Source organism: Leuresthes tenuis, unplaced genomic scaffold, assembly GCF_036924035.1.
Source record: "Leuresthes tenuis unplaced genomic scaffold, fLeuTen1.0.hap1 SCAF_20, whole genome shotgun sequence".
Lineage (NCBI taxonomy): Eukaryota > Metazoa > Chordata > Actinopteri > Atheriniformes > Atherinopsidae > Leuresthes > Leuresthes tenuis.
This window is the reverse complement of record NW_027325374.1, coordinates 23,777,272-23,849,360: the sequence shown is the minus strand read 5'-3', so window position 1 is coordinate 23,849,360 and position 72,089 is coordinate 23,777,272. Positions and strand designations below refer to the sequence as shown.

The window sequence follows — 72,089 nt, the reverse complement described above, 5'->3', positions numbered from 1 at the left end:
TACCTCGTGAAGGTCACTGGCTCTGACCCAGCTGTTGAATTTCTCAGGCCAGTTTTTCCAACGGACAAAAACCTGTTTTACACCCCTGATGTTGCGTCGTTTTAATATCTTCTCCACTTGATACATCTTGTCTTTATTCAGTTTAACGTTTTGAATCTCCTCCGCGTAAAATTAACCTTCAATAGCTTCACCATCAAAATCTTTGAGTTTGTACACAGGGGGAGATCGTGCAAGCTGCTCGGTCACTGTAAACACTTCATCTGTAAAACTTTGTTCATATTTCTTGTCAAACACGCCTCGCAGTTTAGATATTCTTACAAGATCTCCTTTTTTAAACTTTATCCTTGAGTCCTTGCAGCGTCGATCGCGTGCAGAGCCGTACAGGTTCTGAAAAACTTTAAAGGTGTTTTCTAGAGTCACCTCTACAGGCTTCATTTTGATGCTCGTGTGGTAACTGTGGTTGTAACTTTCCACGAGATCCTGCAGGACGTCGAGGAATCGACGTGTGTTATTAGCAGTAAAATATCTCCACATCCTGGTTTTTAACGTGCGGTTAAACCTCTTAATCACAGATGCCTTTACCTCGCTCGGAGTAGTAAAAATGCACAACTCTGTGGTTCTCTAATAATGCCTTAAATTTTTTGTTAAAAAATTCTTTCCCCGCATCAGTTTGAAGTTTTTTAGGGGTCTCGCTTTCTCTAAAAACGGATTCAAAAGCTTTTACCACCTCTGCGGCCGTTTTTCTCTTCATAGTGCGAACGTAAGCCTTTTTTGAAAACACGTCAATGACGGTTAATAGATAATTATACCCGTCATTGTACTCAGCCAAGGCCTGCATGTCGTAGAGATCTGCTTGGAATTGTTTTAAGGGACTGGTGACAAAAACTCTGTTTCTCGGGAAATGTATTCTTGCAGGTTTATGTAGAGTATATGCATCTTGCTCTGATAAGACGTCTTGCACTTTTTCGCACGCGACTTTCTTACCCGTTTCGTCCTGTACAGCTTTACGCAACCTCTCTACTCCCCCAAAACTACCTGGGTGGATAGGATCGTAGAAAACCTTTTTCATTAACCTCGTTTCAGCCATCTCACCTTATACAAACTCTGGCTTGTAATGACAGAAAACACAGAACGCAAGTATATTTCAACCTTTTATTTTTTCTCTAATGTGTGATAATACACACGCACACACACAAACAAATGATCACAAAAAGCAGGAATGCTAGTAATATAGGATTTAAGAAAAGTTAAATGTTTTAACAACATCACATGATTACAATATTAGTCTAAACACATCCGGCTGATGGAAAGAAGGAATGTAACACCCCTCTTTTAACGCTCCCAGAACTTTATCATGGTTTGAAGCTGCTGCAATTTCTTTACATCTTCTCCAATCAACTGCTCGTACATATTGTGTATAGAAGTGTTGATTTGTTTTACCAGAGTTAGTTCATACAAGTAAGCTTCTGCCACAGCCCTGACTCTGGCATCATCTTCACAAATGTTACGCGCAGTTAGAAGATGTTGAATGGAAGCAATGAATCGTTGATTATAAAGTCTCCGCATCAGAGTGTAGTAATGGTCATGAAAAAAGTCGTCCTCGAGGACATCCTTGCACTGATGTTGGCGTAAACTAGGGTGATCGACACTACACCCGTAGCATGATTCAATCATAAATTTTTTGATGGTCTCGTTCAAGAGGTGTATCACTGCAGTTTTCACAACTTTGATGAAACCTGAGGGGACCCATCCATCAAACTCGTCCTCACCCTCTCCTCCGGCATCCTGAGTGTGTGCAGGGGACCCCTGGCCTGGTGGAAGCTGAGAGTCCTCCATTTCGTTAGATTTAGCTTCCTCCGTTGTTACGGCCGCGGCGGATCCTATCGGGTAGAGCGTTAAGCAGCGGTCATCAGGCGCCGAATTTGAGAACTCGATCTCGAGAGAAGAGGAGGAGTTGGAGGAGAAGAAAGACTCAGACGAAGTCGCTGGTGAAGGAGGGTGATACGGCTCCAGGTAGTATCTGTCGCTGTCTGGTGATCCAAACTGCGGTGATGTGGATGTTGAAGAAGGGGTCCCTGTATGCATCAATAGCGACTGAGAAGCATTCTCCAGATCGAGGTCAGTGATCTCCTCGCACAATGTCTTCTGGACGCTAGTTCTCATCCTGTTCCTCGTGTTGATCGGTGTATGACCTGTGCTGGAGTGTGTCCTTATAAACCTGAAGGGGGTGTGGTTATTGAGGTTGAGGAGGAGGGTTCTCAGCGGAGGGAGGTCTACACAGCCAGGGTTTTCTTGACTGCTAGAATCTCACCCCAGTTCTGGCAACTGCGGAACAGCGTGGAAACTCGATCCGCTATATCATTCATCTTCTCCACCCAGGCTGCATGAGGTATTGCTAACAGCGTCCTAAACACACCACAGTCAGAGTTATAGCACTCAAGAACAAAAAGATCCCCGTCTTCATTCTCATTAGATTTCCGGTGGCTTGCACGGAAGAACCAACGGCCTGTAACGCCTGTTTTCGATTGCCACACAGCAGTGAAAACCATCCTTGTTTTGGCCAGCTCAGCATCATCCAGAGGATTCTTCAGTCTCGGACTCTCCAGTCTCGGCCGTTTGACTGCAGACGTTGCCGGGATTTCTTCGGGTTCTTCTTTCACTGTTAACACCTCCTCAGCCGAGCCCTTGCCTCCTTCTTTATGACGCGGTATCGCTAGTTTCAACACTCCCCAGTCGTTGGAAGTTAGCATACCCACAGTGGTCAGAGGTCCCGGCTTCTCACCACCCTCGTCAAGCTGATACAGACAGAGGTCACCTGTTTCATACATGAACACATAGCGCCATCTTCCCCGCAGTCCATAAGGCTCCAGTGACCATTCTTCCCGTAGAGACACGGGCGGCGGTTGCTGCGTTCTGCACAGAAACACCATCCCTTTCTTGGGAGCATTTGGTACCAAGGGATACCAAGGTAGTATTGCCAGACCATACATGATCAAAACAGGGAGTGGAGGTTGTTCAGCTGCAAGGTGTGAATGTCTGACTAAAGTTTGTAAAAAGCGGGTAAGACAAGGTGCGAATATCTGACTATACACCATCAAAATCGGGAGCGGAGGTGTTAAGCTGCAAGAAGGTCTGAATGTCCACCAATAATTGCTGAAAAATGGTTAAGAAAAGTTGCGAATGCCCAACCATACATCATCAAAAGCATGAATGGATGTGTTCGGGTACAAGAAGGTTTGAATGTCCGACCATAGTTTGTAAAAGGCGGGTAAGAAAAGGTTCGAATGCCCGAACATACACCATCAAAAGAGGGAGCGGAGGTGTTCCGCTGTAAGAAGGTGTGAATGTCTGACCATAGTTTGTAAAAAGCAGTTAAGAAAAGGTTTGAATATCCAACCAAACATAATCAAAAGCGGGAGCAGAGCTGTTCGACTGCAAGTAGGTGTGAATGTCAGATCAGAATTTGCAAAAAGCTGATGACAAAAGGGTGAGAATGCCCGACTATACACCATCAAATGCGGGAGCGGAGTTGTTCGGCTGAAAGAAGGTCTGAATGTCCAACCATAATTTGTAAAAACCGGTGGAAGAAAAGGCTCGAAAGCACGACTATACACGATCAAAAGCGGGAGCGGAGGTGGTTCAGCTACAAGAAGGTCTGAATGTCCATCATTAATTGCTAGAAAACATGAAAGAAAATTTTCGAATATCAAACCACACATGATCATAAGCGGGAGAGGAGGTGTTCAGCTTCAAGAAGGTGTGAATGTCCACTCATAATTCCTGAAAAATGGGTAAAAAAAGGTGCGAATGCCCAACCATACATCATCAAAAGCAGGAGTGGATGTGTTCGGCTACAAGAAGGTTTGAATGTCCCACCATGGTTTGTAAAAAGCGGGTAAGAAAAGGTTCGAATGCCCGAATACATACCATCAAAAGCAGAAGCGGAGGTGTTCGGCTGCAAGAAGGTGTGAACGTCCGACCAAAGTTTGTAAAAAGCAGTTAAGAAAATGTTCGAATATCCAACCAAACATAATCAAAAGCGGGAGCAGAGCTGTTTGACTGCAAGTAGGTGTGAATGTCAGATCATAATTTGCAAAAAGCTGATGAGAAAGGGTGAGAATACCCGACTATACACCATCAAATGCGGGAGCGGAAGTCTTCGGCTGTGAGTAGGTGTGAAAGTCAAACCATAATTCCTGAAAAATGTGTTAGAAAAGACTAAAATGCCGGACCATACATCATCAAAAGCGGGAGAAGTGGTGTTCGGCTGCAAGTAGGTGTGAATGTCCAGCCATAATTACTCACAAACGGGTAGAAAAGGTAGTATTGCCAGACCATACATGATCAAAATAGGGAGCGGAGGTGGTTCAGCTGCAAGAAGGTGTGAATGTCCGAGTAAAGTTTGTAAAAAGTTGGTAAGACAAGGTGCGAATGCCCGACAATGTATGATCAAAAGAGGGAGCGGAGGTTGTCGGCTAAAAGAAGGTCTGAATATCTAACCATAATTTGTAAAAACCGGTGAAGAAAAGGCTTGGAAGACAGACTATACACTATCAAAAAGCGGCAGCGGAGGTGTTCGGCTGTAAAAGACAGTCTGAATGTCCACCCATAATTACTGAAAAATGGGTAAGAAAAGGTGCGAATGCCCAACCATACATCATCAAAAGAGGGAGTGGATGTGTTCGGCTACAAGAAGGTTTGAATGTCCAACTATAGTTTGTAAAAAGCGGGTAAGGAAAGGTTCGAATGCCCGAACATACACCATCAAAAGAGGGAGCGGAGGAGCTCCGCTGTAAGACGGTCTCAATGTCCATCAATAATTGCTAGAAAACAAACGAAAATTTTCGAATATCAAACCGCACATGATCATAAGCGGCAGAGAAGGTGTTCGACTGCAAGTAGGTGTGAATGTCAGATAAAAAGCGGGTAAGAAAAGGTAAGAATGCCCAACCATAAATTATCAAAAGCGGCAGCAGAGATGTTCTGCTGGTATTTATCAATGTCTAGATAGATTTCAACAAAAAACAACGTTGTACTTTGCAGTAAATGAAAGAGCAAATCTAAAGTTTCAGGAATCCGAGTATAAGCTTGCTTTCATGAGTTCTGCACGATTTCGGATTTTGTTATAAAATGAATTCCTTCACTCAAACTATGTTAAAACTGCTTTGTCCTTCATATTTATCAATGTCTAGATCGACTTCAACAAAGAACAACATTGTATTTTGCAGTAGAAGAAAGAGCAACACTGAAGGATCAGGAATCCGAGAATAAGCTTATTTTCATACGTTCTGTGTTATTTGGGATTTTATGTATAAAAGGAATTCCTTCACTCAAACCAAGTGAAAACTGCTTTGTCCTTCATATTTATCAATGTCTAGATCGACTTCAACAAAGAACAACATTGTATTTTGCTGTAGAAGAAAGAGCAACACTGATGGATCAGGAATCCGAGAATAAGCTTATTTTCATACGTTCTGCGTGATTTGGGATTTTATGTATAAAATGAATTCCTTCACTCAAACTGTGTTAACACTGCTTTGTCCTTCATATTTATCAATGTCTAGATCGACTTCAACAAAGAACAAAATTGTATTTTGCTGTAGAAGAAAGAGCAACACTGATGGATCAGGAATCCGAGAATAAGCTTATTTTCATACGTTCTTCATGATTTGGGATTTTGTTTTAAAATGAATTCCTTCACTCAAACTATGTTAAAACTGCTTTGTCCTTCATATTTATCAATGTCTAGATCGACTTCAACAGAGAAAAACTTTGTATTTTGCAGTAGAAGAAAGAGCAACACTGATGGATCAGGAATCCGAAAATAAGCTTATTTTCATACGTTCTGCATGATTTGGGATTTTATGTATAAAAGGAATTCCTTCACTCAAACCAAGTGAAAACTGCTTTGTCCTTCATATTTATCAATGTCTATATCGACTTCAACAAAGAATATTGTATTTTGCAGTATAGGAAAGAGCAACACTGTTCTGCACGATTTCGGATTTTCCTATAAAATGAATTACTTTGCTCAAACTTTGGTCGGACATTCACACCTTCTTGCAGCCGAAAACCTCCCGCCTCCGCTTTTGATGGTATGTATTCGGGCATTCGAACCTTTTCTTAACCGCTTTTTACAAACCATGGTTGGACTTTCATACCTTCTTGTAGCTGAACAACTCTGCTCCCGCTATTGATTGTGTACAGTCGGGTATTTCAACGTTTTCTTACCCGCTTTTTACCAACTATGGTTTGACATTCACACAATCTTACAGCGGAACACCTCCGCTCCCTCTTTTGATGGTGTATGTTCAGGCATTCGAACCTTTTCTTACCGGCTTTTTACAAACTATGGTCGGGCATTCATACCTTCTTGTAGCCGAACACATCCACTCCTGCTTTTGATGGTGTATGGTTGGGCATTCGCACCTTTTCTTACCCATTTTTCAGTAATTTTTAGTGGACATTCACACCTTCTTGCAGCTGAACACCTCCGCTCCCGCTTTGGATGGTGTATAGTCGGGCTTGTGAGCCTTTTCTTCCCCGGTTTTTACAAATTATGGTTGGACATTCAGACCTTGCAGCCCAAAACCTCCGCTCCCTCTTTTGATCATACATTGTCGGGCATTTGCACCTTGTCTTACCCGCTTTTTACAAACTTTAGTCAGACATTCACACCTTGCAGCTGAACCACCTCCGCTCCCTGTTTTGATCATGTATGGTCTGGCAAAACTACCTTTTCTTTAGCCGTTTGTGAGTAATTATAGCTGGACATTCACACCTACTTGCAGCCAAACACCACCTCTCCCGCTTTTGGTGATGTATGGTCCGGCATTCTAGTCTTTTCTAACACATTTTTCAATAATTATGGTCGGATATTCACACCTATTCACAGCCGAACACTTTTGCTCCCGCATTTGATGGTGTATAGTGGGGCATTCTGACCCTTTCTCATCAGCTTTTTGCAAATTATGATCTGACATTCACACCTACTTGCAGTCGAACAGCTCTGCTCCCGCTTTTGATTATGTTTGGTTGGATATTCAAACCTTTTCTTAACTGCTTTTTACAAACTTTGGTGGGACGTTCACACCTTCTTGCAAGCGAACACCTCTGCTTCCACTATTGATTGTGTACAGTCGGGTATTTTAACCTTTTCTTACCCGCTTTTTACCAACTATGGTCGGACATTCACACCTTCTTACAGCGGAACACCTCCGCTCCCTCTTTTGATGGTGTATGTTCGGGCATTCGAACCTTTTCATTCCCGCTTTTTACAAACTATGGTCGGATATTCAAACCTTGTAGCCGAAAGCATCCACTTCTGCTTTTGATGATGTATGGTTGGGCATTCGCACCTTTTCTTACCCATTTTTCAGTAATTATGGGAGGACATTCACACCTTCTTGCAGCTGAACACCTCCGCTCCAGCTGTTGATGGTGTATAGTCGGGCTTTCGAGCCTTATCTTCCCCGGTTTTTACAAATTATGGTTGGACATTCAGACCTTCTTTCAGCCGAAAACCTCCGCTCCCTCTTTTGATCATACATTGTCGGGCATTTGCACCTTTTCTTACCCGCTTTTTACAAACTATGGTCAGACATTCAAACCTTCTTGTAGCCGAACACCTCCGCTCCCTGTTTTGATCATGTATGTTTTGACATTCGCACCTTTTCTCACCCGCTTTTTACTATGGTCGGCCATTCACAGCTTCCTCTCCACCATACAAGTATGGTGGGATATTCACACCCACTTGCATCCGAAGACCTCCGCCCCCACTTTTGTTGATATTTAGTCGGTCATTCGCACCTTACCCGCTTTTGGCAAACTATGGCCTTCTTACAGCCAAACACCTCTGATCTCGCTTTTTATGATGTAAGGTTGGGCATTCAGACCTTGCTTCACCTGCTTTTCACCAAATATAGTCGGACATTCACACCTTCTTGCAGCCGAACACTTCCGCTCCACCTTTTAGTGTTCTATGGGGCATTCACACCTTTTTTTTCACCGCATTTTATAGATTATGAGAGAAATAAAAGGATACCTTCGATCAAACTCATTTTGACAGGTGACCTCTGACCTCTTATCGATCAATCAAATTAATATGACAGGTGACCTTTGTTTGACATCCGTTTGCTGACATCTGGGGATATGACTTTTGACCTCTTATCGATCGATCAAGCTATTTTGACGTGTGACCTTTGTTTGACATAGATTAGCCATCTGTTGAAGAGATCTTTGACATCTAAAGAAGGGGGTGTTTATGGCTAGGGTTAAGAATAATTACAGCTAAGGTCAGGAGGTTGTGAGAAATATATTAGTTGAATGTTTAAATAAGAGAAAGGGTTAATAGAAAAGGCTAAGTTGTAGAAGCGGTCAGCATTTTAAAAGCTTCAAAGACCGGTCCCTGTAAGGTAAAGATGGGAAAATAATTAGATGTGTGGGGTGGGTATTGTTCGACCCCAGGTTTGAGGGCCAATGGGTGGACAGGGGAGGGGTTTCGAGTAAAGGATAAAAATCCTGAGACAGTCAGTGTGTAGAGAACGACTTTGGGGTGAAAGATAGCTGATTCAAGATGCCAAGGACAAGAAGCAGAGTGAGTGTAGAGGATAAATCTACGCAGGCCCCGGAGAGGACGTGTGCTCTGCGGTCTCTCATTTGTGAGACTCCGGTAACGATATTTGAAGATCAGCCCTTGGTACCAAATGCTCCCAAGAAAGGGATGGTGTCTCTACGGGAAGAATGGTCACTGGAGCCTTATGGACTGCGGGGAAGATGGGGCTATGTGTTCATGTATGAAACAGGTGACCTCTGTCTGCATCAGTTTTTCTTTCTTTTGAGCGGCCTCACTATTTGTGACCTCCTCACACGTTCACCCGGCGGCCGCTTTCTTGGTCTTCGTGACAGAACCATGATACCCGATCCTTCTTGTCCTCCCGTCTCTGCAGGACCAGAGATCCTTCTCATGGTTTTGCCTATGACATCTGAGGCAATGTTTGTAGCTGCTGTTTTCAGATGAGGCTTAGCTATAGCAAAACCTTTTTTAACAAGGGGGGCTACAAAGCAAAATAATTTTGAAAATATAGAACCTATTCCACGACCGTACATTACAGGTGCTCCATAAAAACCAGGCAGGGTACCTCCGACCTGGTTCTGGTAATAGTTTACGAAGTGGTGAGGATCATCCCTCATGTTTATCTGAACCATGTTGCTTTGTTTTGTTGTCCTCCTCCTGACACAGACACAGACACTGAGGTGACCTCTGACTGAACGTTTGCTTGACTAATGAGTCTGTGATCAACCCGTTTTTATATATATATATATATTACCTCTTACTCTCTCTGTGATATTAGAGTGAATGACCATCATTTCATTACGCGTTGTGATATCACGGGTCGGAAGTGTAGACTCACAACGGTTTTCCCATAAGTAAAATTTACTGGAGTGTTTTGATCCGTTTTAATCTATATGTGGATGTTTTCAATATGCCTCTTTGCTACAGGTAGATAGTTGACCGGGTTAAAAGTATGCGTAATTATATCGCCAAACTTACCCTCTACTCTAACTGTTCGCAAGAGCGGGGCATAAGCATCGCCGACTATCTGAGGAGCAACCACATCGCTGTAACAGTAAAGCTGGTAGAAACCTGCTTTTAAATCCATCGGGTAAGGGGCACTCCTTTTATCAAATACGATCCATTTGCCAGGCTCCACACCTAGCATGCAGCTCAGTGGTGGATAAAAACGCAGGTGGTACTGGGCACCTGCCTGATACACGAGTCTTTTTTCCACCGTGTTCACGACTAAATAAATATCAGAACCTATTTTTCTAAGGTGACCCTCAATCTCGGCTTTGAGCTGATTGAAATCCTTGAAATGTCTCCATCCTATATTCTGGCGGTAGAAATTTTCCAGCCCCGCTTTCCTCCATTCAAAAAAAGCCTGGTCCCTGGGGGCGTTATGCCATGTGTACGGATAAGAAATCTCCGTCAAGGCAACCTGCCACGAACCTTCCAAATCGATATGCTGGGCTAAATCCACGCGGAAACTGGAACTGGTATTATTCTTAAAGACGTTGAGACTAGCGTTGGAGGGCAGGGTGATATAAAACCCCTCATCCTCTACCGTTCGGTTCATGGTGTAATGTAGCGGGCTAGGAGTAGCGATGGCCCCCTTTATACCTCGTGAAGGTCACTGGCTCTGACCCAGCTGTTGAATTTCTCAGGCCAGTTTTTCCAACGGACAAAAACCTGTTTTACACCCCTGATGTTGCGTCGTTTTAATATCTTCTCCACTTGATACATCTTGTCTTTATTCAGTTTAACTTTTTGAATCTCCTCCGCGTAAAATTAACCTTCAATAGCTTCTCCATCAAAATCTTTGAGTTTGTACACAGGGGGAGATCGTGCAAGCTGCTCGGTCACTGCAAACACTTCATCTGTAAAACTTTGTTCATATTTCTTGTCAAACACGCCTCGCAGTTTAGATATTCTTCCAAGATCTCCTTTTTTAAACTTTATCCTTGAGTCCTTGCAGCGTCGATTGCGTGCAGAGCCGTACAGGTTCTGAAAAACTTTAAAGGTGTTTTCTAGAGTCACCTCTACAGGCTTCATTTTGATGCTCGTGTGGTAACTGTGGTTGTAACTTTCCACGAGATCCTGCAGGACGTCGAGGAATCGACGTGTGTTATTAGCAGTAAAATATATCCACATCCTGGTTTTTAACGTGCGGTTAAACCTCTCAATCACAGATGCCTTTACCTCGCTTGGAGTAGCAAAATGCACAACTCTGTGGTTCTCTAATAATGCCTTAAATTTTTTGTTAAAAAATTCTTTCCCCGCATCAGTTTGAAGTTTTTTAGGGGTCTCGCTTTCTCTAAAAACGGATTCAAAAGCCTTTACCACCTCTGCGGCTGTTTTTCTCTTCATAGTGCGAACGTAAGCCTTTTTTGAAAACACGTCAATGACGGTTAATAGATAATTATACCCGTCATTGTACTCAGCCAAGGCCTGCATGTCGCAGAGATCTGCTTGGAATTGTTTTAAGGGGCTGGTGACAAAAACTCTGTTTCTCGGAAAATGTATTCTTGCAGGTTTATGTAGAGTATATGCATCTTGCTCTGATAAGAAGTCTTGCACTTTTTCGCACGCGACTTTCTTACCCGTTTCGTCCTGTACAGCTTTACGCAACCTCTCTACTCCCCCAAAACTACCTGGGTGGATAGGATCGTAGAAAACCTTTTTCATTAACCTCGTTTCAGCCATCTCACCTTATACAAACTCTGGCTTGTAATGACAGAAAACACAGAACGCAAGTATATTTCAACCTTTTATTTTTTCTCTAATGTGTGATAATACACACGCACACACACAAACAAATGATCACAAAAAGCAGGAATGCTAGTAATATAGGATTTAAGAAAAGTTAAATGTTTTAACAACATCACATGATTACAATATTAGTCTAAACACATCCGGCTGATGGAAAGAAGGAATGTAACACCCCTCTTTTAACCCTCCCAGAACTTTGTCATGGTTTGAAGCTGCTGCAATTTCTTTACATCTTCTCCAATCAACTGCTCGTACATATTGTGTATAGAAGTGTTGATTTGTTTCACCAGAGTTAGTTCGTACAAGTAAGCTTCTGCCACAGCCCTGACTCTGGCATCATCTTCACAAATGTTACGCACAGTTAGAAGATGTTGAATGGAAGCAATGAATCGTTGATTATAAAGTCTCCGCATCAGAGTGTAGTAATGGTCATGAAAAAAGTCGTCCTCGAGGACATCCTTGCACTGATGTTGGCGTAAACTAGGGTGATCGACACTACACCCGTAGCATGATTCAATCATAAATTTTTTGATGGTCTCGTTCAAGAGGTGTATCACTGCAGTTTTCACAACTTTGATGAAACCTGAGGGGACCCATCCATCAAACTCGTCCTCACCCTCTCCTCCGGCATCCTGAGTGTGTACAGGGGACCCCTGGCCTGGTGGAAGCTGAGAGTCCTCCATTTCGTTAGATTTAGCTTCCTCCGTTTTTACGGCCGCAGCGGATCCTATCGGGTAGAGCGTTAAGCAGCGGTCATCAGGCGCCGAATTTGAGAACTCGATCTCGAGAGAAGAGGAGGAGTTGGAGGAGAAGAAAGACTCAGACGAAGTCGCTGGTGAAGGAGGGTGATACGGCTCCAGGTAGTATCTGTCGCTGTCTGGTGATCCAAACTGCGGTGATGTGGATGTTGCAGAAGGGATTCCTGTATGCATCAATAGCGACGGAGAAGCATTCTCCAGATCGCGGTCAGTGATCTCCTCGCACAATGTCTTCTGGACGCTAGTTCTCATCCTGTTCCTCGTGTTGATCGGTGTATGACCTGTGCTGGAGTGTGTCCTTATAAACCTGAAGGGGGTGTGGTTATTGAGGTTGAGGAGGAGGGTTCTCAGCGGAGGGAGGTCTACACAGCCAGGGTTTTCTTGACTGCTAGAATCTCACCCCAGTTCTGGCAACTGCGGAACAGCGTGGAAACTCGATCCGCTATATCATTCATCTTCTCCACCCAGGCTGCATGAGGTATTGCTAACAGCGTCCTAAACACACCACAGTCAGAGTTATAGCACTCAAGAACAAAAAGATCCCCGTCTTCATTCTCATTAGATTTCCGGTGGCTTGCACGGAAGAACCAACGGCCTGTAACGCCTGTTTTCGATTGCCACACAGCAGTGAAAACCATCCTTGTTTTGGCCAGCTCAGCATCATCCAGAGGATTCTTCAGTCTCGGAATCTCCAGTCTCGGCCGTTTGGCTGCAGATGTTGCCGGGATTTCTTCGGGTTCTTCTTTCACTGTTAACACCTCCTCAGCCGAGCCCTTGCCTCCATCTCTATGACGCGGTATCGCTAGTTTCAACACTCCCCAGTCGTTGGAAGTTAGCATACCCACAGTGGTCAGAGGTCCCGGCTTCTCACCACCCTCGTCAAGCTGATACAGACAGAGGTAACCTGTTTCATACATGAACACATAGCCCCATCTTCCCCGCAGTCCATAAGGCTCCAGTGACCATTCCTCCCGTAGAGACACGGGCGGCGGTTGCTGCGTTCTGCACAGAAACACCATCCTTTTCTTGGGAGCATTTGGTACCAAGGGCTGATCTTCAAATATCGTTACCGGAGTCTCACAAATGAGAGACCGCAGAGCACACGTCCTCTCCGGGGCCTGCGTAGATTTATCCTCTACACTCACTCTGCTTCTTGTCCTTGGCATCTTGAATCAGCTATCTTTCACCCCAAAGTCGTTCTCTACACACTGACTGTCTCAGGGTTTTTATCCTTTACTCGAAACCCCTCCCCTGTCCACCCATTGGCCCTCAAACCTGGGGTCGAACAATACCCACCCCACACATCTAATTATTTTCCCATCTTTACCTTACAGGGACCGGTCTTTGAAGCTTTTAAAATGCTGACCGCTTCTACAACTTAGCCTTTTCTATTAACCCTTTCTCTTATTTAAACATTCAACTAATATATTTCTCACAACCTCCTGACCTTAGCTGTAATTATTCTTAACCCTAGCCATAAACACCCCCTTCTTTAGATGTCAAAGATCTCTTCAACAGATGGCTAATCTATGTCAAACAAAGGTCACACGTCAAAATAGCTTGATCGATCGATAAGAGGTCAAAAGTCATATCCCCAGATGTCAGCAAACGGATGTCAAACAAAGGTCACCTGTCATATTAATTTGATTGATCGATAAGAGGTCAGAGGTCACCTGTCAAAATGAGTTTGATCGAAGGTATCCTTTTATTTCTCTCATAATCTATAAAATGCGGTGAAAAAAAAGGTGTGAATGCCCCATAGAACACTAAAAGGTGGAGCGGAAGTGTTTGGCTGCAAGAAGGTGTGAATGTCCGACTATATTTGGTGAAAAGCAGGTGAAGCAAGGTCTGAATGCCCAACCTTACATCATAAAAAGCGAGATCAGAGGTGTTTGGCTGTAAGAAGGCCATAGTTTGCCAAAAGCGGGTAAGGTGTGAATGACCGACTAAATATCAACAAAAGTGGGGGCGGAGGTCTTCGGATGCAAGTGGGTGTGAATATCCCACCATACTTGTATGGTGGAGAGGAAGCTGTGAATGGCCGACCATAGTAAAAAGCGGGTGAGAAAAGGTGCGAATGTCAAAACATACATGATCAAAACAGGGAGCGGAGGTGTTTGGCTGCGACAAGGTGTGAATGTCCACCCATAATTAATGAAAAGAGGGCAAAAAGTAGGTTCGAATGCCCAACCATACATCATCAAAAGCAGGAGTGGATGTGTTCGGTTACAAGAAGGATTGAATGTCTGACCATAGTTTGTAAAAAGCGGGTAAGAAAAGGTGCAAATGCCCGACAATGTATGATCAAAAGAGGGAGCGGAGGTTTTCGGCTGAAAGAAGGTCTGAATGTCCAACCATAATTTGTAAAAACCGGGTAAGATAAGGCTCGAAAGCCCGACTATACACCATCAACAGCTGGAGCGGAGGTGTTCAGCTGCAAGAAGGTGTGAATGTCCACCCATAATTACTGAAAAATGGGTAAGAAAAGATGCGAATGCCCAACCATACATCATCAAAAGCAGAAGTGGATGTTTTCGGCTACAAGGTTTGAATATCCGAGGGAGCGAAGGTGTTCCGCTGTACGAAGGTGTGAATGTCCGACCATAGTTGGTAAAAAGCGGGTAAGAAAAGGTTAAAATACCCGACTGTACACAATCAATAGCGGGAGCGGATGTTTTCGGCTACAAGAAGATGTGAAAGTCCGACCATGGTTTGTAAAAAGCGGGTAAGAAAAGGTGCGAATGTCCGACAATGTATGATCAAAAGAGAGAGCGGAGGTTTTCGGATACAAGAAGGTTTGAATGTCCCACCATAGTTTGTAAAAAGCGGGTAAGAAAAGCTTCGAATGCCCGACTATACACCATCAAAAGCGGGAGCAGAGGTGTTCCGCTGTAAGACGGTGTGAATGTCCGACCATAGTTGGTAAAAAGCGGGTAAGAAAAGGTTAAAATACCCGACTGTACACAATCAATAGCGGGAGCGGAGTTGTTCGGCTACAAGAAGGTGTGAAAGTCCGACCATGGTTTGTAAAAACCGGGAAGAAAAGGCTCGAAAGCCCGACTATACACCATCAAAAAGAAGGTTTGAATGTCCATCAATAATTGCTTTAAAACAAGAAAGTAAATTTTCGAATATCAAACCGCACATGATCATAAGCGGGAGAGAAGGTTTTCGGCTGCAAGAAGGTGTGAATGTCCACCCATAATTCATGAAAAATGGGTAAAAAAAAGGTGCGAATGCCTAACAATACATTATCAAAAGCAGGTGTGAATATCAGATCATAATTTGTAAAAAGCTGATGAGAAAGGGTGAGAATGCCCGACTATACACCATCGAATGCGGGAGCGGTGGTGTTCGGCTCTGAGTAGGTGTGAATCTCCGACCATAATTGCTGAAGAATGTGTTAGAAAAGGTAAGAATGCTGGACCATACATCATCAAAAGCGGGAGAGGTGGTGTTCGGCTGCAAAAAGGTGTGACTGTTCGACTAAAGTTTGTAAAAAGTGGGTAAGACAAGGTGCGAATGCCTGACAATGTATGATCAAAAGCGGGAGCGGAGGTGTTCAGCTGCAAGAAGGTCTACATGTCCATCAATAATTGCTAGAAAACATGAAAGAAACTTTTCGAAAATCAAACCGCACATGATCATAAGTGGGATAGGAGGTGTTCAGCTGCAAGGTGTGAATGTCCACTCATAATTCCTGAAAAATGGGCAAAAAAAATGTGTGAATGCCCAACCATACATCATCAAAAGCAGGAGTGGAAGTGTTCGGCTACAAGAAGGTGTGAACGTCCAACCAAAATATGTAAAAAGAAGTTAAGAAAAGGTTCGAATATCCAACCAAACATAATCAAAAGCGGGAGCAGAGCTGTTCGACTGCAAGTAGGTGTGAATGTCAGATCATAATTTGCAAAAAGCTGATGAGAAAGGGTGAGAATGCCCGACTATACATCATCAAATGCGGAAGCTGAGTTGTTCGGCTGTGAGTAGGTGTGAATCTCCGACCATAATTGCTGAAAAATGTGTTAGAAAAGGTAAAAATGCCGGTCCATACATCATCAAAAGCGAGAGAGGTTGTGTTCGACTGCAAGTAGGTGTGAATGTCCAGCCATAATTACTCACAAACGGGTAAGAAAAGGTAGTAGCCAGACCATATATGATCAAAACAGGGAGCGGAGGTGGTTCAGCTGCAAGAAGGTTTGAATGTAAAACTAAAGTTCAAATATATTAACAAAAGCGGGAGGAGAGGTCTTCGGATGAGAGTGGTTGAAAATTTCCAACCATAATGTATAAAATGCGGTGAAAAAAAAGGTGTGATAGAACACTAAAAGGTGGAGCGGAAGTGTTCGGCTGCAAGAAGGTGTGAATGTCCGACTATATTTGGTGAAAAGCAGGTGAAGCAAGGTCTGAATGCCCAACCTTACATCATCAAAAGCAAGATCAGAGTTGTTTGGCTGCAAGAAGGCCATAGTTTGCCAAAAGCGGGTAAGGTGCGAATGTCCGACTAAATATCAACAAAATTTGTGGCGGAGGTCTTCGGATGCAAGTGGGTGTGAATATCCCACCATACAAGTATGGTGGAGAGGAAGCTGTGAATAGCCGACCATAGTTTGGAAAAAGCGGGTAAGAAAAGGTTTGAATGCCCGAACATACACCATCAAAAGAGGGAGCGGAGGTGTTCCGCTGTACGAAGGTGTGAATGTCCAACCATACTTGGTAAAAAGCGGGTAAGAAAAGGTTAATATACCCGACTGTACACAATCAATAGCGGGAGCGGATGTGTTCGGCTACAAGAAGGTGTGACAGTCCGACCATGGTTTGTAAAAAGCGGGTAAGAAAAGGTGCGAATGTCCGACAATGTATGATCAAAAGAGAGAGCGGAGGTTTTCGGATACAAGAAGGTTTGAATGTCCCACCATAGTTTATAAAAAGCGGGTAAGAAAAGGTTCGAATGCCCGACTATACACAATAAAAAGTGGGAGCAGAGGTGTTCCGCTGTAAGATGGTGTGAATGTCCGACCATAGTTGGTAAAAAGCGGGTAAGAAAAGGTTAAAATACCCGACTGTACAAAATCAATAGCGGGAGCGGAGTTGTTCGGCTACAAGAAGGTGTGAAAATCCGACCATGGTTTGTAAAAAGCAGTTAAGAAAAGGTTCGAATATCCAACCAAACGTAATCAAAAGCGGGAGCAGAGCTGTTCGACTGCAAGTAGGTGTGAATGTCCAGCCATAATTACTCACAAACGGGGGAAGAAAAGGTAGTATTGCCAGACCATACATGATCAAAACAGGGAGCGGAGGTTCAGCTGCAAGGTGTGAATGTCTGACTATAGTTTGTAAAAAGCTGGTAAGACAAGGAGCGATGTCCCGACATTGTATGATCAAAAGCGGGAGCGGAGGTGTCCAGCTGTGAGTAGGTGTGAATGTCCGACCATAATTGCTGAAAAATGTGTTAGAAAAGGTAAGAATACTGAACCATACATCATCAAAAGCGGTAGAGGTGGTGTTCGGCTGCAAGAAGGTGTGAAAGTCCGACAATGGTTTGTAAAAAGTGGGTAATAAAAGGTTCGAATGCCCGAATATACATCATCAAAAGCGGAAGCGGAGGTGTTCGGATGCAAGAAGGTGTGAACGTCCGACCAAAGTTTGTAAAAAGCAGTGAAAAGCGAGATAAAGCTTTTTGTGAGTTCTGCATGATTTGGGATTTTGCTTATAAAATGCATTACTTCACTCAAACTATGTTAAAACTGATTTGTTCTTCATATTTACCATGTCTACAAAGATTTAAACAAAAAAACAACGTTGTACTTTGCAGTAAAAGAAAGAGCAAATCTAAAGTTTCAGGAATCCGAGTATAAGCCTGCTTTCATGAGTTCTGCACGATTTCGGATTTTGCTATAAAATGAATTGCTTTGCTCAAACCAAGTTAAAACTGCTTTGTCCTTCCATATTCATCAATGTCTAGATCGACTTCAACAAAGAAAAACATTGGACTTTGAAGAAGTTGAAATCCATCTACACATTGATAAATATGAAGGACAAAGCAGTTCCCACTTGCCCATAAGAAAATAAGCTTATTCTCGGATTCCTGATCAGTTCAGGAAACTTCAGTTTTGCTCTTTCTTCTACTGCAAAATACAATGTTTTTCTTTGTTGAAGTCGATCTAGACATTGATAAATATGAATGAAAAAGCAGTTTTAACTTGGTTTGAGTGAATGAATTCATTTTATACATAAAATCCGAAATCGTGCAGAACTCATGAAAATAAGCTTATTCTCGGATTCCTAAAACTTTTGATTGGCTCTTTCTTTTACTGCAAAGTACAACGTTGTTTTTTTGTTTAAATCTATCGAGACATTGATAAATATGAAGGTAAAAGCCGTTTTAACATAGTTTGAGTGAAGGAATTGATTTTATAGATAAAATCCCAAATCATGCAGAACTCCTCAAAAGGGGCGTATGGCTTAATCACAAGTGTGGCTCTTTCTCATTCAGGGTAGTATGAGGAAGTTTATGCTTGAAATATATGTAGAAATGGGTACATATGAAGGACAAAGCAGTGTTAACTTAGTTTGAGTGAAGGAATTCATTTTATACATAAAATCCCAAATCATGCAGAACGTATGAGAAGAAGCTTATTCTCGGATTCCTGATCCTTCAGTTTTGCTCTTTCTTCTACTGCAAAATACAATGTTGTTCTCTGTTGAAGTCGATCTAGACATTGATAAATATGAAGGAAAAAGCAGTTTTAACTTGGTTTGAGTGAATGAATTCATTTTATACATAAAATCCCAAATCATGCAGAACGTATGAAAAGAAGCTTATTCTCGGATTCCTGGTCCTTCAGTTTTGCTCTTTCTTCTACTGCAAAATACAATGTTGTTCTTTGTTGAAGTCGATCTAGACATTGATAAATATGAAGGAAAAAGCAGTTTTAACTTGGTTTGAGTGAATGAATTCATTTTATACATAAAATCCGAAATCGTGCAGAACTCATGAAAATAAGCTTATTCTCGGATTCCTAAAACTTTTGATTTGCTCTTTCTTTTATTGCAAAGTACAACGTTGTTTTTTTGTTTAAATCTATCGAGACATTGATAAATATGAAGGTAAAAGCCGTTTTAACATAGTTTGAGTGAAGGAATTAATTTTATAGATAAAATCCCAAACCATGCAGAACTCCTCAAAAGGGTCGTATGGCTTAATCACAAGTTTGGCTCTTTCTCATTCAGGGTAGTATGAGAAAGTTTATGCTTGAAATATATGTAGAAATGGGTACATATGAAGGACAAAGCAGTGTTAACTTAGTTTGCGTGAAGGAATTCATTTTATACATAAAATCCGAAATCGTGCAGAACTCATGAAAATAAGCTTATTCTCGGATTCCTAAAACTTTTGATTTGCACTTTCTTTTACTGCAAAGTACAACGTTGTTTTTTGTTGAAATCTATCTAGACATTGATAAATACGAGCCGAAACTCTGCTGCCGCTTTTGATAATTTATGGTTGGGCATTCTTACCTTTTCTTACCCGCTTTTTACAAATTATGATCTTACATTCACACCTACTTGCAGTCGAACACCTTCTCATCCACTTATGATCATGTGCGGTTGGGCTTTCGCACCTTTTCTTACCCATTTTTCAGTAATTATGGGTTGACATTCAGACCTTCTTGCAGCCGAAAACCTCCGCTCCTCTTTTGATCATACATTGTCGGGCATTCACACCTTGTCTTACCCGCTTTTTACAAACTTTAGTCGGACATTCAAACCTTCTTGCAGCTGAACCCCCTCCGCTCCCTGTTTTGATCATATATGGTCTGGCAATAGTACCTTTTCTTACCCGTTTGTGAGTAATTATGGCTGGACATTCACACCTACTTGCAGCCGAACACAACCTCTCCCGCTTTTGATGATATATGGTCCGGCATTCTTACCTTTTCTAACACATTTTTCAGGATTTATGGTCGGACATTCACACCTACTCACAGACGAACACCTCCGCTCCCACATTTGATAGTGTATAGTCGGGCATTCTCACCCTTTCTCAACAGCTTTTTGCAAATTATGATCTGATATTCACACCTACTTGCAGTCGAACAGCTCTGCTCCCGCTTTTGATAATGTTTGGTTGGATATTCGAACATTTTCTTAACTGCTTTTTACAAACTTTGGTCGGACGTTCACACCGTCTTGCAGCCGAACACCTCCGCTTCCGCTTTTGATGGTATATAGTCGGGCATTCGAGCCTTTTCTTACCCGCCTATTACTTACTATGGTTGGACATTCAAACCTTCTTGTAGCCGAACACATCCGCTCCTGCTTTTGATGATGTATGATTTGGCATTCGCACCTTTTCTTACCCATTTTTCAGTAATTTTTGGTCGGACATTCAGACCTTCTTGCACCGGAACACCTCTGCTCCCGCTTTTGATGGTGTATAGTCAGGCTTTCGAGCCTTTTCTTCCCCGATTTTTACAAATTGTGGTTGGACATTCAGACCTTGCAGCCGAAAACCTCCGCTCCCTCTTTTGATCATACATTGTCGGGCATTCGCCCCTTGTCTTACACGGTTTTTACAAACTTTAGTCAGACATTCACACCTTGCAGCTGAACCACCTCCATTCCCTGTTTTGATCATGTGTGGTCTGGAAATACTACCCTTCCTTCCCCCGTTTGTGAGTAATTATGTCTGGACATTCACACCTACTTGCAGCCGAAAAACCACCTCTCCCGCTTTTGATGATGTATTGTCCGGCATTCTAGTCTTTTCTATCACATTTTTCAGCAATTATGATCTGACATTCACACCTACTTGCAGTCGAACAGCTCTGCTCCCACTTTTGATTATGTTCGGTTGGATATTCAAACCTTTTCTTAACTGCTTTTTACAAACTTTGGTCGGACGTTCACACCTTCTTGCAGCCGAACACCTCCGCTTCCGCTTTTGATGGTATATATTCGGGTTTTCGAACCTTCTCTTACCCGCTTTTTACAAACCATGGTTGGACTTTCATACCTTCTTGTAGCTGAACAACTCCACTCCTGCTTTTGATGATTTATGGTTGGACATTCGCATCTTTTCCTACCCATTTTTCAGTAATTATAGGTGGATATTCACACCTTCTTGCAGCTGAACACCTCCTCTCCCGCTAATGATCATGTAAGGTTTGATATTCGAAAATTTTCTTTCATGTTTTAAAGCAATTATTAATGGACATTCACACCTACTTGCAGCCGAACACCACCTCTCCCGCTTTTGATGATGTATGGACCGGCATTCTTACCCACTTTTTACAAACCATGGTCAGACTTTCACTCTTTGTTGCTGAACAACTCCGCTCCCTCTTTTGATTGTGTACAGTCGGGTATTTTCACCTTTTCTTACCCGCTTTTTACAAACTATGGTCGGACATTTAAACCTTCTTGTAGCCGAACACATCCACTCCTGCTTATGATGATGTATGGTTGGGCATTCTCACCTTTTCTTACCCATTTTTCAGTAATTATGGGCGGACATTCACACCTTCTTGTAGCTGAACAACTCCTCTCCCGCTTATGATCATGTGCTGTTTGATATTCGAAAATCTTCTTTCATGTTTTAAAGCAATTATTGATGGACATTCAAATCTTCTTGTAGCCGAACACATCCACTCCTGCTTTTGATGATGTATGGTTTGGCATTCGCACTCTTTTTTTACCCATTTTTCAGGAATTATGGGTGGACATTCAGACCTTCTTGCAGCCGAAAACCTCCGCTCCCTCTTTTGATCATACATTGTCGGGCATTCGCACCTTGTCTTACCCGCTTTTTATAAACTTTAGTCGGACATTCACACCTTCTTGCAGCTGAACGACCTCCGCTCCCTGTTTTGATCATGTATGGTCTGGCAATACTACCTTTTCTTAACCGTTTGTGAGTAATTAATCCCAAAATATTGAGCATAAAATAAGTCTTTATGCTGATGATATATTACTTTTCCTTCAGAACTCACAGACGTCTCTCACTCACACGATCACACTCATAAATAAATTCTCAGCACTTTCTGACTACTCTATCAACTGGTCTAAGACCACAGTTCTGCCCATTAACTGTAGGGTCCATAATATACCTGCGATCACTTTACAGTCAGGAAATATTAGATATTTAGGCATAAACATTTCCTCCAGGCTCTCAGAGCTAACAAAGCTAAATTATGTGCAATTATTAAAGACAGTAGAGGACGATCTCTCTCGTTGGAAGTCCTTAACTATATCATTTATGGGGAGAGTTACATCCATTAAAATGATGATACTACCAAAAGTTAACTATTTGTTCTCAATGATCCCCATAAAACCAAAAATTAAGTGTCGCCATTCCGACAATTGGAGACCCATGTCGGAATGGCGACACTTAATTTTTTATCAAATGTCCCGCCATTCCGAAACTTTTTTCCTCCTATGGTCGGAATGGCGGTATGTTTTTTTTTTTTTTAACATACCGCCATTCCGACAGTTCCTTTTAATAGCCTATTTTTTACCCAAAACATTTTGCACTAATGATATGCCGGCAAACAAACTTTAATAATCTATTATCAAAATCCCCTGAATTTCAAATATAAAAATACAGATATTAATGTAACTCTGGCGAGACTGAAACTGATTAAGCAGAAATACAGTGTCAGTGAGCTGTCACAGCAGCCAGCTGGAGCGGAGCTCTCCACAGAGCCCATGCGTCTTTTGCACGCTGTCATCATATGCAAAAGTAATAATTGCAATAACAGATATCACGGCTACTGCACAGGACACAGTTGCGAGCACTCTGCCTTGCCTTGCCAATAGGAGAAGAGAGAAATGACAGCATAGAACGTATAAAACACAACAAAATGCAGTAAAAACGTTTATTCATGTTATTCACGTGATTTATGAGTACTCGCTCCAATTTTGGGAAGCGCGGATGGGCTTTGCGCATTTGTCACAAACACACAGCCGTTGCGCAAGGCTTTATACAGCCTGTTGATATCTTAAGGACCTAACTGGTCACACCTGGGAGTAAATGTCATGTAGAGATTGTTTTTACATGACATTACAGCTGAACATATAGCTTTCATCCACAAACCAACGTGGGAGAGCCCGAAGACGCATGTGCCAGACGCACATAGGCATGCGTAAAACCAATTTTGACCACTTCATACTTTTTATTTGCTTTCTTTTAGTTAACTTTCGTTTCTTTTGGATTCTTGTGCGTGTTATGGAGCCGTTTTGGTCCATGTTTGTAAGCCTTTTTTTCCTGGATTAAATTTTCGGAAGTTGAAACAAGTTGCATTGGAGTGTGTGATTGAAAACCACCGCGGACTGCTTCTCCTCCTCCAGTTGCCGAGACTTTGTGTTTTTAATAACGCTTGTCTATAAACATGTGTTAAACATATAAATTGCATGAACAGAAAGAAGGGACTCACCTGTTGAGTAACACACATTTCCTTATACGGAAAGCCTTGTCGGAATGGTGGGACATTTGAACGTCGGAATAACGGGATGTCGGAATGGTGGGATGTCGGAATGGTGGGACGTTTGCATGTCGGAATGGTGGTATGTCGGAATGGTGGTATGTCGGAATGGTGGGATGTCGGAATAGCGGGATGTCAGAATGGCGGGATTTCGGAATGGGTGTTGCCACCCCCTTCGTCATATACACAGTTATTTATACATCACCTTCCACCATGAAGCGTTGTCCCTTTTTGTTTCTCTCTTTGTTCTTAAAATGCTGTTATGCATGTCTAAACCATCCATCCATCATCTGCCGCTTATCCGGGGGTCGGGTCGCGGGGGCTGCAGCTTGAGTAGAGAAACCCAGACGTCTCTGTCCCCGGCCACTTCCTCCAGCTCTTCCGGGGGGACCCCGAGGCGTTCCCAGGCCAGCCGAGAGACATAGTCTCTCCAGCGTGTCCTGGGTCTTCCCCGGGGTCTCCTCCCAGTGGGACATGCCCGGAACACCTCCCCAGAGAGGCGCCCAGGGGGCATCCTAACCAGATGCCCGAGCCACCTCATCTGACTCCTCTCAATGCGGAGGAGCAGCGGTTCTACTCCGAGCCCCTCCCAGATGACTGAGCTTCTCACCCTATCTCTAAGGGAGAGCCCAGACACCCTGCGGAGGAAACCCATTTCGGCCGCTTGTATTCGCGATCTTGTTCTTTCGGTCACTACCCACAACTCGTGACCATAGGTGAGGATGGGAACGTAGACTGACCAGTAAGTAGAGAGCTTCGCCTTCTGGCTCAGCTCCCTCTTCACAACGACGGGTCGGTGCAGAGCCCGCAACACTGCAGACGCCGCACCGATCCGCCCGTCAATCTCCCGCTCCATTCGTCCCTCACTCGTGAACAAGACCCCGAGATACTTGAACTCCTCCACTTGGGGAAGGATCTCATTCCCGACCCGGAGAGAGCATTCCACCCTTTTCCGGCTGAGAACCATAGTCTCGGATTTGGAGGTGCTGATTCTCATCCCAGCCGCTTCACACTCGGCTGCGAATCGCTCCAGTGAGAGCTGAAGGTCACGGCCTGACGACGCTAACAGAACCACATCATCTGCAAAAAGCAGAGACCCGATTCTGACGTCGCCAAATCGGACACCCTCAACGCCCTGGCTGCGCCTAGAAATTCTGTCCATAAAAGTTAGGAACAGAATCGGTGACAAAGGGCAGCCCTGACGGAGTCCAACTCTCACCGGAAACGTATCCGACTTACTGCCGGCAATGCGGACCAAACTCTGGCACCGGTCATACAGAGACCGAACGGCCCCTATCAAGGGCTGTTTGGCGCATAGGCACAAACAACAGTCAGGACGGCACCCCCCACAGGACTCCACGAGGGACACGGTCGAACGCTTTCTCCAAGTCTACAAAACACATGTAGACTGGTTGGGCGAACTCCCATGCACCCTCCAGGATCCTGCCGAGGGTATAGAGCTGGTCCACTGTTCCACGGCCAGGACGAAAGCCACACTGCATCTCCTGAATCCGAGGCTCGATTATCCGACGGATCCTCCTCTCCAATACCCCCGAATAGACCTTACCAGGGAGGCTGAGGAGTGTTATACTATAGTTGGAACACACCCTCCGGTCCCCCTTTTTAAAGAGGGGGACCACCACCCCAATCTGCCAGTCCAGAGGCACTGTCCCTGATGTCCACGCGATGCTGCAGAGGCGTGTCAGCCAAGACAGCCCTACAACATCCAGAGCCTTGAGAAACTCAGGACGGACCTCATCCACCCCCGGGGCCTTGCCACCGAGGAGCTTTTTGACCACCTCGGCAACCTCAGCCCCAGAAATGGGAGGCCCCGTCTCCGAGCTCTCCGACTCTGCCTCTTCCGAGCAGGTGTTGGTAGGAATCTCTTCGAGGCCGTCCGTAAATCGTTCTCCATGGTCTCACCGAACTCCTCCCAGGCCCGAGTTTTTGCCTCTGCAACCGCCAACGCCGCGGCCCGTCTGGCCTGTCGGTACCTATCAGCTGCTTCCAGGGTCCCACTGGCCAAAAAGGCCTGATAGGACTCTTTCTTCAGCTTGACGGCTTCCCTCACCACTGGTGTCCACCAGCAGGTTCGAGGGTTGCCGCCACGACAGGCACCGACCACCTTACGGCCACAACTCCGATCAGCTGCCTCGGCAATGGAGTCACGGAACATGGCCCATTCGGACTCAATGTCCCCCACCTCCCCCGGGATATGGTTGAAGCTCTGCCGGAGGTGGGAGTTAAAGCTCCTTCTGACGGGGGATTCTGACAAACGCTCCCAGCAGACCCTCACAATACGTTTGGGCCTGCCAGGTCTGATCGGCATCCTCCCCCACCAGCGGAGCCAACTCACCACCAGGCGTTGATCAGTTGACAGCTCCGCCCCTCTCTTCACCCGAGTGTCCAGGACATACGGCCGCAAGTCCGATGATACAACCACAAAGTCGATCATCGAACTGCGGCCAAGGGTGTCCTGGTGCCAAGTGCACATATGGACACCCTTATGTCTGAACATGGTGTTCGTTATGGACAGTCCATGACCAGCACAGAAGTCCAACAACATAACACCACTCTGGTTCAGATCGGGGGGGCCGTTCCTCCCAATCACACCCCTCCAGGTCTCACTGTCATTGCGCACGTGAGCATTGAAGTCCCCCAGCAGAACGAGGGAGTCTCCGGTAGGAGCATTCTCCAGTGCCTCCCCCAGAGACTCCAAAAAGGGTGGGTACTCTGAACTGCAGCACAGGGACAGCAGTCCAAGTCTTCTTTCCTCTTCTTCTTTCCTTGTCCCCCGGTCTGGTTCAGTTCAGTTCATGTCATATATTGTAAACAGAAATAAATAAATGGGCATCAAGGGGAGCGTTACATTTATAAAACTTCCCTTGGCAAAGCAAATCTGTTTGGCATCAAAGGTATTCAGACTACAATTCTTCTGAAGGGAAAAAAAAAAAAAAAGTAAAGAAGACAGTTCTGCCGAAAGCCAGGGACTAGACCTGTTCTAAGTTCTATACTTTTTAAAAGGGGCGTGTTTATCAACTATGGAATTAGAAGATTTACAAAAATGGTCAAGTGCTAGATCTTCATCTGGGATTTTAACAGTGTCATATAACTATTCAACAGATCAGTTAAAAAAAAGCCTGCTCATGGAGATGTTTCAGGATCTGAATACCAAGCGTGGACCTAATTTTTTCATTTTTGCAATTCTGATACAGGCTATCGAGCGGTGATAACTAACACCAAGTTCAGACACTGCGGATTTTCTACGTTTGATTTGTTAAGATTGAGCAAATCAGGGACAACCTTGAAGGATCTCTTTGGTTTTGTAGGATCAGCAATTACCTGAGAAAGGTTGATATTGGTACACACCTTTTTTAAATGATCAGAGGCAGAGTCCAACTTGTTTAAATTAAAATTGCCACACAGAGATTGGGTTTAGGCCACATGCACACAGAATGACATCAACAAATATAAGAAATATTAAATATTTACACATAGATTTTTGAATACATGTAGAGGAATGATACTTTGAAATGTGCTCATTGCGGAGTTATGATCAGTTGAGTAATGAAGGTTGAACTATTCTGGGAAAGAGGTTCTATTCCCAGCATCATGATGGACACTCCTGATATAGAAGGTTTCGCTAACGCATTGGAATTGTTTTACTATTTTCATATGCATGTGCAATGAAGAATTGCTTGCTGCTGATAAATGCAAAGAAGAACAGCTTACACATAGATGCTCACATATAGGCTGCTGAATGCAATGAAGACCTGCTTATCCAGTAAAGTTCAATGTCAATCTGTAATATTCAATTAGGATTTGCAAAACAGTGAAGTTAAACAATGAATGGGTCCATAGTCGGTATGAGAAGACTACAGGAATATTTACCTGGGTGTACGTTCAAACAGAGATGAGAAAATTGCGATAAATAATTGTTTGTTTGTTTGTTAGTATGTATATGAATGTTATGTGTATAAACTGTGTTGAGTTATAGTTACTCAGTAGTGTCTCAGTGAAACAACCGACGGGGGAAGCCTTGCGGTGACAACAAAAGCAGTGTTTTACTGATCAGTCAAGTTGCTCCAGTGTACTCCATACAAACTGATTGGCTACTGAAGGGATAGAAAATGGGCAATACTTGTTTTAAAGCAAACAAGGAATTAGATGGGAAAAATACATGTTTTAACGGGACCCAGACAATATTAAATACTCAGACAGATGGGAGAAGAAGTGTAGTTTTGTAGGAAATCACAAAATTATTACATAAAATTAGTGAAATCAATTGAAGAATGCCTTTCTGAAGAGCTGTTTACCACAGATGAGCAGCTTTGCGACCAAGCAAAAATGATCTAATTTAATGGATTGGTTTAGACATGCATAACAGCATTTTAAGAACAAAGAGAGAAACAAAAAGGGACGCTTCAAGGTGGAAGGTGATGTATAAATAACTGTGTATATGATGAAGGGGGTGGCAACAACCATTCCGAAATCCCGCCATTCTGACATCCCGCTATTCCGACATCCCACCATTCCGACATCCCACCGTTCCGACATACCACCATTCCGACATGCAAACGTCCCACCATTCCGACATCCCACCATTCCGACATCCCACCATTCCGACATCCCGCTATTCCGACGTTCAAATGTCCCACCATTCCGACAAGGCTTTCCGTATAAGGAAATGTGTGTTACTCAACAGGTGAGTCCCTTCTTTCTGTTCATGCAATTTATATGTTTAACACATGTTTATAGACAAGCGTTATCAAAAACACAAAGTCTCGGCAACTGGAGGAGGAGAAGCAGTCCGCGGTGGTTTTCAATCACACACTCCAATGCTACTTGTTTCAACTTCCGAAAATTTAATCCAGGAAAAAAAGACTTACAAACATGGACCAAAACGGCTCCATAACACGCACAAGAATCCAAAAGAAACGAAAGTTAACTAAAAGAAAGCAAATGCGCAAAGCCCATCCGCGCTTCCCAAAATTGGAGTGAGTACTCATAAATCACGTGAATAACATGAATAAACGATTTTACTGCATTTTGTTGTGTTTTATACGTTCTATGCTGTCATTTCTCTCTTCTCCTATTGTCAAGGCAAGGCAGAGTGCTCGCAACTGTGTCCTGTGCAGTAGCCGTGATATCTGTTATTGCAATTATTACTTTTGCATATGATGACAGCGTGCAAAAGACGCATTGGCTCTGTGGAGAGCTCCGCTCCAGCTGGCTGCTGTGACAGCTCACTGACACTGTATTTCTGCTTAATCAGTTTCAGTCTCGCCAGAGTTACATTAATATCTGTATTTTTATATTTGAAATTCAGGGGATTTTGATTGAGGGGATCGTCCTCTACTGTCTTTAATAATTGCACATAATTTAGCTTTGTTAGCTCTGAGAGCTTGGAGGAAATGTTTATGCCTAAATATCTAATATTTCCTGACTGTAAAGTGATCGCAGTTATATTATGGACCCTAGAGTTAATGGGCAGAACTGTGGTCTTAGACCAGTTGATAGAGTAGTCAGAAAGTGCTGAGAATTTATTTATGAGTGTGATCGTGTGAGTGAGAGACGTCTGTGAGTTCTGAAGGAAAAGTAACACATCATCAGCATAAAGACTTATTTTATGCTCAATATTTTGGGATTAATTACTCACAAACGGGTAAGAAAAGGTAGTATTGCCAGACCATACATGATCAAAACAGGGAGCGGAGGTCGTTCAGCTGCAAGAAGGTGTGAATGTCCGACTAAAGTTTATAAAAAGCGGGTAAGACAAGGTGTGAATGCCCGACAATGTATGATCAAAAGAGGGAGCGGAGGTTTTCGGCTGCAAGAAGGTCTGAATGTCCACCCATAATTCCTGAAAAATGGGTAAAAAAAGAGTGCGAATGCCATACCATACATCATCAAAAGCAGGAGTGGATGTGTTCGGCTACAAGAAGATTTGAATGTCCATCAATAATTGCTTTAAAACATGAAAGAAAATTTTCGAATATCAAACCGCACATGATCATAAGCGGGAGCGGAGGTGGTTCAGCTGCAAGAAGGTGTGAATGTCCGACTTAAGTTCAAATATATTAACAAAAGCGGGAGGAGAGGTGTTCGGATGAGAGTGGTTGAGAATTTCCAACCATAATCTATAAAATGCGGTGAAAAAAAAGGTGTGATAGAACACTAAAAGGTGGAGCGGAAGTGTTCGGCTGCAAGAAGGTGTGAATGTCTGACTATATTTGGTGAAAAGCAGGTGAAGCAAGGTCTGAATGCCCAACCTTACATCATCAAAAGCGAGATCAGAGGTGTTTGGCTGCAAGAAGGCCTTAGTTTGCCAAAGGCGGGTAAGCTGCGAATGACCGACTAAATATCAACAAAAGGTCTTCGGATGCAAGTGGGTGTGAATATCCCACCATACAAGTATGGTGGAGAGGAAGCTGTGAACAGCCGACCATAGTTTGCAAAAAGCGGGTGAGAAAAGGTGCGAATGTCCAACCATACATGATCAAAACAGGGAGCGGAGGTGTTTGGCTGTGACAAGGTGTGAATGTCCACCCAAAATTAATGAAAAGCGGGCAACAAGTAGGTTTGAATGCCCAACCATACATCATCAAAAGCAGGAGTGGATGTGTTCGGCTACAAGAAGGTTTGAATGTCCGAGCATAGTTTGTAAAAAGCGGGTAAGAAAAGGTTCGAATGCCCAAACATACACCATCAAAAGAGGGAGCGGAGGAGTTCCGCTGTAAGAAGGTGTGAATGTCAGACCATAGTTGGTATAAAACGGGTAAGAAAAGGTTAAAATACCCGACTGTACACAATCAATAGCGGGAGCGGATGTGTTTGGCTACAAGAATGTGTGACAGTCCGACCATGGTTTGTAAAAAACGGGTAAGAAAAGGTTCGAATGCCCGAATATATACCATCAAAAGCGGAAGCGGAGGTGTTCGGCTGCAAGAAGGTGTGAACGTCCGACCAAAGTTTTTAAAAAGCAGTAAAGAAAAGGTTCGAATATCCAACCAAACATAATCAAAAGCGGGAGCAGAGCTGTTCGACTGCAAGTAGGTGTGAATTTGAATTTGCAAAAAGCTGATGAGAAAGGTTGAGAATGCCTGACTATACACCATCAAATACCGGAGCGGAGCTCCGAGCATAGTTTGTAAAAAGGGGGTAAGAATAGGTTCGAATGCCCGAACATACACTATCAAAAGAGGGAGCGGAGGTGTTCCGCTGTAAGAAGGTGTGAATGTCCGACCATAGTTGGTAAAAAGCGGGTAAGAAAAGGTTAAAATACCCGACTGTACACAATCAATAGCGGGATCGGAGTTGTTCGGCTACTAAAAGGTATGAAAGTCCGACTATGGTTTGTAAAAAGCGGGTAAGAAAAGATGCGAATGCCCGACAATTAATGATCAAAAGAGGGAGCGGAGGTTTTCGGCTGCAAGAAGGTGTTAATATCCAACCATAATTTGTAAAAACCAGGGAGGAAAAGGCTCGAAAGCCCGACTATACACCATAAAAAGCGGGAGCGGAGGTGTTCAGCTGCAAGAAGGTCTGAATGTCCATCAATAATTGCTAGAAAACATGAAAAAAAATTTTCGAATGTCAAACCGCACATGATCATAAGCGGGAGAGGAGGTGTTCAGCTGCAAGAAGGTGTGAATGTCCACCCATAATTACTGAAAAATGGGTAAGAAAAGGTGCGAATGCCCAACCATACATTATCAAAAGCAGGTGTGAATGTCAGATCATAATTTGCAAAAAGCTGATGAGAAGGGGTGAGAATGCCCGACTATACACCATCAAATGCCGGAGCGGAAGTGTTCGTCTGTGAGTAGGTGTGAATGTCCGACCGTAATTGCTGAAAAATGTGTTAGAAAACGTCAGAATAACGGACCATACATCATCAAAAGCGGGAGAGGTGGTGTTCGGCTGCAAGAAGGTGTGAATGTCCAGCCATAATTACTCACAAACGGGTAAGAAAAGGTAGTATTGTCAGACCATACATGATCAAAACAGGGAGCGGAGGTGGTTCAGCTACAAGAAGGTCTGAATGTCCGACTAAAGTTTGTAAAAAGCGGGTAAGACAAGGTGCGAATGCCTGACAATGTTTGATCAAAAGAGGGAGCGGATGTTTTCGGCTGCAAGAAGGTCTGATTGTCAAACCATAATTTGTAAAAACAGGGGAACAAAAGGCTCGAAAGCCAGACTATACACCATCAAAAGCGGCAGCGGAGGTGTTCAGCTGCAAGAATGTGTGAATGTCCACCCATAATTACTGAAAAATGGATAAGAAAAGGTGAGGATGCCCAACCATACATCATCAAAAGCAGGAGTGGATGTGTTCGGCTACAAGAAGGTTTGAATGTCCGACCATAGTTTGTAAAAAGCGGGTAAGAAAAGGTTTGAATGCCCGAACATAGACCATCAAAAGAGGGAGCGGAGGTGTTCCGCTGTAAGAAGGTGTAAATGTCCGACCATAGTTGGTAAAAAGCGGGTAAGAAAAGGTTAAAATACCCGACTGTACACAATCAATAGCGGGAGCGGAGTTGTTCGGCTACAAGAAGGTGTGAAAGTCCGACCATGGTTTGTAAAAACCGGGAAGAAAAGGCTCGAAAGCCCGACTATATACCATCAAAAAGAAGGTTTGAATGTCCATCAATAATTGCTTTAAAACAAGAAAGTAAATTTTCGAATATCAAACCGCACATGATCATAAGCGGGAGAGGAGGTGTTCGGCGTCAAGAAGGTGTGAATGTCTACCCATAATTCATGAAAAATGGGTAAAAAAAAGGTGCGAATGCCTAACAATACATTATCAAAAGCAGGTGTGAATGTCAGATCATAATTTGTAAAAAGCTGATGAGAAAGGGTGAGAATGCCCGACTATACACCATCAAATGCGGGAGCGGAGGTGTTCGGCTCTGAGTAGGTGTGAATGTCCGACCATAATTGCTGAAGAATGTGTTAGAAAAGGTAAGAATGCTGGACCATACATCATCAAAAGCGGGAGAGGTGGTGTTCGGCTGCAAAAAGGTGTGACTGTTCGACTAAAGTTTTTTAAAAAGTGGGTAAGACAAGGTGCGAATGCCTGACAATGTATGATCAAAAGCGGGAGCGGAGGTGTTCAGCTGCAAGAAGGTCTACATGTCCATCAATAATTGCTAGAAAACATGAAAGAAACTTTTCGAAAATCAAACCGCACATGATCATAAGTGGGATAGGAGGTGTTCAGCTGCAAGGTGTGAATGTCCACCCATAATTCCTGAAAAATGGGCAAAAAAAAGGTGTGAATGCCCAACCATACATCATCAAAAGCAGGAGTGGAAGTGTTCGGCTACAAGAAGGTGTGAACGTCCAACCAAAATATGTAAAAAGAAGTTAAGAAAAGGTTCGAATATCCAACCAAACATAATCAAAAGCGGGAGCAGAGCTGTTCGACTGCAAGTAGGTGTGAATGTCAGATCATAATTTGCAAAAAGCTGATGAGAAAGGGTGAGAATGCCCGACTATACACCATCAAATGCGGGAGCGGAGTTGTTCGGCTGTGAGTAGGTGTGAATCTCCGACCATAATTGCTGAAAAATGTGTTAGAAAAGGTAAGAATGCCGGTCCATACATCATCAAAAGCGAGAGAGGTTGTGTTCGGCTGCAAGTAGGTGTGAATGTCCAGCCATAATTACTCACAAACGGGTAAGAAAAGGTAGTATTGCCAGACCATATATGATCAAAACAGGGAGCGGAGGTGGTTCAGCTGCAAGAAGGTTTGAATGTCCGACTAAAGTTCAAATATATTAACAAAAGCGGGAGGAGAGGTCTTCGGATGAGAGTGGTTGAAAATTTCCAACCATAATGTATAAAATGCGGTGAAAAAAAGGTGTGATAGAACACTAAAAGGTGGAGCGGAAGTGTTCGGCTGCAAGAAGGTGTGAATGTCCGACTATATTTGGTGAAAAGCAGGTGAAGCAAGGTCTGAATGCCCAACCTTACATCATCAAAAGCGAGATCAGAGGTGTTTGGCTGCAGGAAGACCATAGTTTGCCAAAAGCGGGTAAGGTGCGAATGTCCGACTAAATATCAACAAAATTTGGGGCGGAGGGCTTCGGATGCAAGTGGGTGTGAATATCCCACCATACAAGTATGGTGGAGAGGAAGCTGTGAATAGCCGACCATAGTTTGGAAAAAGCGGGTAAGAAAAGGTTTGAATGCCCGAACATACACCATCAAAAGAGGGAGCGGAGGTGTTCCGCTGTACGAAGGTGTGAATGTCCGACCATACTTGGTAAAAAGCGGGTAAGAAAAGGTTAAAATACCCGACTGTACACAATCAATAGCGGGAGCGGATGTGTTCGGCTACAAGAAGATGTGAAAGTCCGACCATGGTTTGTAAAAAGCGGGTAAGAAAAGGTGCGAATGTCCGACAATGTATGATCAAAAGAGAGAGCGGAGGTTTTCGGATACAAGAAGGTTTGAATGTCCCACCATAGTTTGTAAAAAGCGCGTAAGAAAAGGTTCGAATGCCCGACTATACACCATCAAAAGCGGGAGCAGAGGTGTTCCGCTGTAAGACCGTGTGAATGTCCAACCATAGTTGGTAAAAAGCGGGTAAGAAAAGGTTAAAATACCCGACTGTACACAATCAATAGCGGGAGCGGAGTTGTTCGGCTACAAGAAGGTGTGAAAGTCCGACCATGGTTTGTAAAAACCGGTAAGAAAAGGCTCGAAAGCCCGACTATACACCATCAAAAAGAAGGTTTGAATGTCCATCAATAATTGCTTTAAAACAAGAAAGTAAATTTTCGAATATCAAACCGCACATGGTCATAAGCGGGAGAGGAGGTGTTCGGCTGCAAGAAGGTGTGAATGTCCACCCATAATTCATGAAAAATGGGTAAGAAACGGTTAAAATACCCGACTGTACACAATCAATAGCGGGAGCGGAGTTGTTCGGCTACTAAAAGGTGTGAAAGTCCGACGCTGGTTTGTAAAAGCGGGTAAGAAAAGGTTCGAATGCCCGAACATGCACCATCAAAAGAGGGAGCGGAGGTGTTCCGCTGTAAGACGGTGTGAATGTCCGATCATAGTTGGTAAAAAGCGGGTAAGAAAAGGTTAAAATACCCGACTGTACACAATCAAAAGAGGGAGCGGAGTTGTTCAGCTAAGAGAAGGTGTGAAAGTCCGAACATGGTTTGTAAAAAGCGGGTAAGAAAAGGTTTGTATGCCCGAATATACACTATCAAAACCGGAAGCGTAGGTGTTCGGCTGCAAGAAGGTGTGAACGTCCGACCAAAGTTTGTAAAAAAGCAGTTAAGAAAAGGTTCGAATATCTAACCAAACATAATCAAAAGCGGGAGCAGAGCTGTTCGACTGCAAGTAGGTGTAACTGTCAGAGAATAATTTGTTAAAAGCTGATGAGAAAGGGTGAGAAATCCCGACTATACACCATCAAATGCGGTAGCGGAGTTGTTCGGCTGTGAGTAGGTGTGATTCTCCAACCATAATTGCTGAAAAATGTGTTAGAAAAGGTAAGAATGCCGGTCCATACATCATCAAAAGCGGGAGAGGTGGTGTTCGGCTGCAAGTAGGTGTGAATGTCCATTAATAATTGCTTTAAAACATGAAAGAAAATTTTCGAATATCAAACCTTACATGATCATTAGTGGGAGAGGAGGTGTTCAGCTGTAAGAAGATGTGAATATCCACCCATAATTACTGAAAAATGGGTAGGAAAAGATGCGAATGTCCAACCATAAATCATCAAAAGCAGGAGTGGAGTTGTTCAGCTACAAGAAGGTATGAAAGTCCAACCATGGTTTGTAAAAAGCGGGTAAGAGAAGGTTCGAATACTGAAAAATGTGTTAGAAAAGGTAAGAATGCCGGACCATATATCATCAAAAGCGGGAGAGGTTGTGTTCGGCTGCAAGAAGGTGTGAATGTCCAGCCATAATTACTCACAAACGGGTAAGAAAAGGTACTATTGCCAGACCATATATGATCAAAACAGGGAGCGGAGGTGGTTCAGCTGCAAGAAGGTTTGAATGTCCGACTAAAGTTTGTAAAAAGCGGGTAAGACAAGGTGTGAATGCCCGACAATGTATGATCAAAAGAGGAGCGGAGGTTTTCGGCTGCAAGAAGGTTTGAATGTCCACCCATAATTACTGAAAAATGGGTAAGAAAAGGTGCGAAAGCCAAACCGCACATGATCATAAGTGGATGAGAAGGTGTTCGACTGCAAGTAGGTGTGAATGTAAAATCATAATGTGTAAAAAGCGGGTAAGAAAAGGTAAGAATGCCAAACCATAAATTATCAAAAGTGGCAGCAGAGTTTCGGCTGGTATTTATCAATGTCTAGATAGATTTCAACAAAAAACAACGTTGTACTTTGCAGTAAAAGAAAGTGCAAATCAAAAGTTTTAGGAATCCGAGAATAAGCTTATTTTCATGAGTTCTGCACGATTTCGGATTTTATGTATAAAATGAATTTCTTCACGCAAACTAAGTTAACACTGCTTTGTCCTTCATATGTACCCATTTCTACATATATTTCAAGCATAAACTTCCTCATATTACCCTGAATGAGAAAGAGCCACACTTGTGATTAAGCCATACCTCCCTTTTGAGGAGTTCTGCATGATTTGGGATTTTATCTATAAAATTAATTCCTTCACTCAAACCAAGTTAAAACTGCTTTTTCCTTCATATTTATCAATGTCTAGATCGACTTCAACAAAGAACAACATTGTATTTTGCAGTAGAAGAAAGAGCAACACTGAAGGATCAGGAATCCGAGAATAAGCTTATTTTCTTATGGGCAAGTGGGAACTGCTTTGTCCTTCATATTTATCATTGTGTAGATGGATTTCAACTTCTTCTACTGCAAAGTCCAATGTTTTTCTTTGATGAAGTCGATCTAGACATTGATGAATATGGAAGGACAAAGCAGTTTTAACTTGGTTTGAGCAAAGCAATTCATTTTATAGCAAAATCCGAAATCGTGCAGAACTCATGAAAGCAGGCTTATACTCGGATTCCTGAAACTTTAGATTTGCTCTTTCTTTTACTGCAAAGTACAACGTTGTTTTTTTGTTTAAATATTTCTAGACATGGTAAATATGAAGGACGAATCAGTTTTAACATAGTTTGAGTGAAGTAATGCATTTTATAAGCAAAATCCCAAATCATGCAGAACTCACGAAATGCTTTTTCTCGCTTTTCACTGCTTTTTACAAACTTTGGTCGGACGTTCACACCTTCTTGCATCCGAACACCTCCGCTTCCGCTTTTGATGATGTATATTCGGGCATTCGAACCTTTTTTTACCCGCTTTTTACAAACCATTTTTGGACTTTCACACCTTCTTGCAGCCGAACACCACCTCTCCCGCTTTTGATGATGTATGGTCCAGTATTCTTACCTTTTCTCACACATTTTTCAGCAATTATGGTTGGACATTCACACCTACTCACAGCTGGACACCTCCGCTCCCGCTTTTGATCATACAATGTCGGGACATCGCTCCTTGTCTTACCAGCTTTTTACAAACTTTAGTCGAACATTCACACCTTCTTGCAGCTGAACACCTCCGCTCCCGCTTTTGATGATGTATAGTCGGGCTTTCGAGCCTTTTCTTACCCGGTTTTTACAAATTATGGTTGGACATTCAGACCTTGCAGCCGAACACCTCCGCTCTCTCTTTTGATCATACATTGTTGGGCATTCGCACCTTGTCTTACCCGCTTTTTACAAACTATAGTCAGACATTCACACCTTGCAGCTGAACCTCCGCTCCCTGTTTTGATCATGTATGGTCTGGCAATACTACCTTTTCTTCCCCCGTTTGTGAGTAATTATGGCTGGACATTCACACCTACTTGCAGTCGAACAGCTCTGCTCCCGCTTTTGATTATGTTTGGTTGGATATTCAAACCTTTTCTTAACTGCTTTTTACAAACCATGGTCGGACTTTCACACCTTCTTGTAGCCGAACAACTCCGCTCCCGCTATTGATTGTGTACAGTCGGGTATTTTAACCTTTTCTTACCCGCTTTTTACCAACTATGGTCGGACATTCACACCGTCTTACAGCGGAACACCTCCGCTCCCGCTTTTTATGGTGTATAGTCGGGTTTTCGAACCTTTTCTTACCCGCTATTTACAAACTATGGTAGGACATTCAAACCTTCGTGTATCCGAAAACCTCCGCTCTCTCTTTTGATCATACATTGTCGGACATTCGCACCTTTTCTTACCCGCTTTTTACAAACCATGGTCGGACTGTCACACCTTCTTGTAGCCGAACACATCCGCTCCCGCTATTGATTGTGTACAGTCGGGTATTTTAACCTTTTCTTACCCGCTTTTTACCAAGTATGGTCGGACATTCACACTTTCGTACAGCGGAACACCTCCGCTCCCTCTTTTGATGGTGTATGTTCGGGCATTCAAACCTTTTCTTACCCGCTTTTTCCAAACTATGGTCGGCTATTCACAGCTTCCTCTCCACCATACTTGTATGGTGGGATATTCACACCCACTTGCATCCGAAAACCTCCGCCCCAAATTTTGTTGATATTTAGTCGGACATTTGCACCTTACCCGCTTTTGGCAAACTATGGCCTTCTTGCAGCCAAACAACTCTGATCTCGCTTTTGATGATGTAAGGTTGGGCATTCAGACCTTGCTTCACCTGCTTTTCACCAAATATAGTCAGACATTCACACCTTCTTGCAGCCGAACACTTCCGCTCCACCTTTTAGTGTTCTATCACACCTTTTTTTTCACCGCATTTTATACATTATGGTTGGAAATTTTCAACCACTTTCATCCGAAGACCTCTCCTCCCGCTTTTGTTAATATATTTGAACTTTAGTTTGACATTCAAACCTTCTTGCAGCTGAACCACCTCCGCTCCCTGTTTTGATCATATATGGTCTGGCAATACTACCTTTTCTTACCCGTTTGTGAGTAATTATGGCTGGACATTCACACCTACTTGCAGCCGAACACAACCTCTCTCACTTTTGATGATGTATGGACCGGCATTTTTACCTTTTCTAACACATTTTTCAGCAATTATGGTCGGAGATTCACACCTACTCACAGCTGAACAACTCCGCTCCCGCATTTGATGATGTATAGTCGGGCATTCTCACCCTTTCTCATCAGCTTTTTGCAAATTATGATCTGACATTCACACCTACTTGCAGTCGAACAGCTCTGCTCCCGCTTTTGATTATGTTTGGTTGGATATTCGAACCTTTTCTTAACTTCTTTTTACATATTTTGGTTGGACGTTCACACCTTCTTGTAGCCGAACACTTCCACTCCTGCTTTTGATGATGTATGGTTGGGCATTCACACCTTTTTTTTGCCCATTTTTCAGGAATTATGGGTGGACATTCACACCTTGCAGCTGAACACCTCCTATCCCACTTATGATCATGTGCGGTTTGATTTTCGAAAAGTTTCTTTCATGTTTTCTAGCAATTATTGATGGACATGTAGACCTTCTTGCAGCTGAACACCTCAGCTCCCGCTTTTGATCATACATTGTCAGGCATTCGCACCTTGTCTTACCCACTTTTTACAAACTTTAGTCGAACAGTCACACCTTTTTGCAGCCGAACACCACCTCTACCGCTTTTGATGATGTATGGTCCAGCATTTTTACCTTTTCTAACACATTCTTCAGCAATTATGGTCGGACATTCACACCTACTCAGAGCCGAACACCTCCGCTCCCGCATTTGATGGTCTATAGTCGGGCATTCTACAGCGGAAAAGACTCATTCTTATGTTTGGTTAGATATTCGAACCTTTTCTTAACTGCTTTTTACAAACTTTGGTCGGACGTTCACAATATCTTGCAGCCGACCACCTCCGCTTCCGCTTTTGATGGTGTATATTCGGGCATACGAACCTTTTCTTACCCGCTTTTTACAAACCAAGGTATGATTTTCACACCTTCTCTTAGCTGAACAACTCCGCTCCCTCTTTTGATTGTGTACAGTCGGGTAATTTAACCTTTTCTTACCCGCTTTTTACAAATTATGGTCGAACATTCACACCTACTTGCAGCCGAACACCTCCGCTCCCGCTTTTGATGGTGTATAGTCGGGCTTTCGAGCCTTTTCTTCCCCGGTTTTTACAAATTATGGTTGGACATTCAGACCTTGCAGCCGAAAACCTCCGCTCCCTCTTTTGATCATACATTGTCAGGCATTCGCACCTACTTGCAGCCGAATACTTCCGCTCCACCTTTTAGTGATGTATGGTTGGCATTTGCACCTTTTCTTACCCTTTCTTACCCTACTGATTGCTTAAGATTAAGTTGTTTTTTCTCAAACTACAAAATTTTTTTAATTGTTGAAACTTGATTTGAAGTGGATAAATAAGGAGGACAAACAGTTTTAAGTCAGGCTGATAGAAGGAATTAATTTTATAGCAAAATCTGTATTTCGTCATATGTCGAGAGATGCTTATTGCTGAAGAAGTTCTTTCTCATTCTAGAAAGTACAACGTTGTTTATCGTTGAAACTTGATTAGACATGAATAAATATGTAGGACAAAGCAGTCTTAACTTGGTTAGAGTTAAGGAATTCGTTTTATAGGAGAATCCGAATTCGTGCATAACTCGTAAAATAGAGCTTATTTTCGGATTCCTGAAGAATGAGTCTGGTTCTTTCTCATAATACAAAGTTTGTTGTTTATTGTTGAAACTTCATCAGAAGTGAAGAAATAAATGAATGCCTATCAACAAATGTGGGATCTAAACTCTAGTGCTTCCTCTAAAATAATATCCTTTCTCAATTCAGAAATGTGTGTGTGTAAGTCACAACACCCGTGACACCAAAACGGCTTTCTTTTCTCTCTTTTCTCTACACTCTGCACTGTGAGCACACACACCAAATCAGAAAGGCTTTTTTCTCTCTTTTCTACATTATGGACTGTGGGGACACAAAACCGCTCTCTCTTTTTTTTTTTGATTGTGTACCAGGGCGTTGTCTCACGTATTAGATTATGCTTACGATACGAATGGGTTTATCAGTCACATCAGAATCCATACATACTGATCCCCCCGTAATAAAATGGTCGGATCTTATCAAACACACTTTGTTTCTTGTGACAATCAAGTCAGCGAAACAGCGTATACACGTCAAGACACTGAATCAAGTTTGCCACAAGAACTCATAAGTTTGGCAGTATTGCTCTGCCGTCAGCAATCATACACCCATTTTATTTTCGTGAGACATGTGCAGGCACCTGTTCATCTACTGTTCTATCACTATGAATTAGTTTATCTATTATCAATACGGATACTTCTACAACTACTATCAAAGTATGTCCAGACTTCTTATGTTGTCAGTTGCTATATATGAATAAGTGGGTAGCTACTGAAAAGCATTAAGCATGTCACACAGCCCAAACATATAACATTTCAGGACACACCACACAGTTAACAACCACAGTGAAGTGTCAAAGCCCAAACATGTAACATTCAACAAGACACTTACACAACACATTCAAATCAAACAGTCAGACAACATACAAGAACATATACCCCAGCCGGCATTGCTCCCTGCCTATTTTCCTACAGCTCACTATGTGTGCGCACACCTTTATTCACAAACTCTTCAACTTATACTCTTTTACCAAAGCTGCTACAGCTCGATTGGCCGAATACCCTTAGATCCTATTTCGGTGAATTTGACATCTGCCTTACATGTAACAGATTAGCGGTTTAGCAGTTTTAATTTAGTTTGAGTGAAGGAATTCATTTTATAGCAAAATCCGAAATCGTGAAGAACTCATGAAAGTAAGCTTATTCTCGGATTCCTGAAACTTTAGATTTGCTCTTTCTTTTACTGCAAAGTACAACGTTGTTTTTTTTTTGGTTAAATCTTTCTAGACATGGTAAATATGAAGGACAAAGCAGTTTTAACATAGTTTGAGTGAAGGAATTCATTTTATAGATAAAATCCCAAGAGTCTGCTGAGAAAAGAGAGTGAATGCGAAGTAGACTTTAACACGGCTCTGGGATCGAGCCGAGTGTGGGCTAACCGGGAGAATTGCTTGAAAGAAACGCGACACCGAATGAGCGGTCAGAACAAAGCCTCAATACGGTGTTCCCGTGGTGTTTTTGTTGCTGCCTTGTCGATTGCACAGGGGCAAGCGTTTCAACCAAGCAACGCTCACCATGGGGAAGGTGGCTATGGCAACTAGCCTGATGCCCTGCTCCCGCAGTGACGGATAATCGTACTCTGGTTTCTCTTCATAACATACAAGTCTTTCGCCTTTTACTAAAGACTTTCGTGGAGAGCAGCACTAATGAGTTGTTTCTATTTTTGGCAGGCTTTACCTTTGCGGGTGAAGCCCTTTCTGTCTGTGCAAAAGAAATCTTGTTACTGTGCAGAGTGACTTCTCTGAGTAATGACGCCTTACTTGTTGCGATTGTGCCGATGTTCGAAGCTGGAGTGCAAAGTTGTTGCTTGAATGGTGCTTGCTGGAGCATGCGGGAGTGCAAAGTTATACCATTTAAAAGGGCTGAAGAGTGCTCAGTGCAGCGGGTGGGGGGAGGTGCAACGTGACACTCTGGCCACCTATGGCCATAAAAAGAACACTGCTACAAGTGCGCATTGTGCCAGGAAGGGCCCTCGGACCTGAAACAGTGGACAGTTATCGCTTCTCGGCCTTTTGGCTAAGATCAAGTGTAGTATCTGTTCTTATCAGTTTAATATGTCCTCTATACGAGGACTACATATTAAATGGATTTTTAAGAATAGGAGTTGAAAAAGAAGCTTGCTCCGTTCACTCCAAGCATCGACCCAGTACTGCAGTGCCGCTGGGAACGGTGCGCTCTTCTCTGCTCTTGTGAAAAAGCAAACAGTGGTGCAGGATGGAAGTTTCAGGGAGCCCAAGATGAAACTTTCTTTTAGTCTGCTGAGAAAAGAGAGTGAATGCGAAGTAGACTTTAACACGGCTCTGGGAGCGAGCCGAGTGCGGGCTAACCGGGAGAATTGCTTGAAAGAAACGCCATACCAAATGAGCGGTCAGAACAAAGCCTCAATACGGTGTTCCCGTTGTGTTTTTGTTGCTGCCGCTGTTTGCTTTTTCACAAGAGCGCACCTGTTGAGGGGGGGCCTGGGGGGGCCTGGGTGATGGTGGGTCTCAGGCCCGGGCTGCTGCGACTGGTGTGACCGGGTGGTTTGTTTGTTTGTTTTTTGTTGTTGTTTGTCTGTTTTTTGTAGAGGTCCTCCGGAGTGGGGTTGGGTTGAGTGGGGTGGGGCGGGATGGGTACCTTCTGGGGGTACAGTAGCTCCCAGAATATGGTCGCTGCAGGCCCCGAGCCTGGTGGACATCAGGCCCTCCTGTCCTGTGTTGGCTCCCTGGTAGCGGGGATGCCTATTGCAGCCAGTCCCTGGCTGCCCCCAGTGTATATCCCCATACCCCTCTCCCTTCTGGCTCCTGTACACAGCACACACTCACACATGAAGGGTTTTGGGGGCGTGTGTGTTCGGTGGGGTGTAGTGGACTCTGCAGTAGTTGCACTCTGCAGTTCCCAGTTTTAATTACACCTTAGACATTACTACTTATCAAACACACTCACACACACACATTAGGTCTTGGGGGGTGGTTACACTGAGTGGCATCTGGTGGGCGGGGCTCTTTGGGTATGTAGGCTGCCCAGAGGGCCACGCTCCCAGTTCTACAAGTTTGGCTGCCCCTCAATTTTAATTGCTCACTATTAGAAAATATTGAAGAGCCAGAAGGGTGAGGGGAGGGGTCTTCTTCGCACACCCCTGCTTCCTGGTGTCTGCTCGGGGCGGGAGGGGCCAGGAGGATTAATTAATTGTTCTGCTGGTTTGGGGTCTGTGGTGGCTGGGGGGCTGCTGGCCCCCTGGTGTGCCCGCTGCACTACACCCCAGCGGAGTCGAGGGAGGGAGGACGTGTGGATGTATGGGACATGAAAGTGTGTGTGGTAATGATTGGGCCTGGATCTTGGACTTGCTGTCGCCTGGCCTGCCTGTGCTTCTCCCGATGGGGGGGGGCGGCGTGGCCTCTCTCCGCTGCCCGCGACTTCACCCACCTGTGGGCACGTCTTGACTCCCAGGGCACTTGGCCAGGGGTGCTGGGGCAGGCGCTGACCCACTTTGTGGCTGTCTGGGGCGCTTGGCCCTCCTGGGTATTGGGTGGGGCCTCTGCCGGGGGGTTTGGGGGCGCTCGGGCTCCTGGGGCCCGGATCCAGTGCACGGCCCATGTCTGGGCGGCTGGGGCCTGGCGACGTCGGTGGGCTGTTGCCCCTGGCTCCCGGAGGGCCTCTGCCCTATGCTTATGGGGGCTCTTTCCGGGGGCTTCCTCTGCAGTCTTCTGGGTGGATGCGTGGTTGCCCCTGCGGTGGGCTTCCTGGGTTCTGTGCTCTGTGGGGGCTGCTGGTGGCCTGGGTCTTGTGGCCCTCTCTGCCTGCTTCTGATTGCTTGGGGGGGCTGTGGATTGTGGCCCTGTACGCTTATACACTCATAACTAAGCACGGTTATCATGTAGGTCCTGTGCCATGGATGTTGCATGTTCTCACACACACACAACCACATTCATTAGTCCAGTAGCATGGTCGCTAAGCAGTTGATGTATTATCATGTCGTCTCAGGTCATCTATATCCACAGCTGTGTTGTATGCGATGTATGTTCTGTTTTTCTCTTCTTTCCTCTTCTTCTTTCCTTGTCCCCCGGTCCGGTTCAGTTCTATTACATGTCATATATTGTAAACAGAAATAAATAAATGGGCATCAAGGGGAGCTTTACATTTATAAAACTTCCCTTGGCAAAGCAAATCTGTTTGGCATCAAAGGTATTCAGACTACAATTCTGCTGCCATAATGCTGAACACGATAAGGGGAAAAAAAAAAAGTAAAGAAGACAGTACTGCCGAAAGCCAGGGACTAGACCTGTTCTAAGTTCTGTACTTTTTAAAACGGAGCCAACACAGGACAGGAGGGCCTGATGTCCACCAGGCTCGGGGCCTGCAGCGACCATATTCTGGGAGCTACTGTACCCCCAGAAGGTACCCATCCCGCCCCACCCCACTCAACCCAACCCCACTCCGGAGGACCTCTACAAAAAACAAACAAACAACAACAAAAAACAAACAAAGAAACCACCCGGTCACACCAGTCGCAGCAGCCCGGGCCTGAGACCCACCATCACCCAGGCCCCCCCAGGCCCCCCCTCAACAGGTGCGCTCTTGTGAAAAAGCAAACAGCGGCAGCAACAAAAACACAACGGGAACACCGTATTGAGGCTTTGTTCTGACCGCTCATTCGGTATGGCGTTTCTTTCAAGCAATTCTCCCGGTTAGCCCGCACTCGGCTCGCTCCCAGAGCCGTGTTAAAGTCTACTTCGCATTCACTTTCTTTTCTCAGCAGACTAAAAGAAAGTTTCATCTTGGGCTCCCTGAAACTTGCATCCTGCACCGCTGTTTGCTTTTTCACAAGAGTAGAGAAGAGCGCACCGTTCCCAGCGGCACTGCAGTACGGGGTCAATGCTTGGAGTGAACGGAGCAAGCTACTTTTTCAACTCCTATTGCTAAAAATCCATTTAATATGTAGTTCTCGTAGGACATATCAGATATTAAACTGATAAGAACAGATACTACACTTGATCTTAGCCAAAAGGCCGAGAAGCGACAACTGTCCACTGGTTAACGTCCGAGGGCCCTTCCTGGCACAATGCGCACTTGTCCGCTAACACCCCTGTTCTTTTTATGGCCATAGGTGGCCAGAGTGTCACTTTGCACCTCCGCCCACCTGCTGCACTGAGCACTCTTCAGCCCTTTTAAATGGTATAACTTTGCACTCCCGCACGCTCCAGCAAGCACCATTCAAGCAACAACTTTGCACTCCAGCTTCGAACATCGGCACAGTCGCAACAAGTAAGGCGACTCTACTCAGAGAAGTCACTCTGCACAGTAACAAGATTTCTTTTGCACAGACAGAAAGGGCTTCACCCGCAAAGGTAAAGCCTGCCAAAAATAGAAACAACTCATTAGTGCTGCTCTCCACAGAAGTCTTTAGTAAAAGGCGAAAGACTTGTACGTTATGAAGAGAAACCAGAGTACGATTATCCGTCACTGCGGGAGCAGGGCATCAGGCTAGTTGGCATAGCCACCTTCCCCATGGTGAGCTTTGCTTGGTTGAGACGCTTGCTCCCCCCCCCCCCCCCCCCTTGCTCCTCGGCTGACCAAGTAGGAACAATCGGGCCCTATTCGATGGCTGCCTTGTCTTTTACTCTGTGCAAAAGACAAGGCAGCAACAAAAACACCACGGGAAAACCGTATTGAGGCTTTGTTCTGACCGCTCATTCGGTGTCGCGTTTCTTTCAAGCAATTCTCCCGGTTAGCCCGCACTCGGCTCGCTCCCAGAGCCGTGTTAAAGTCTACTTCGCATTCACTCTCTTTTCTCAGCAGACTCTTGGGATTTTATCAATAAAATGAATTCCTTCACTCAAACTATGTTAAAACTGCTTTGTCCTTCATATTTACCATGTCTTGAAAGATTTAAACAAAAAAACCAACGTTGTACTTTGCAGTAAAAGAAATAGCAAATCTAAAGTTTCAGGAATCCGAGAATAAGCTTACTTTCATGAGTTCTTCACGATTTCGGATTTTGCTATAAAATGAATTCCTTCACTCAAACTAAATTAAAACTGCTAAACCGCTAATCTGTTACATGTAAGGCAGATGTCAAATTCACCGAATTAGGATTATTCGGTATTCGGCCAATCGAGCTGTAGCAGCTTCGGTAAAAGAGTATAAGTTGAAGAGTTTGTGAATAAAGGTGTGCGCACACATAGTGAGCTGTAGGAAAATAGGCAGGGAGCAATGCCGGCTGGGGTATATGTTCTTGTATGTTGTCTGACTGTTTGATTTGAATGTGTTGTGTAAGTGTCCTGTTGAATGTTACATGTTTGGGCTTTGACACGCTTCACTGTGGTTGTTAACTGTGTGGTGTGTCCTGAAATGTTATATGTTTGGGCTGTGTGACATGCTTAATGCTTGTCAGTAGCTACCCACTTATTCATATATAGCAACTGACAACGTAAGAAGTCCGGACATACTTTGATAGAGTAGTTGTAGAAGTATCCTTATTGATAATAGATAAACTAATTCATAGTGATAGAACAGTAGATGAACAGGTGCCTGCACATGTCTCACGAAAATAAAATGGATGTATGATTGCTGACGGCAGAGCAATACTGCCAAACTTATGAGTTCTTGTGGCAAACTTGATTCAGTGTCTTGACGTGTATACGCTGTTTCGCTGACTTGATTGTCACAAGAAACAAAGTGTGTTTGATAAGATCCGACCATTTTATTACGGGAGGATCAGTATGTATGGATTCTGATGTGACTGATAAACCCATTCGTATCTTAAGCACAATCTAATACGTCAGACTACGCCCTGGCACACGATAAAAAAAAAAAGAGAGAGCGGTTTTGTGTCCCCACAGTCCATAATGTAGAAAAGAGAGAAAAAAGCCTTTCTGATTTGGTGTGTGTGCTCATAGTGCAGAGTGTAGAGAAAAGAAAGCCGTTTTGGTGTCACGGGTGTTGTGACTTACACACACACATTTCTAAATTGAGAAAGGAAATTATTTTAGAGGAAGCACTAGAGTTTAGATCCCACATTTGTTGATAGGCATTCATTTATTTCTTCACTTCTGATAAAAATGATAAGACTGACCTAAAGAATTGGAGGCCCATCACACTTTTAAACTTTGACTGTAAACTTTTTAGCAAGGTTTTAACGACACGGATGTCCTCTGTTTTAGAGGAGGTAATTCACCCAGACCAGGCTTGTGCCATCTCAGAGAGACAACTCACCGACAGCCTCGTACTGATTCGAGACATCATTGATTACGCTAGAGACAGAAACACCCGGCTTGTCATCTTAAATTTAGACTTTGAAAAAGCTTTTGATCGGGTCTCGCATCAATATCTCTTTCAGGTGTTGCAGCCATCGAATAGGGCCCGATTGTTCCTACTTGGTGAGATTTGCTTGGTTGAGACGCTTGCTCCCCACCCTTGCTCCTCGGCTGACCAAGTAGGAACAATCGGGCCCTATTCGATGGCTGCCTTGTCTTTTACTCTGTGCAAAAGACAAGGCAGCCACAAACACCACGGGAACACCGTATTGAGGCTTTGTTCTGACCACTCATTCGGTGTCGCGTTTCTTTCAAGCAATTCTCCCGGTTAGCCCACACTCGGCTCGCTCCCAGAGCTGTGTTAAAGTCTACTTCGCATTCACTTTCTTTTCTCAGCAGATTAAAAGAAAGTTTCATCTTGGGCTCCCTGAAACTTCCATCCTGCACCGCTGTTTGCTTTTTCACAAGAGCAGAGAAGAGCGCACCGTTCCCAGCGGCACTGCAGTACTGGGTCGATGCTTGGAGTGAACGGAGCAAGCACCTTTTTCAACTCCTATTCTTAAAAATCCATTTAATATGTAGTCCTCGTATAGAGGACATATTAAACTGATAAGAACAGATACTACACTTGATCTTAGCCAAAAGGCCGAGAAGCGATAACTGTCCACTGTTTCAGGTCCGAGGGCCCTTGCTGGCACAATGCGCACTTGTAGCAGTGTTCTTTTTATGGCCATAGGTGGCCAGAGTGTCACGTTGCACCTCCGCCCACCCGCTGCACTGAGCACTCTTCAGCCCTTTTAAATGGTATAACTTTGCACTCCCGCATGCTCCAGCAAGCACCATTCAAGCAACAACTTTGCACTCCAGCTTCGAACATCGGCACAATCGCAACAAGTAAGGCGACTCTACTCAGAGAAGTCACTCTGCACAGTAACAAGATTTCTTTTGCACAGACAGAAAGGGCTTCACCCGCAAAGGTAAAGCCTGCCAAAAATAGAAACAACTCATTAGTGCTGCTCTCCACGAAAGTCTTTAGTAAAAGGCGAAAGACTTGTATGTTATGAAGAGAAACCAGAGTACGATTATCCGTCACTGCGGGAGCAGGGCATCAGGCTAGTTGCCATAGCCACCTTCCCCATGGTGAGCGTTGCTTGGTTGAAACGCTTGCCCCTGTGCAATCGACAAGGCAGCAACAAAAACACCACGGGAACACCGTATTGAGGCTTTGTTCTGACCGCTCATTCGGTGTCGCGTTTCTTTCAAGCAATTCTCCCGGTTAGCCCACACTCGGCTCGCTCACAGAGCCGTGTTAAAGTCTACTTCGCATTCACTCTCTTTTCTCAGCAGACTCTTGGGATTTTATCTATAAAATGAATTCCTTCACTCAAACTATGTTAAAACTGCTTTGTCCTTCATATTTACCATGTCTTACCATGACTTTGCAGTAAAAGAAAGAGCAAATCTAAAGTTTCAGGAATCCGATAATAAGCTTACTTTCATGAGTTCTTCACGATTTCGGATTTTGCTATAAAATGAATTCCTTCACTCAAACTAAATTAAAACTGCTAAACCGCTAATCTGTTACATGTAAGGCAGATGTCAAATTCACCGAAATAGGATCTAAGGGTATTCGGCCAATCGAGCTTTAGCAGCTTTGGTAAAAGAGTATAAGTTGAAGAGTTTGTGAATAAAGGTGTGCGCACACATAGTGAGCTGTAGGAAAATAGGCAGGGAGCAATGCCGGCTGGGGTATATGTTCTTGTATGTTGTCTGACTGTTTGATTTGAATGTGTTGTGTAAGTGTCCTGTTGAATGTTTGGGCTTTGACACTTCACTGTGGTTGTTAACTGTGTGGTGTGTCCTGAAATGTTATATGTTTGGGCTGTGTGACATGCTTAATGCTTGTCAGTAGCTACCCACTTATTCATATATAGCAACTGACAACATAAGAAGTCTGGACATACTTTGATAGTAGTTGTAGAAGTATCCTTATTGATAATAGATAAACTAATTCATAGTGATAGAACAGTAGATGAACAGGTGCCTGCACGTCTCACGAAAATAAAATGGGTGTATGATTGCTGACGGCAGAGCAATACTGCCAAACTTATGAGTTCTTGTGGCAAACTTGATTCAGTGTCTTGACATGTATACGCTGTTTCGCTGACTTGATTGTCACAAGAAACAAAGTGTGTTTGATAAGATCCGACCATTTTATTACGGGAGGATCAGTATGTATGGATTCTGATGTGACTGATAAACCCATTCGTATCTTAAGCATAATCTCATACGTGAGACAACGCCCTGGCACACAATCAAAAAAAAAAAGAGAGAGCGGTTTTGTGTCCCCACAGTCCATAATGTAGAAAAGAGAGAAAAAAGCCTTTCTGATTTGGTGTGTGTGCTCATAGTGCAGAGTGTAGAGAAAAGAGAGAAAAGAAAGCCGTTTTGGTGTCACGGGTGTTGTGACTTACACACACACATTTCTGAATTGAGAAAAGAAAATATTTTAGAGGAAGCAGTAGAGTTTAGATCCCACATTTCTTGATAGGCATTCATTTATTTCTTCACTTCTGATGAAGTTTCAACAATAAACAACAAACTTTGTATTATGAGAAAGAACCAGACTCATTCTTCAGGAATCCGAAAATAAGCACGAATTCGGATTCTCCTATAAAACGAATTAATTAACTCAAACCAAGTTAAGACTGCTTTGTCCTTCATATTTATTCATGTCTAATCAAGTTTCAACGATAAACAACGTTGTACTTTGTAGAATGAGAAAGAACTTCTTCAGCAATAAGCATCTCTCGACATATGACGAAATACAGATTTTGCTATAAAATTAATTTCTTCTATCAGCATGACTTAAAACTGTTTGTCCTCCTTATTTATCCACTTCAAATCATGTTTCAACAATTAAAAAAAAATTGTAGTTTGAGAAAGAACAACTTAATCTTCAGCAATAAGTATAAAAAGAGGGTAACAAAAGGTGCAAATGCCAACCATACATCACTAAAAGGTGGAGCGGAAGTATTCAGCTGCAAGTAGGTGTGAATGTTCGACCATAATTTGTAAAAAGTGGGTAAGAAAAGGTTCGAATGCCCGACTAAATATTAACAAAAGCGGGAGGAGAGGTCTTCGGATGAGAGTGGGTGAGAATTTCCAACCATACAAGTATGGTGGAGAGGAAGCTGTGATTGGCCGACAATAGTAAAAAGCAGGTGAGAAAAGGTGCGAATGTCAAAACATACATGATCAAAACAGGGAGCGGAGGTGTTTGGCTGCGACAAGGTGTGAATGTCCACCCATAATTAATGAAAAACGGGCAATAAGTAGGTTCGAATGCCCAACCATACATCATCAAAAGCAGGAGCGGAGGTGTTCGGCTTCAAGAAGGTATGAATGTCCATCAATAATTGCTATAAAACATGAAAGAAAATTTTCGAATATCAAACCGCACATAATCATAAGCGGGAGAGGAGGTGTTCCGCTGCAAGAAGGTGTGAATATCCACCCATAATTACTGAAAAATGGGTAAGAAAAGGTGCGAATGCCCAACCATACATCATCAAAAGCAGGAGTGGATGTGTTCGGCTACAAGAAGGTTTGAATGTCCGACCATAGTTTGTAAAAAGCGGGTAAGAACAGGTTTGTATGCCCGACTGTACACAATCAATAGAGGGAGCGGAGTTGTTCAGCTACAAGAAGGTGTGAAAGTCCAACCATGGTTTGTAAAAAGCGGGTAAGAACAGGTTCGTATGCCCGAATATACACCATCAAATGCGGGAGCGGAGGTGTTCGGCTGTGAGTAGGTGTGAATCTCCAACCATAATTGCTGAAAAATGTGTTAGAAAAGGTAAGAATGCCGGTCCATACATCATCAAAAGCGGGAGAGGTGGTATTCGGCTGCAAGTAGGTGTGAATGTCCAGCCATAATTACTCACAAATGGGTAAGAAAAGGTAGTATTGCCAGACCATACATGATCAAAAAATGGAGCGGAGGTGGTTAAGCTGCAAGAAGGTGTTAATGTCCGACTAAGGTTTGTAAAAAGCGGGTAAGAAAAGGTTAAAATACCCTATAGTACACAATCAATAGCGGGAGCAGAGTTGTTCCGCTACTAAAAGGTGTGAAAGTCCGACCATGAATTGTAAAAAGCAGGTAAGAAAAGGTGCGAATGCCCGACAATGTATGATCAAAAGAGGGAGCGGAGGATTTCGGCTGAAAGAAGGTCTGAATGTCCAACCATAATTTGTAAAAACCGGGGAAGAAAAGACTCGAAAGCCCGACTATACACCATCAAAAGCTGGAGCGGAGGTGTTCAGCTGCAAGAAGGTCTGAATGTCCATCAATAATTGCTAGAAAACATGAAAGAGAATTTTCGAATATCAAACCGCACATGATAATAAGCGGGAGAGGAGGTGTTCAGCTGCAAGAAGGTGTGAATGTCCACCCATAATTACTGAAAAATGGGTAAGAAAAGGTGCGAATTCCCAACCATACATCATCAAATGCACGAGTGGATGTGTTCGGCTACAAGAAGGTTTGAATGTCCGACCATAGTTTGTAAAAAGCGGGTAAGAAAAGGTTCGAATGCCCAAACATACACCATCAGAAGAGGGAGCGGAGGTGTTCCGCTGTAAGAAGGTGTGAATGTCCGATCATAGTTGGTAAAAAGCGGGTAAGAAAAGGTTAAAATACCCGACTGTACACAATCAAAAGAGGGAGCGGAGTTGTTCAGCTAAGAGAAGGTGTGAAAGTCCAACCATGGTTTGTAAAAAGCGGGTAAGAAAAGGTTCGTATGCCCGAATATACACTATCAAAACCGGAGGCGTAGGTGTTCGGCTGCAAGAAGGTGTGAACGTCCGACCAAAGTTTGTGGAAAAGCAGTTAAGAAAAGGTTCGAATATCTAACCAAACATAATCAAAAGCGGGAGCAGAGCTTTTCGACTGCAAGTAGGTGTGAATGTCAGAGAATAATTTGCAAAAAGCTGATGAGAAAGGGTGAGAAATCCCGACTATACACCATCAAATGCGGTAGCGGAGTTGTTCGGCTGTGAGTAGGTGTGATTCTCCAACCATAATTGCTGAAAAATGTTTTAGAAAAGGTAAGAATGCCGGTCCATACATCATCAAAAGCGGGAGAGGTGGTGTTCGGCTGCAAGTAGGTGTGAATGTCCATTAATAAATGCTTTAAAACATGAAAGAAAATTTTCGAATATCAAACCTTACATGATCATTAGCGGGAGAGGAGGTGTTCAGCTGCAAGAAGGTGTGAATATCCACCCATAATTACTGAAAAATGGGTAGGAAAAGATGCGAATGTCCAACCATAAATCATCAAAAGCAGGAGTGGAGTTGTTCAGCTACAAGAAGGTATGAAAGTCCAACCATGGTTTGTAAAAAGCGGGTAAGAGAAGGTTCGAATACCCGAACATATACCATCAAAAGCGGAAGCGGAGGTGTTCGGCTGCAAGAAGGTGTGAACGTCCGACCAAAGTTTGTAAAAAGCAGTTAAGAAAAGGTTTGAATATCCAACCGAACATAATCAAAAGCGGGAGCAGAGCTGTTCGACTGCAAGAAGGTGTGAACGTCCGACCAAAGTTTGTGGAAAAGCAGTTAAGAAAAGGTTCGAATATCTAACCAAACATAATCAAAAGCGGGAGCAGAGCTTTTCGACTGCAAGTAGGTGTGAATGTCAGAGAATAATTTGCAAAAAGCTGATGAGAAAGGGTGAGAAATCCCGACTATACACCATCAAATGCGGTAGCGGAGTTGTTCGGCTGTGAGTAGGTGTGATTCTCCAACCATAATTGCTGAAAAATGTTTTAGAAAAGGTAAGAATGCCGGTCCATACATCATCAAAAGCGGGAGAGGTGGTGTTCGGCTGCAAGTAGGTGTGAATGTCCATTAATAAATGCTTTAAAACATGAAAGAAAATTTTCGAATATCAAACCTTACATGATCATTAGCGGGAGAGGAGGTGTTCAGCTGCAAGAAGGTGTGAATATCCACCCATAATTACTGAAAAATGGGTAGGAAAAGATGCGAATGTCCAACCATAAATCATCAAAAGCAGGAGTGGAGTTGTTCAGCTACAAGAAGGTATGAAAGTCCAACCATGGTTTGTAAAAAGCGGGTAAGAGAAGGTTCGAATACCCGAACATATACCATCAAAAGCGGAAGCGGAGGTGTTCGGCTGCAAGAAGGTGTGAACGTCCGACCAAAGTTTGTTAAGAAAAGGTTTGAATATCCAACCGAACATAATCAAAAGCGGGAGCAGAGCTGTTCGACTGCAAGTAGGTGTGAATGTCAGATCATAATTGCTGAAAAATGTGATAGAAAAGACTAAAATGCCGGACAATACATCATCAAAAGCGGGAGAGGTGGTTTTTCGGCTGCAAGTAGGTGTGAATGTCCAGACATAATTACTCACAAACGGGGGAAGAAAAGGTAGTATTTCCAGACCACACATGATCAAAACAGGGAATGGAGGTGGTTCAGCTGCAAGGTGTGAATGTCTGACTAAAGTTTGTAAAAACCGTGTAAGACAAGGGGCGAATGCCCGACAATGTATGATCAAAAGAGGGAGCGGAGGTTTTCGGCTGCAAGGTCTGAATGTCCAACCACAATTTGTAAAAATCGGGGAAGAAAAGGCTCGAAAGCCCGACTATACACCATCAAAAGCGGGAGCAGAGGTGTTCCGGTGCAAGAAGGTCTGAATGTCCGACCAAAAATTACTGAAAAATGGGTAAGAAAAGGTGCGAATGCCAAATCATACATCATCAAAAGCAGGAGCGGATGTGTTCGGCTACAAGAAGGTTTGAATGTCCAACCATAGTAAGTAATAGGCGGGTAAGAAAAGGCTCGAATGCCCGACTATATACCATCAAAAGCGGAAGCGGAGGTGTTCGGCTGCAAGACGGTGTGAACGTCCGACCAAAGTTTGTAAAAAGCAGTTAAGAAAATGTTCGAATATCCAACCAAACATTATCAAAAGCGGGAGCAGAGCTGTTCGACTGCAAGTAGGTGTGAATATCAGATCATAATTTGCAAAAAGCTGTTGAGAAAGGGTGAAAATGCCCGACTATACATTATCAAATGTGGGAGCGGAGGTGTTCGTCTGTGAGTAGGTGTGAATGTCCGACCATAAATGCTGAAAAATGTGTTAGAAAAGGTAAGAATGCCGGACCATATATCATCAAAAGCGGGAGAGGTTGTGTTCGGCTGCAAGTAGGTGTGAATGTCCAGCCATAATTACTCACAAACGGGTAAGAAAAGGTACTATTGCCAGACCATATATGATCAAAACAGGGAGCGGAGGGGGTTCAGCTGCAAGAAGGTTTGAATGTCCGACTAAAGTTTGTAAAAAGCGGGTAAGACAAGGTGTGAATGCCCGACAATGTATGATCAAAAGAGGAGCGGAGGTTTTTGGCTGCAAGAAGGTCTGAATGTCCACCCATAATTACTGAAAAATGGGTAAGAAAAGGTGCGAAAGCCCAACCGCACATGATCATAAGTGGATGAGAAGGTGTTCGACTGCAAGTAGGTGTGAATGTAAGATCATAATTTGTAAAAAGCGGGTAAGAAAAGGTAAGAATGCCCAACCATAAATTATCAAAAGCGGCAGCAGAGTTTCGGCTCGTATTTATCAATGTCTAGATAGATTTCAACAAAAAACAACGTTGTACTTTGCAGTAAAAGAAAGTGCAAATCAAAAGTTTTAGGAATCCGAGAATAAGCTTATTTTCATGAGTTCTGCACGATTTCGGATTTTATGTATAAAATGAATTCCTTCACGCAAACTAAGTTAACACTGCTTTGTCCTTCATATGTACCCATTTCTACATATATTTCAAGCATAAACTTTCTCATACTACCCTGAATGAGAAAGAGCCAAACTTGTGATTAAGCCATACGACCCTTTTGAGGAGTTCTGCATGGTTTGGGATTTTATCTATAAAATTAATTCCTTCACTCAAACTATGTTAAAACGGCTTTTACCTTCATATTTATCAATGTGTCGATAGATTTAAACAAAAAAACAACGTTGTACTTTGCAATAAAAGAAAGAGCAAATCAAAAGTTTTAGGAATCCGAGAATAAGCTTATTTTCATGAGTTCTGCACGATTTCGGATTTTATGTATAAAATGAATTCATTCACTCAAACCAAGTTAAAACTGCTTTTTCCTTCATATTTATCAATGTCTAGATCGACTTCAACAAAGAACAACATTGTATTTTGCAGTAGAAGAAAGAGCAAAACTGAAGGACCAGGAATCCGAGAATAAGCTTCTTTTCATACGTTCTGCATGATTTGGGATTTTATGTATAAAATGAATTCATTCACTCAAACCAAGTTAAAACTGCTTTTTCCTTCATATTTATCAATGTCTAGATCGACTTCAACAGAGAACAACATTGTATTTTGCAGTAGAAGAAAGAGCAAAACTGAAGGATCAGGAATCCGAGAATAAGCTTCTTTTCATACGTTCTGCATGATTTGGGATTTTATGTATAAAATGAATTCCTTCACTCAAACTAAGTTAACACTGCTTTGTCCTTCATATGTACCCATTTCTACATATATTTCAAGCATAAACTTCCTCATACTACCCTGAATGAGAAAGAGCCACACTTGTGATTAAGCCATACGCCCCTTTTGAGGAGTTCTGCATGATTTGGGATTTTATCTATAAAATCAATTCCTTCACTCAAACTATGTTAAAACGGCTTTTACCTTCATATTTATCAATGTCTCGATAGATTTAAACAAAAAAACAACGTTGTACTTTGCAGTAAAAGAAAGAGCCAATCAAAAGTTTTAGGAATCCGAGAATAAGCTTATTTTCATGAGTTCTGCACGATTTCGGATTTTATGTATAAAATGAATTCATTCACTCAAACCAAGTTAAAACTGCTTTTTCATTCATATTTATCAATGTCTAGATCGACTTCAACAAAGAAAAACATTGTATTTTGCAGTAGAAGAAAGAGCAAAACTGAAGTTTCCTGAACTGATCAGGAATCCGAGAATAAGCTTATTTTCTTATGGGCAAGTGGGAACTGCTTTGTCCTTCATATTTATCAATGTGTAGATGGATTTCAACTTCTTCAAAGTCCAATGTTTTTCTTTGTTGAAGTCGATCTAGACATTGATGAATATGGAAGGACAAAGCAGTTTTAACTTGGTTTGAGCAAAGCAATTCATTTTATAGCAAAATCCGAAATCGTGCAGAACTCATGAAAGCAGGCTTATACTCGGATTCCTGAAACTTTAGATTTGCTCTTTCTTTTACTGCAAAGTACAACGTTGTTTTTTTGTTTAAATCTTTGTAGACATGGTAAATATGAAGAACAAATCAGTTTTAACATAGTTTGAGTGAAGTAATGCATTTTATAAGCAAAATCCCAAATCATGCAGAACTCACGAAAAGCTTTATCTCGCTTTTCACTGCTTTTTACAAACTTTGGTCGGACGTTCACACCTTCTTGCATCCGAACACCTCCGCTTCCGCTTTTGATGATGTATATTCGGGCATTCGAACCTTTTATTACCCGCTTTTTACAAACCATTGTCGGACTTTCACACCTTCTTGCAGCCGAACACCACCTCTACCGCTTTTGATGATGTATGGTTCAGTATTCTTACCTTTTCTAACACATTTTTCAGCAATTATGGTCGGACATTCACACCTACTCACAGCTGGACACCTCCGCTCCCGCTTTTGATCATACAATGTCGGGACATCGCTCCTTGTCTTACCAGCTTTTTACAAACTATAGTCAGACATTCACACCTTGCAGCTGAACCTCCGCTCCCTGTTTTGATCATGTATGGTCTGGCAATACTACCTTTTCTTCCCCCGTTTGTGAGTAATTATGGCTGGACATTCACACCTACTTGCAGTCGAACAGCTCTGCTCCCGCTTTTGATTACGTTTGGTTGGATATTCGAACCTTTTCTTAACTGCTTTTTACAAACCATGGTCGGACTTTCACACCTTCTTGTAGCCGAACAACTCCGCTCCCGCTATTGATTTTGTACAGTCGGGTATTTTAACCTTTTCTTACCCGCTTTTTACCAACTATGGTCGGACATTCACACCATCTTACAGCGGAACACCTCTGCTCCCACTTTTTATGGTGTATAGTCGGGCATTCGAACCTTTTCTTACCCGCTTTTTACAAACTATGGTGGGACATTCAAACCTTCTTGTATCCGAAAACCTCCGCTCTCTCTTTTGATCATACATTGTCGGACATTCGCACCTTTTCTTACCCGCTTTTTACAAACCATGGTCGGACTGTCACACCTTCTTGTAGCCGAACACATCCGCTCCCGCTATTGATTGTGTACAGTCGGGTATATTAACCTTTTCTTACCCGCTTTTTACCAAGTATGGTTGGACATTCACACCTTCGTACAGCGGAACACCTCCGCTCCCTCTTTTGATGGTGTATGTTCGGGCATTCAAACCTTTTCTTACCCGCTTTTTCCAAACTATGGTCGGCTATTCACAGCTTCCTCTCCACCATACTTGTATGGTGGGATATTCACACCCACTTGCATCCGAAGACCTCCGCCACAAATTTTGTTGATATTTAGTCGGACATTCGCACCTTACCCGCTTTTGGCAAACTATGGCCTTCTTGCAGCCAAACAACTCTGATCTTGCTTTTGATGATGTAAGGTTGGGCATTCAGACCTTGCTTCACCTGCTTTTCACCAAATATAGTCGGACATTCACACCTTCTTGCAGCCGAACACTTCCGCTCCACCTTTTAGTGTTCTATCACACCTTTTTTTTCACCGCATTTTATACATTATGGTTGGAAATTTTCAACCACTCTCATCCGAAGACCTCTCCTCCCGCTTTTGTTAATATATTTGAACTTTAGTTTTACATTCAAACCTTCTTGCAGCTGAACCACCTCCGCTCCCTGTTTTGATCATATATGGTCTGGCTACTACCTTTTCTTACCCGTTTGTGAGTAATTATGGCTGGACATTCACACCTACTTGCAGTCGAACACAACCTCTCTCGCTTTTGATGATGTATGGACCGGCATTTTTACCTTTTCTAACACATTTTTCAGCAATTATGGTCGGAGATTCACACCTACTCACAGCCGAACAACTCAGCTTCCGCATTTGATGATGTATAGTCGGGCATTCTCACCCTTTCTCATCAGCTTTTTGCAAATTATGATCTGACATTCACACCTACTTGCAGTCGAACAGCTCTGCTCCCGCTTTTGATTATGTTTGGTTGGATATTCGAACCTTTTCTTAACTTCTTTTTACATATTTTGGTTGGACGTTCACACCTTCTTGTAGCCGAACACTTCCACTCCTGCTTTTGATGATGTATGGTTGGGCATTCACACATTTTTTTTGCCCATTTTTCAGGAATTATGAGTGGACATTCACACCTTGCAGCTGAACACCTCCTATCCCACTTATGATCATGTGCGGTTTGATTTTCGAAAAGTTTCTTTCATGTTTTCTAGCAATTATTGATGGACATGTAGACCTTCTTGCAGCTGAACACCTCCGCTCCCGCTTTTGATCATACATTGTCAGGCATTCGCACCTTGTCTTACCCACTTTTTACAAACTTTAGTCGAACAGTCACACCTTTTTGCAGCCGAACACCACCTCTCCCGCTTTTGATGATGTATGGTCCAGCATTCTTACCTTTTCTAACACATTCTTCAGCAATTATGGTCGGAGATTCACACCTACTCAGAGCCGAACACCACCGCTCCCGCATTCGATGGTGTATAGTCGGGCATTCTCACCCTTTCTCATCAGCTTTTTACAAATTATGATCTGATATTCACACCTGCTTTTGATAATGTATTGTTAGGCATTCGCACCTTTTTTTTACCCATTTTTCATGAATTATGGGTGGACATTCACACCTTCTTGCAGCCTAACACCTCCTCTCCCGCTTATGATCATGTGCGGTTTGATATTCGAAAATTTACTTTCTTGTTTTAAAGCAATTATTGATGGACATTCAAACCTTCTTTTTGATGGTGTATAGTCGGGCTTTCGAGCCTTTTCTTCCCGGTTTTTACAAACCATGGTCGGACTTTCACACCTTCTTGTAGCCGAACAACTCCGCTCCCGCTATTGATTGTGTACAGTCGGGTATTTTAACCTTTTCTTACCCGCTTTTTACAAACTATGGTGGGACATTCAAACCTTCTTGTATCCGAAAACCTCCGCTCTCTCTTTTGATCATACATTGTCGGACATTCGCACCTTTTCTTACCCGCTTTTTACAAACCATGGTCGGACTTTCACATCTTCTTGTAGCCGAACACATCCGCTCCCGCTATTGATTGTGTACAGTCGGGTATTTTAACCTTTTCTTACCCGCTTTTTACCAAGTATGGTCGGACATTCACACCTTCGTACAGCGGAACACCTCCGCTCCCTCTTTTGATGGTGTATGTTCGGGCATTCAAACCTTTTCTTACCCGCTTTTTCCAAACTATGGTCAGCTATTCACAGCTTCCTCTCCACCATACTTGTATGGTGGGATATTCACACCCACTTGCATCCGAAGACCTCCGCCCCAAATTTTGTTGATATTTAGTCGGACATTCGAACCTTACCCGCTTTTGGCAAACTATGGCCTTCCTGCAGCCAAACACCTCTGATCTTGCTTTTGATGATGTAAGGTTGGGCATTCAGACCTTGTTTCACCTGCTTTTCACCAAATATAGTCGGACATTCACACCCACTTGCATCCGAAGACCTCCTCCCCAAATTTTGTTGATATTTAGTCGGACATTCGCACCTTACCCGCTTTTGGCAAACTATGGCCTTCTTGCAGCCAAACACCTCTGATCTCGCTTTTGATGATGTAAAGTTGGGCATTCAGACCTTTCTTCACCTGCTTTCCACCAAATATAGTCGGACATTCACACCTTCTTGCAGCCGAACACTTCCGCTCCACCTTTTAGTGTTCTATCACACCTTTTTTTCACCGCATTTTATACATTATGGTCGGAAATTTTCAACCACTCTCATCCGAAGACCTCTCCTCCCGCTTTTGTTAATATATTTGAACTTTAGTCGGACATTCAAACCTTCTTGCAGCTGAACCACCTCCGCTCCCTGTTTTGATCATATATGGTCTGGCAATACTACCTTTTCTTACCCGTTTGTGAGTAATTATGGCTGGACATTCACACCTACTTGCAGCCGAACACAACCTCTCTCGCTTTTGATGATGTATGGACCGGCATTCTTACCTTTTCTAACACATTTTTCAGCAATTATGGTCGGAGATTCACACCTACTCACAGCCGAACAACTCCGCTCCCGCATTTGATGGTGTATAGTCGGGCATTCTCACCCTTTCTCATCAGCTTTTTGCAAATTATGATCTGACATTCACACCTACTTGCAGTCGAACAGCTCTGCTCCCGCTTTTGATTATGTTTGGTTGGATATTCGAACCTTTTCTTAACTTCTTTTTACATATTTTGGTTGGACGTTCACACCTTCTTGTAGCCGAACACTTCCACTCCTGCTTTTGATGATGTATGGTTGGGCATTCACACCTTTTTTTTGCCCATTTTTCAGGAATTATGGGTGGACATTCACACCTTGCAGCTGAACACCTCCTATCCCACTTATGATCATGTGCGGTTTGATTTTCAAAAAGTTTCTTTCATGTTTTCTAGCAATTATTGATGGACATGTAGACCTTCTTGCAGCTGAACACCTCCGCTCCCGCTTTTGATCATACATTGTCAGGCATTCGCACCTTGTCTCACCCACTTTTTACAAACTTTAGTCGAACAGTCACACCTTTTTGCAGCCGAACACCACCTCTCCCGCTTTTGATGATGTATGGTCCAGCATTCTTACCTTTTCTAACACATTCTTCAGCAATTATGGTCGGACATTCACACCTACTCAGAGCCGAACACCTCCGCTCCCGCATTTGATGGTGTATAGTCGGGCATTCTCACCCTTTCTCATCAGCTTTTTACAAATTATGATCTGACATTCACACCTGCTTTTGATAATGTATTGTTAGGCATTCGCACCTTTTTTTTACCCATTTTTCATGAATTATGGGTGGACATTCACACCTTCCTGCAGCCGAACACCTCCTCTCCCGCTTATGATCATGTGCGGTTTGATATTCGAAAATTTACTTTCTTGTTTTAAAGCAATTATTGATGGACATTCAAACCTTCTTTTTGATGGTATATAGTCGGGCTTTCGAGCCTTTTCTTCCCGGTTTTTACAAACCATGGTCGGACTTTCACACCTTCTTGTAGCCGAACAACTCCGCTCCCGCTATTGATTGTGTACAGTCGGGTATTTTAACCTTTTCTTACCCGCTTTTTACCAACTATGGTCGGACATTCACACCGTCTTACAGCGGAACACCTCTGCTCCCGCTTTTGATGGTGTATAGTCGGGCATTCGAACCTTTTCTTACCCGCTTTTTACAAACTATGGTGGGACATTCAAACCTTCTTGTATCCGAAAACCTCCGCTCTCTCTTTTGATCATACATTGTCGGACATTCGCACCTTTTCTTACCCGCTTTTTACAAACCATGGTCGGACTTTCACATCTTCTTGTAGCCGAACACATCCGCTCCCGCTATTGATTGTGTACAGTCGGGTATTTTAACCTTTTCTTACCCGCTTTTTACCAAGTATGGTCGGACATTCACACCTTCGTACAGCGGAACACCTCCGCTCCCTCTTTTGATGGTGTATGTTCGGGCATTCAAACCTTTTCTTACCCGCTTTTTCCAAACTATGGTCGGCTATTCACAGCTTCCTCTCCACCATATCTGTATGGTGGGATATTCACACCCACTTGCATCTGAAGACCTCCGCCCCAAATTTTTTTGATATTTAGTCGGACATTCGCACCTTACCCGCTTTTGGCAAACTATGGCCTTCTTGCAGCCAAACACCTCTGATCTCGCTTTTGATGATGTAAGGTTGGGCATTCAGACCTTGCTTCACCTGCTTTTCACCAAATATAGTCGGACATTCACACCTTCTTGCAGCCGAACACTTCCGCTCCACCTTTTAGTGTTCTATCACACCTTTTTTTCACCGCATTTAATACATTATGGTCGGAAATTTTCAACCACTCTCATCCGAAGACCTCTCCTCCCGCTTTTGTTAATATATTTGAACTTTAGTCGGACATTCAAACCTTCTTGCAGCTGAACCACCTCCGCTCCCTGTTTTGATCATATATGGTCTGGCAATACTACCTTTTCTTACCCGTTTGTGAGTAATTATGGCCTGACATTCACACCTACTTGCAGCCGAACACAACCTCTCTCGCTTTTGATGATGTATGGACCGGCATTCTTACCTTTTCTAACACATTTTTCAGCAATTATGGTCGGAGATTCACACCTACTCACAGCCGAACAACTCCGCTCCCACATTTGATGGTGTATAGTCGGGCATTCTCGATTGAAGAAGTTCGACTAAAGTTTGTAAAAAGCAGTTAAGAAAAGGTTTGAATATCCAACCAAACATAATCAATAGCGGGAGCAGAGCTGTTCGACTGGACCTGGAGTGGACCTGTTTTTGTCTGGCAATACTACCTTGGTAGCCCTTGGTACCAAATGCTCCCAAGAAAGGGATGCTGTTTCTGTGCGAATGCCCAACCATACATCATCAAAAGAGAGAGCGGAGGTGTTCGGCTGCAAGGTCTGAATGTCCAACCATAATTTGTAAAAACCGGTTAAGAAAAGGCTTGAAAGCCCGACTATAAATCATCAAAAGCGGGAGCGGAGGTGTTCAGCTGCAAGAAGGTGTGAATGTTCGACTAAAGTTTGTAAAAAGCTGGTAAGACAAGGAGCGATGTCCCAACATTGTATGATCAAAAGCGGGAGCGGAGGTGTCCAGCTGTGAGTAGGTGTGAATGTCCGACCATAATTGCTGAAAAATGTGTTAGAAAAGGTAAGAATACTGAACCATACATCATCAAAAGCGGTAGAGGTGGTGTTCGGCTGCAAGAAGGTGTGAAAGTCCGACAATGGTTTGTAAAAAGCGGGTAATAAAAGGTTCGAATGCCCGAATATACATCATCAAAAGCGGAAGCGGAGGTGTTCGGATGCAAGAAGGTGTGAACGTCCGACCAAAGTTTGTAAAAAGCAGTGAAAAGCGAGAAAAAGCTTTTCGTGAGTTCTGCATGATTTGGGATTTTGCTTATAAAATGCATTACTTCACTCAAACTATGTTAAAACTGATTTGTCCTTCATATTTACCATGTCTACAAAGATTTAAACAAAAAAACAACGTTGTACTTTGCAATAAAAGAAAGAGCAAATCTAAAGTTTCAGGAATCCGAGTATAAGCCTGCTTTCATGAGTTCTGCACGATTTCGGATTTTGCTATAAAATGAATTGCTTTGCTCAAACCAAGTTAAAACTGCTTTGTCCTTCCATATTCATCAATGTCTAGATCGACTTCAACAAAGAAAAACATTGGACTTTGAAGAAGTTGAAATCCATCTACACATTGATAAATATGAAGGACAAAGCAGTTCCCACTTGCCCATAAGAAAATAAGCTTATTCTCGGATTCCTGATCAGTTCAGGAAACTTCAGTTTTGCTCTTTCTTCTACTGCAAAATACAATGTTTTTCTTTGTTGAAGTCGATCTAGACATTGATAAATATGAATGAAAAAGCAGTTTTAACTTGGTTTGAGTGAATGAATTCATTTTATACATAAAATCCGAAATCGTGCAGAACTCATGAAAATAAGCTTATTCTCGGATTCCTAAAACTTTTGATTTGCTCTTTCTTTTATTGCAAAGTACAACGTTGTTTTTTTGTTTAAATCTATCGAGACATTGATAAATATGAAGGTAAAAGCCGTTTTAACATAGTTTGAGTGAAGGAATTAATTTTATAGATAAAATCCCAAACCATGCAGAACTCCTCAAAAGGGTCGTATGGCTTAATCACAAGTTTGGCTCTTTCTCATTCAGGGTAGTATGAGAAAGTTTATGCTTGAAATATATGTAGAAATGGGTACATATGAAGGACAAAGCAGTGTTAACTTAGTTTGCGTGAAGGAATTCATTTTATACATAAAATCCGAAATCGTGCAGAACTCATGAAAATAAGCTTATTCTCAGATTCCTAAAACTTTTGATTTGCACTTTCTTTTACAGCAAAGTACAACGTTGTTTTTTGTTGAAATCTATCTAGACATTGATAAATACGAGCCGAAACTCTGCTGCCGCTTTTGATAATTTATGGTTGGGCATTCTTACCTTTTCTTACCCGCTTTTTACAAATTATGATCTTACATTCACACCTACTTGCAGTCGAACACCTTCTCATCCACTTATGATCATGTGCGGTTGGCCGACCATTGTAAAAAGCGGGTGAGAAAAGGTGCGAATGTCAAAACATACATGATCAAAACAGGGAGCGGAGGTGTTTGGCTGCGACAAGGTGTGAATGTCTGACCATAGTTTGTAAAAAGCGGGTAAGAAAAGGTGCAAATGCCTGACAATGTATGATCAAAAGCAGGAGTGGATGTGTTCGGCTGAAAGAAGGTCTGAATGTCCAACCATAATTTGTAAAAACCGGGGAAGAAAAGGCTCGAAAGCACGACTATACACGATCAAAAGCGGGAGAGGAGGTGTTCGGCTGCAAGAAGGTGTGAATGTCCACCCATAATTCCTGAAAAATGGGTAAAAAAAGGTGCGAATGCCCAACCATAGATCATCAAAAGCAGGAGTGGATATGTTCGGCTACAAGAAGGTTTGAATGTCCGACCATAGTTTGTAAAAAACGGGTAAGAAAAGGTTCGAACGCCCGAACATACACCATCAAAGAGGGAGCGGAGGTGTTCCTCTGTAAGACGGTGTGAATGTCCGACCATAGTTGGTAAAAATCGGGTAAGAAAAGGTTAAAATACCCGACTGTACACAATCAATAGCGGGAGCAGAGTTATTTGGCTACAAGTAGGTGTGAAAGTCCGACCATGGTTTGTGAAAAGCGGGTAAGAAAAGGTTCGAATGCCCGAATATATACAATCAAAAGCGGAAGCGGAGGTGTTCGGCTGCAAGAAGGTGTGAACGTCCCACCAAAGTTTGTAAAAAGCAGTTAAGATAAGGTTCGAATATCGAACCAAACATAATCAAAAGCGGGAGCAGAGCTGTTTGACTGCAAGTAGGTGTGAATGTCAGATCATAATTTGCAAAAAGCTGATGAGAAAGGGTCAAAATGCCCGACTATACACCATCAAATGCGGGAGCGGAAGTGTTCGGCTGTGAGTAGGTGTGAAAGTCAAACCATAATTCCTGAAAATGTGTTAGAAAAGACTAAAATGCCGGACCATACATCATCAAAAGCGGGAGAAGTGGTGTTGGGCTGCAAGTAGGTGTGAATGTCCAGTCATAATTACTCACAAACGGGTAGAAAAGGTAGTATTGCCAGACCATACATGATCAAAATAGGGAGCGGAGGTGGTTCAGCTGCAAGAAGGTGTGAATATCCGAGTAAAGTTTGTAAAAAGTTGGTAAGACAAGGTGCGAATGCCAGACAATGTATGATCAAAAGAGGGAGCGGAGGTTGTCGGCTGCAAGAAGGTCTGAATGTCTAACCATAATTTGTAAAAACCGGGGAAGAAAAGGCTTGGAAGACAGACTATACACTATCAAAAAGCGGCAGCGGAGGTGTTCGGCTGTAAGAAAGTCTGAATGTCCACCCATAATTACTGAAAAATGGGTAAGAAAAGGTGCGAATGCCCAACCATACATCATCAAAAGCAGGAGTGGATGTGTTCGGCTACAAGAAGGTTTGAATGTCCGACCAGAGTTTGTAAAATGCGGGTGGGAAAAGGTTCGAATGCCCGAACATACACCATCAAAAGAGGAAGCGGAGGTCTTCGGCTGGAAGAAGTTCGACCAAAGTTTGTAAAAAGCAGTTAAGAAAAGGTTTGAATATCCAACCAAACATAATCAATAGCGGGAGCAGAGCTGTTCGACTGGACCTGGAGTGGACCTGTTTTTGTCTGGCAATACTACCTTGGTAGCCCTTGGTACCAAATGCTCCCAAGAAAGGGATGCTGTTTCTGTGCAGAACGCAGCAACCGCCGCCCGTGTCTCTACGGGAAGAATGGTCACTGGAGCCTTATGGACTGCGGGGAAGATGGCGCTATGTGTTCATGTATGAAACAGGTGACCTCTGTCTGTATCAGCTTGACGAGGGTGGTGAGAAGCCGGGACCTCTGACCACTGTGGGTATGCTAACTTCCAATGACTGGGGAGTGTTGAAACTAGCGATACCGCGTCATAGAGAAGGAGGCAAGGGCTTGGCTGAGGAGGTGTTAACAGTGAAAGAAGAACCCGAAGAAATCCCGGCAACGTCTGCAGCCAAACGGCCGAGACTGGAGAGTCCGAGACTGAAGAATCCTCTGGATGATGCTGAGCTGGCCAAAACAAGGATGGTTTTCATTGCTGTGTGGCAATCGAAAACAGGCGTTACAGGCCATTTGTTCTTCCGTGCAAGCCACCGGAAATCTAATGAGAATGAAGACGGGGATCTTTTTGTTCTTGAGTGCTATAACTCTGACTGTGGTGTGTTTAGGACGCTGTTAGCAATAACTCATGCAGCCTGGGTGGAGAAGATGAATGATATAGCGGATCAAGTTTCCACGCTGTTCCGCAGTTGCCAGAACTGGGGTGAGATTCTAGCAGTCAAGAAAACCCTGGCTGTGTAGACCTCCCTCCGCTGAGAACCCTCCTCCTCAACCTCAATAACCACACCCCCTTCAGGTTTATAAGGACACACTCCAGCACAGGTCATACACCGATCAACACGAGGAACAGGATGAGAACTAGCGTCCAGAAGACATTGTGCGAGGAGATCACTGACCGCGATCTGGAGAATGCTTCTCCGTCGCTATTGATGCATACAGGAATCCCTTCTGCAACATCCACATCACCGCAGTTTGGATCACCAGACAGCGACAGATACTACCTGGAGCCGTATCACCCTCCTTCACCAGCGACTTCGTCTGAGTCTTTCTTCTCCTCCAACTCCTCCTCTTCTCTCGAGATCGAGTTCTCAAATTCGGCGCCTGATGACCGCTGCTTAACGCTCTACCCGATAGGATCCGCCGCGGCCGTAACAACGGAGGAAGCTAAATCTAACGAAATGGAGGACTCTCAGCTTCCACCAGGCCAGGGGTCCCCTGTACACACTCAGGATGCTGGAGGAGAGGGTGAGGACGAGTTTGATGGATGGGTCCCCTCAGGTTTCATCAAAGTTGTGAAAACTGCAGTGATACACCTCTTGAACGAGACCATCAAAAAATTTATGATTGAATCATGCTACGGGTGTAGTGTCGATCACCCTAGTTTACGCCAACATCAGTGCAAGGATGTCCTCGAGGACGACTTTTTTCATGACCATTACTACACTCTGATGCGGAGACTTTATAATCAACGATTCATTGCTTCCATTCAACATCTTCTAACTGTGCGTAACATTTGTGAAGATGATGCCAGAGTCAGGGCTGTGGCAGAAGCTTACTTGTACGAACTAACTCTGGTGAAACAAATCAACACTTCTATACACAATATGTACGAGCAGTTGATTGGAGAAGATGTAAAGAAATTGCAGCAGCTTCAAACCATGACAAAGTTCTGGGAGGGTTAAAAGAGGGGTGTTACATTCCTTCTTTCCATCAGCCGGATGTGTTTAGACTAATATTGTAATCATGTGATGTTGTTAAAACATTTAACTTTTCTTAAATCCTATATTACTAGCATTCCTGCTTTTTGTGATCATTTGTTTGTGTGTGTGCGTGTGTATTATCACACATTAGAGAAAAAATAAAAGGTTGAAATATACTTGCGTTCTGTGTTTTCTGTCATTACAAGCCAGAGTTTGTATAAGGTGAGATGGCTGAAACGAGGTTAATGAAAAAGGTTTTCTACGATCCTATCCCCCCAGGTAGTTTTGGGGGAGTAGAGAGGTTGCGTAAAGCTGTACAGGACGAAACGGGTAAGAAAGTCGCGTGCGAAAAAGTGCAAGACTTCTTATCAGAGCAAGATGCATATACTCTACATAAACCTGCAAGAATACATTTTCCGAGAAACAGAGTTTTTGTCACCAGCCCCTTAAAACAATTCCAAGCAGATCTCTGCGACATGCAGGCCTTGGCTGAGTACAATGACGGGTATAATTATCTATTAACCGTCATTGACGTGTTTTCAAAAAAGGCTTACGTTCGCACTATGAAGAGAAAAACAGCCGCAGAGGTGGTAAAGGCTTTTGAATCCGTTTTTAGAGAAAGCGAGACCCCTAAAAAACTTCAAACTGATGCGGGGAAAGAATTTTTTAACAAAAAATTTAAGGCATTATTAGAGAACCACAGAGTTGTGCATTTTGCTACTCCAAGCGAGGTAAAGGCATCTGTGATTGAGAGGTTTAACCGCACGTTAAAAACCAGGATGTGGATATATTTTACTGCTAATAACACACGTCGATTCCTCGACGTCCTGCAGGATCTCGTGGAAAGTTACAACCACAGTTACCACACGAGCATCAAAATGAAGCCTGTAGAGGTGACTCTAGAAAACACCTTTAAAGTTTTTCAGAACCTGTACGGCTCTGCACGCAATCGACGCTGCAAGGACTCAAGGATAAAGTTTAAAAAAGGAGATCTTGGAAGAATATCTAAACTGCGAGGCGTGTTTGACAAGAAATATGAACAAAGTTTTACAGATGAAGTGTTTGCAGTGACCGAGCAGCTTGCACGATCTCCCCCTGTGTACAAACTCAAAGATTTTGATGGAGAAGCTATTGAAGGTTAATTTTACGCGGAGGAGATTCAAAAAGTTAAACTGAATAAAGACAAGATGTATCAAGTGGAGAAGATATTAAAACGACGCAACATCAGGGGTGTAAAACAGGTTTTTGTCCGTTGGAAAAACTGGCCTGAGAAATTCAACAGCTGGGTCAGAGCCAGTGACCTTCACGAGGTATAAAGGGGGCCATCGCTACTCCTAGCCCGCTACATTACACCATGAACCGAACGGTAGAGGATGAGGGGTTTTATATCACCCTGCCCTCCAACGCTAGTCTCAACGTCTTTAAGAATAATACCAGTTCCAGTTTCCGCGTGGATTTAGCCCAGCATATCGATTTGGAAGGTTCGTGGCAGGTTGCCTTGACGGAGATTTCTTATCCGTACACATGGCATAACGCCCCCAGGGACCAGGCTTTTTTTGAATGGAGGAAAGCGGGGCTGGAAAATTTCTACCGCCAGAATATAGGATGGAGACATTTCAAGGATTTCAATCAGCTCAAAGCCGAGATTGAGGGTCACCTTAGAAAAATAGGTTCTGATATTTATTTAGTCGTGAACACGGTGGAAAAAAGACTCGTGTATCAGGCAGGTGCCCAGTACCACCTGCGTTTTTATCCACCACTGAGCTGCATGCTAGGTGTGGAGCCTGGCAAATGGATCGTATTTGATAAAAGGAGTGCCCCTTACCCGATGGATTTAAAAGCAGGTTTCTACCAGCTTTACTGTTACAGCGATGTGGTTGCTCCTCAGATAGTCGGCGATGCTTATGCCCCGCTCTTGCGAACAGTTAGAGTAGAGGGTAAGTTTGGCGATATAATTACGCATACTTTTAACCCGGTCAACTATCTACCTGTAGCAAAGAGGCATATTGAAAACATCCACATATAGATTAAAACGGATCAAAACACTCCAGTAAATTTTACTTATGGGAAAACCGTTGTGAGTCTACACTTCCGACCCGTGATATCACAACGCGTAATGAAATGATGGTCATTCACTCTAATATCACAGAGAGAGTAAGAGGTAATATATATATATATATAAAAACGGGTTGATCACAGACTCATTAGTCAAGCAAACGTTCAGTCAGAGGTCACCTCAGTGTCTGTGTCTGTGTCAGGAGGAGGACAACAAAACAAAGCAACATGGTTCAGATAAACATGAGGGATGATCCTCACCACTTCGTAAACTATTACCAGAACCAGGTCGGAGGTACCCTGCCTGGTTTTTATGGAGCACCTGTAATGTACGGTCATGGAATAGGTTCTATATTTTCAAAATTATTTTGCTTTGTAGCCCCCCTTGTTAAAAAAGGTTTTGCTATAGCTAAGCCTCATCTGAAAACAGCAGCTACAAACATTGCCTCAGATGTCATAGGCAAAACCATGAGAAGGATCTCTGGTCCTGCAGAGACGGGAGGACAAGAAGGATCGGGTATCATGGTTCTGTCACGAAGACCAAGAAAGCGGCCGCCGGGTGAACGTGTGAGGAGGTCACAAATAGTGAGGCCGCTCAAAAGAAGGAAAAACTGATGCAGACAAAGGTCACCTGTTTCATACATGAACACATAGCCCCATCTTCCCCGCAGTCCATAAGGCTCCAGTGACCATTCTTCCCGTAGAGACACCATCCCTTTCTTGGGAGCATTTGGTACCAAGGGCTGATCTTCAAATATCGTTACCGGAGTCTCACAAATGAGAGACCGCAGAGCACACGTCCTCTCCGGGGCCTGCGTAGATTTATCCTCTACACTCACTCTGCTTCTTGTCCTTGGCATCTTGAATCAGCTATCTTTCACCCCAAAGTCGTTCTCTACACACTGACTGTCTCAGGGTTTTTATCCTTTACTCGAAACCCCTCCCCTGTCCACCCATTGGCCCTCAAACCTGGGGTCGAACAATACCCACCCCACACATCTAATTATTTTCCCATCTTTACCTTACAGGGACCGGTCTTTGAAGCTTTTAAAATGCTGACCGCTTCTACAACTTAGCCTTTTCTATTAACCCTTTCTCTTATTTAAACATTCAACTAATATATTTCTCACAACCTCCTGACCTTAGCTGTAATTATTCTTAACCCTAGCCATAAACACCCCCTTCTTTAGATGTCAAAGATCTCTTCAACAGATGGCTAATCTATGTCAAACAAAGGTCACACGTCAAAATAGCTTGATCGATCGATAAGAGGTCAAAAGTCATATCCCCAGATGTCAGCAAACGGATGTCAAACAAAGGTCACCTGTCATATTAATTTGATTGATCGATAAGAGGTCAGAGGTCACCTGTCAAAATGAGTTTGATCGAAGGTATCCTTTTATTTCTCTCATAATCTATAAAATGCGGTGAAAAAAAAGGTGTGAATGCCCCATAGAACACTAAAAGGTGGAGCGGAAGTGTTCGGCTGCAAGAAGGTGTGAATGTCCGACTATATTTGGTGAAAAGCAGGTGAAGCAAGGTCTGAATGCCCAACCTTACATCATAAAAAGCGAGATCAGAGGTGTTTGGCTGTAAGAAGGCCATAGTTTGCCAAAAGCGGGTAAGGTGCGAATGACCGACTAAATATCAACAAAAGTGGGGGCGGAGGTCTTCGGATGCAAGTGGGTGTGAATATCCCACCATACTTGTATGGTGGAGAGGAAGCTGTGAATGGCCGACCATAGTAAAAAGCGGGTGAGAAAAGGTGCGAATGTCAAAACATACATGATCAAAACAGGGAGCGGAGGTGTTCGGCTACAAGAAGGTTTGAATGTC

The 72,089-nt window shown here is 43.3% G+C and overlaps 6 non-coding genes across 6 annotated transcripts; 2 read left to right on the top strand and 4 right to left on the bottom strand.

The window, feature by feature from the left end:
• Positions 1 to 41,819: 41,819 nt before the first annotated feature.
• LOC140279057 (U5 spliceosomal RNA) lies at positions 41,820 to 41,933 on the top strand. Its single transcript, XR_011909260.1, has one exon. It is a non-coding gene; the product is annotated as a U5 spliceosomal RNA (small nuclear RNA).
• Positions 41,934 to 42,241: 308 nt separating this feature from the next.
• Positions 42,242 to 42,425, top strand: LOC140279081 (U2 spliceosomal RNA). The gene has a single exon (XR_011909282.1). It is a non-coding gene; the product is annotated as a U2 spliceosomal RNA (small nuclear RNA).
• Positions 42,426 to 45,058: 2,633 nt separating this feature from the next.
• On the bottom strand, positions 45,059 to 45,245 carry LOC140279076 (U2 spliceosomal RNA). Its single transcript, XR_011909277.1, has one exon. It is a non-coding gene; the product is annotated as a U2 spliceosomal RNA (small nuclear RNA).
• Positions 45,246 to 45,561: 316 nt separating this feature from the next.
• On the bottom strand, positions 45,562 to 45,675 carry LOC140279097 (U5 spliceosomal RNA). The gene has a single exon (XR_011909294.1). It is a non-coding gene; the product is annotated as a U5 spliceosomal RNA (small nuclear RNA).
• A 2,279-nt stretch (positions 45,676 to 47,954) lies between these two features.
• Positions 47,955 to 48,138, bottom strand: LOC140279077 (U2 spliceosomal RNA). The gene has a single exon (XR_011909278.1). It is a non-coding gene; the product is annotated as a U2 spliceosomal RNA (small nuclear RNA).
• Positions 48,139 to 48,446: 308 nt separating this feature from the next.
• On the bottom strand, positions 48,447 to 48,560 carry LOC140279056 (U5 spliceosomal RNA). Its single transcript, XR_011909259.1, has one exon. It is a non-coding gene; the product is annotated as a U5 spliceosomal RNA (small nuclear RNA).
• Between the last annotated feature and the right edge of the window lie 23,529 nt (positions 48,561 to 72,089).